General features: G+C 42.4%; 5 protein-coding genes across 5 annotated transcripts; 4 read left to right on the top strand and 1 right to left on the bottom strand.

Annotated features, from left to right (window-relative positions):
• Window positions 1–1,579: 1,579 nt before the first annotated feature.
• On the top strand, window positions 1,580–4,876 carry LOC139650655 (leucine rich adaptor protein 1-like). Its single transcript, XM_071527389.1, has 3 exons — window positions 1,580–2,102; window positions 3,254–3,438; window positions 3,704–4,876. Exons 1-3 carry the CDS (start codon window positions 1,893–1,895, stop codon window positions 4,227–4,229), a joined length of 921 nt encoding a protein of 306 aa, XP_071383490.1. The 5' UTR covers window positions 1,580–1,892; the 3' UTR covers window positions 4,230–4,876.
• Window positions 4,877–5,781: 905 nt separating this feature from the next.
• Window positions 5,782–15,213, top strand: pgap6 (post-glycosylphosphatidylinositol attachment to proteins 6). The gene is made up of 13 exons (XM_071527383.1): window positions 5,782–5,938; window positions 6,560–6,743; window positions 7,040–7,241; window positions 8,604–8,731; window positions 8,894–9,159; window positions 9,292–9,638; window positions 9,770–9,866; window positions 10,389–10,503; window positions 10,959–11,101; window positions 11,615–11,793; window positions 11,915–12,061; window positions 12,231–12,347; window positions 12,661–15,213. The coding sequence occupies exons 1-13, from the start codon at window positions 5,875–5,877 to the stop codon at window positions 12,976–12,978; spliced, it is 2,307 nt and encodes a 768-aa protein (XP_071383484.1). The 5' UTR covers window positions 5,782–5,874; the 3' UTR covers window positions 12,979–15,213.
• A 959-nt stretch (window positions 15,214–16,172) lies between these two features.
• rgs11 (regulator of G protein signaling 11) lies at window positions 16,173–25,429 on the bottom strand. Its single transcript, XM_071527384.1, has 17 exons — window positions 25,367–25,429; window positions 24,883–24,979; window positions 24,337–24,387; window positions 23,109–23,215; window positions 22,817–22,868; window positions 22,392–22,450; window positions 21,972–22,048; window positions 21,806–21,887; window positions 20,253–20,321; window positions 19,857–19,880; window positions 19,656–19,717; window positions 19,202–19,315; window positions 18,730–18,845; window positions 17,863–17,950; window positions 17,585–17,723; window positions 17,065–17,147; window positions 16,173–16,942 (listed from the first exon to the last, which is right to left on the bottom strand). The coding sequence occupies exons 1-17, from the start codon at window positions 25,427–25,429 to the stop codon at window positions 16,807–16,809; spliced, it is 1,419 nt and encodes a 472-aa protein (XP_071383485.1). The 3' UTR covers window positions 16,173–16,806.
• A 1,057-nt stretch (window positions 25,430–26,486) lies between these two features.
• ints15 (integrator complex subunit 15) lies at window positions 26,487–31,873 on the top strand. Its single transcript, XM_071527387.1, has 8 exons — window positions 26,487–26,584; window positions 27,567–27,767; window positions 27,894–28,115; window positions 28,440–28,605; window positions 28,945–29,222; window positions 29,874–30,111; window positions 30,215–30,254; window positions 30,888–31,873. The coding sequence occupies exons 2-8, from the start codon at window positions 27,573–27,575 to the stop codon at window positions 31,147–31,149; spliced, it is 1,401 nt and encodes a 466-aa protein (XP_071383488.1). The 5' UTR covers window positions 26,487–26,584; window positions 27,567–27,572; the 3' UTR covers window positions 31,150–31,873.
• Window positions 31,874–37,670: 5,797 nt separating this feature from the next.
• On the top strand, window positions 37,671–55,654 carry LOC139650652 (transferrin receptor protein 1-like). The gene is made up of 18 exons (XM_071527385.1): window positions 37,671–37,793; window positions 45,907–45,956; window positions 46,051–46,288; window positions 46,900–47,092; window positions 47,270–47,492; window positions 47,769–47,891; window positions 48,137–48,232; window positions 48,572–48,711; window positions 48,980–49,131; window positions 49,426–49,545; window positions 49,765–49,850; window positions 49,988–50,051; window positions 50,267–50,334; window positions 50,488–50,555; window positions 50,842–50,953; window positions 51,115–51,336; window positions 51,845–52,003; window positions 52,214–55,654. Exons 2-18 carry the CDS (start codon window positions 45,924–45,926, stop codon window positions 52,454–52,456), a joined length of 2,340 nt encoding a protein of 779 aa, XP_071383486.1. The 5' UTR covers window positions 37,671–37,793; window positions 45,907–45,923; the 3' UTR covers window positions 52,457–55,654.
• Window positions 55,655–57,783: the final 2,129 nt, after the last annotated feature.

Here is a 57,783-nt window from a genome sequence, read left to right as displayed (position 1 = left end):
CCCACACACTGCTAGAATGAATTTGTCCCAGGGCAATGGCTTAATTTTCTTAGTTGGTGAAGCATTGTGGAATTTGTTGCAATCAGGCATTCTACAAACAGCTGTACCACTATTTTATCAATATCCATTTCCAAAGTCATTAAACACTTGATATCTGAAACCAGACACTGGCCATAACCTACATCAAGAGGAGGCAGGAAACTCTCCTAGCTGTTGCCCTGGTTTTGAAAGCCATCACTACGTCGATATGGGGCAGCATGGCAGGCGAACTAAAATAAACGGTCTATTTGAGTGGGTGGCAGATGCCACAGCTTGTTGGGCTCGCCACGTGTCTCTGAAAGTGGGGTGTCCGGGCGCACAGAGCCTTCTCCTGTTCCTTCCTCCACCCAGGACCTTCGGACGGGCCTTTCTGCACTCCCACACTGCAAACCACACACTTCACATATAGTTACAATTTATATGTTTATGTACCAAATACAGTTGTACATGGAGATGACATTAATTCTCTAAATATTTTGCACATTAGAAACATATTTTTTTCTTATGCGCTGTTGGCAACATCTGCAACTTTATCCAAAACATATTTTGGCCACTCAAAATACATCTATGTGGAGAAATACATTTTTTGTATATTTTGAAATATATCTCTAAAAATATTCATCTACTTAGCAGGGCCCCACTACGCTCCTGTCAAACAGATACTGTATTCGTTTCACTACATTATAGGTGATTGTGATGCCAGATGCAGAGATATTCATGTGCTGCATCTCTGGAAATGCCCCCAGCAAACAAACAAACCAATCAATCAATCAATCAATCAATCAATCAATCAACCAATCAATCAATCAATCAATCAACCAACCAACAAACAAACAAAAATAAATAAATAAATAAATAATGGAAAAACTTCAGTATTGGCTTTTCTTTTATTTTCTGCAGTGACTAATTTAGGTGATGAATATATTTAAATGTATTTTATCCCAGGAAGGACAGCATTAGCTGTAATAGGCTATATTTGAAATATGAGTTTATTCGAGGATACATTATTCATGAATAGATTACTGATATTTTAAAATATATGTGCATATCCCAGGATACATCATACATAACTACTCTATTTACTTACATTTTGAAATTGCTTGCCACATATTATTCCTAAAAAATATATAGACATATACAGACTTATATAGGCTAGAGTTATATTTTGAAAAACACTGTCAGTCTCTGTAGTACATGAACATCCTAAGTTGTTTTTCATCTTGTGTAAGTTGCTTGTGTTACCAAGGTTTAATTTGTTGGGCGTTTCATGACCAAGTTGGTATGCTGGTCTCATAACTCACGAGCAAAACAACATAATAAAACAAAAATACAATAAATCATAATGTGATCTCACAAATTTAGAACAGTCCAATATGAAATGTGCGCCCTATTGAAACGGAGCCGCTCGGTGCGCACAGGTAGCCTCACCATGTGACCGCTAGTGTGAAATTCCCACTATTGTGCAAGGACTATAGAGACAGCATTTCCAGCATGATGTTGTAGGCTCCACACTAGCAGCGGCTCAATGCAATAACTCTGCATTATGAATGGCAATTTACTCGTTTTCACTTCCAGCCTTTTCTTACTCCACGGGGCTTGTTCTGTGATCCTGTGGAAAGTTTGTCATTCGTGATCATGGTTTATTGTGGAGCGTTCAGGAATAGAAACTACACGTGGGGACGCTTTTGTAAGTTGACTAACATGGTGTTTATGGGATAGGATCTAATTGCCGGTGGATCATCTGAGCCACTAAACTCTCACACTGGCACTTAGAAGGGTGAAGCGGATTTACGCACAAGACCGGCTTCTCTGGATCTAAAACCAAACCACCAGTTGGAAGACAGTTCGCTGGCATGGCTGAAGAAATGTTGAACGATTCTTTTCCAGATTTGAGAGAGCTGGAAAATAAGGTCGGGATCAAAACACCGGAGAGTCTTCTAATTTGGATGAAGGATGCTGCGCATTCTGAAGACAGCTGGAGCTCTGATGCGGTGGAGAGAGGAGACCACGGCTCTCTCAGCGACAGCTTCTCTGACAAACTCAGAAACTTAAAACAGGAGATGGTAAACATTCCCATTGTTTTCACTGCAAAGAATTTTTCATTTAGTGTAAGAGATGCTACTGCTTTTTTATGGATCTTATGCGTATTTTAACACATTTTGCCTAAACAATACCCCTATTCTGTATTGACACTGCTCACACTCACAATGTGTTTTTATGCGTGTTTGGGTGTATGCGGCGCGCGTGCACGTGCTCGCGCGTCTTTTCATATTTGGGTACCGCACTAACTCGTACAACTCGTTTTAGCAATCACCGCTCTGTTTATCCTGAAGACAGGTTTCTCTCGCAGCTGCGGGAATAATAAACCCACCGGATTCTTCCTTCACTCTAGTGAGCCACTTCACCTGCTCAGGTTTATTTCTAATGACAGGCACTGTCACCTCTCTCTCCACCACACCCCGTCGGCGGGCTTTTCCCTCATTCACTTGCATTCATTTTACACATTCTAGCCGAATTCCTCTGCTCATTCTCCGCCGCATGTCTCTTCACCTTTGCTCCTCCCTCATTCTTCTCCCTCGTTTGCTCCAGTCCAATGATTCTAGTCAAACACTCGGAATTGAATTGCACACCTGCAAATAAGCGCACAAGCAGGGGCGGCCACTAGTGGGGGGAAGAGGGGGAGAGGAGAGGTGTTTGGGGGGGGGGGGGGGGGGGGGGGGGGGTCTCACATCTTGTCAGGGGGCCCAGTATTCCTAGCAGGCAGGAACACACTTCCGCATAACACCTCTTGCACCCCCTCCCCACACATACACACACGGACGCACACACCCAGTACAAAAAAAAAACTCACATTGAAAACGTACATGTGAAGAACTCTCTTTGTATGTGAAATGAAGTTTTCACATGTGAAACAAATGTTGACATATCTAATGGCAGGTGAAAATGTGAAAAATAAAAAGGAAAAAAAAGTTCACATGTGGAAAAATCTGAATCTAGAAATAGATATTTTTACATCTGGAGTCAAAATTGTCACATGATGTCAGGATACAACGTGAGAAAAATTGTTCACATGTGAAAACCAACATGTGTCCAGAATGGCACATGTGCTTTTAATTCACATGTGGGTTTTTCACGTGAGATTTTTGTAAGGGACACCTATTGCATCTGTCGCAGTCACAGGATTGTCTAACTCCCCATCCCTTCCACCATGCAGAAGTGGCTGCGCTCCGCCGATGTGAGGATCTTGCGTCAGCTGGTGGCCGTGCACGAGGGCATCGAGGCCATGCGCTGGCTGATGGAGGAGCGCGGCACCTTGGCCAGCCGCGGCAGCAGCCTGACGGGCAGCCAGAGCAGCCTGGTGACTGTGGAGGGGCCCTGGGCGTCCATGTCCCCCTGCAGGTACTGTGTGAAGTCTGCTCAGTGTAACGTACAGTGGCGGGATCATCTGCTGTAGCCACACCACACTGGTATTGCAATACAAAACTGTCTTTCAATCATGTGCTGCTACTAGATGATTCTTTGCAACTTCTGAAATCTGAAACAACAAAATTGAATGAAGGCTTTTGATTGCTGGATCATGCTGGATGTAGATGAATAAAGGCACTTTTGATTTAAGTTCTTGTTTTCTACATGTGGCTGAATATTCCCACTATTGCTCCCACAGGGAAAGCCCGAGTCCAGTCTCCCTTCAGGATCCAAACGACACCACTGCTGTTGAGGAATCGGCAGATCCGGCGCTGGACAGTGACAACGACGTTCCGAACCATAACAGCTACTTTGACATGCGGAGCCACGAATCTACCGAAGCGAGGCCTCCGAGTCCTTCTGGCTCCAAGTGTGAAGTCAGTTGTTCCGCACAGGGTGGGCATGGTCAGGCACGGTCTAGCACAAGTCCCGCCACTGCCAGCAGTTTGGTCAGTGCCACCTCACCGAAGCTGCAACCACAGGTTTCCGACGCCGCTCCATTACAGGACTTCAAAAGCGGCGCTGAGCCCTTCAGGAGAGCCTTGGTCAGATCCAGGAGGGGACCGAAAGGGGGTGCTGGTAGCTTCCCTAAGGAGAGTCTCGGAGCCTGTAAGAACAGCGCGATGGAGGAGGAACGGAGCATGCCCAGTAGAGAGGAGGCTCTGTTGGGTTATGATGCTCAGTGGTGCTGGGTGGAGTCACAGGATGATGTGACGTTTTTATGATCTTCTGTCATTCTCTGAAGCAAGATTTGAATTTATGATCCTTGGTTTGCAGTTATTCCCCCTAACAGTTAACCTGCCAATAATGCAGAGGGCTTTACAGTTGTAATGCAGTTTGATATGGAACGTATCCTGTAGGAATAAGAGCAGTGTTTAATGCTGAATGTGTCACTGTTTGACTGTAAAGAGTCAAGCTGGACTGTCAGTGGTTTTGTTTAGATTGTACACTGTTAGATCGTTGTATTTTCATTGTGACTGTTGCATTGCATTGTTCCAAATAAAGTGACACAATATCGCAAAATGGTTGAAAGCACACAATTATAATATATTATGGTAGTCTTTCAAGGATAGTTAGACACCTATATCCTTGGCTGATGAAATTATGACTTTTATATTTTATGTTTTAGAGATATTGAATTAACTTTTTTCTTTCTTTCCTTTTTTGGAAATGGTTATTTTCTTTTTTAACATTCCATGCGAGAGAATGCCATCATTGATGTGTCAAGAAAGATATTCATTATGATGTATTAATTGTGATTATTTTCTCACAAGTCCATAGAAGCTTATGACTAAGACCCAACAAAAGACGGTAAGGGCTTTCAAAGTAATGCCACTGTTATGTACTTTCAGCCAAACTTGTGATGCAATAATGAGCCTGTATAATTAAGATTTACATTTTTCGTAATAAAAGTTATTTAAAAAATCCTTTTACTGACTTGATATCTTCCTTGTCAGTCCACACAAGAGTCCCAAAGGAGAATGTTGCAGAATGACAAGTTATGTAGCAGTTATTTTTCAAGTAGCATCCATATTGTGTCCTTATGGGTGTTCCAGGGAGTCCAGAGCAAAATGAAAGATTTTTATCTCCCCACCATAAGTTAAGACAGACAACAGAAACCGTGTTAGATGGGAGTCCCTGGAACAAAACTTTTGTCAAAAAGAATATTTTAGGGGTCGTAGATGTCAAAATGATTGAGTCCCTGGAATTAAACCGTTTTAAAACATTCTATTTAATGTATATGTAAGCATGTGGTTAGTTACACTAACACAGTGGTTCCCAACTCAGCAATAGAACTCAGCTGGGATTTGGGATGGATTTGCTACAATAACACAGTGCTTACCTCGTATACAGATTTACACATTTCTTTCCAAGTGTTTTGAGGTGGGGTCTGTTTTAATCTTCTGATAACATACCTTGAAGTACCAAATGAGACTTGGCTGTTGAAAATAACAAAGATAAAATTGGAATTGCCATGTAATTGATGTTTTGATTCATTCAGTAGCCAAAAGTTGATGTAAACGTCACTTTAACTATCAGTTGTTGAAATTCTCTTTATTAAAACATGCTCCTAAACGTCATGTCCCGTCCACCTGATATATCGTTGAAAATTCCAACTTTCCCAGACGTGTTCACTAGAGATGGCCTCTTTGTAGGGTCGTTCATGTGCACTCATTTCCCAAACTTACATTTTCCGACAGCACTTGAAGGCAGCACCTGATAGTCGTCAACACTCGCACGCTGCTGACGTCATGTATTTACATAGGAATCAGGAAGTGTTGTGCAGGTCAAATAATTGCTCCATAGATTTGTGTGATTTCACAACTTATTAAAGGAGGATGTAATGATTCAGAAAGGTGAAAGGGAAACATGGAAGTTTATTTTCTACGTTGTCTTGTTTTCGTCGCCCTGACAGCTGGGACTTTAGGAGACGGTAAGTCTTTCTAGCACACGGAGCGAAGTCAGAGTGAACTGACATTAGCATGCTTGCTAACTAACCCATCAAGCTAGCTTAGCTGAATGGCCAACTTGAAAGAGAGACTTCAATGGCACCACGAGCGCTTTTTAACAACGCTGGGCCCACAAGTTTCGTCCTTACTCTAACATACAGACTGCTAAAGGGCTGTTGTTTGATAGCCTTACGCTGACAACGAAGGTGACACCATATATCTTAACGATATATCTCATCCAACTACATTGTTAATTGAGCCAGTTTGTTTCAACACCGGTCATCCAACAAACATTTTCACTGTGACTGCACCACTTTTTGCCTACCGCCCAGTCTCACTTTATAATAGTTGCTTTTTCGTAAGCGGCTTCCCTCATGTCATGCCTTACAGTGCCTATAACGTTATATGCCAGTTACGTTTTCTTTCTCACCGTTTTGTGACGGAAAGTCTACATTTCTGTGTGACTAAGTGCATCTTTCCGGTGTCTCCAGATTATGTAATCTCTACCTACAAGCTGTTCAGCCCCTTGAGTAACCTTCGATGCTCAGAACATTCAAGGATTATAGAAGGATTATACAGATTATGTTTGTGCATATGATTTTCAGATGGACAGGTGACCTTTGTATCACAGCTGTCATCCAAACCTGCTCAGAAGTTGTCAAGATATGGTTGGTATGGCAACGTGAGGCTGCAGAAGTTCCATATTCCGGAGGATGCTGCGGTCGCTCGCTGGCTGTTCTCTGTAACCAGGGGCCACGGTTTCCACTGTGGACAGCACAATGTCACCATGTAAGCTACTGCATCATGCTAGCATCTGCCTCCCTTCCCTCCTTTTTCTCTTCACTTATTTCGAATCAAGCTACCTTCTGCATTGTCTCTCTCTTCACTACCTCTTTCCACTCTTCCTTATTTCTTCATATCCTGTCCTGCACCGATTCTTTTGTAAAATCCTCCCTCGCTTTCTTTGATGCCTCTTTGCATCAAATTAGAGTTGGCTGTTAATGAACTCGCAGCCACAGAGTACACCCAATATCTCTCTCTAATGTTTTTTTTTAAAAATTCATCTTCCTGTCTCTCTTTTCCAGTCATATTCGGTGGGGTGCCCCCCCGGTTATAAACCCGGTAGGTTTGGTGTTTCCCAATGCAACGCTGTGGAGCCCCACTCTCTCTCTGACCCTGCCGGTGACATCACACAGCTCCACCACCTTTAACCTCTCCAACCCTGCGCCCGGAGACTGGTACCTTGCTGCCCACCTGCCTCGAGATGACGGCCGCATAGAGCAGAAGGTTTGTGTGAAGCTGTATGCTTGCTTGTTACTTTTCTACTGTTGGAAAATTTCCAAGGCTTTTGATCCCTCTGTGTTTATGACTCAAGTTAAAGTTGCTGCGGTTTCCATGCTGATTACTACTGTGTTTAAAGACTGTTTTGAGGAAAGGTTTGACACTAGTCATTTCAGTTTTGTGCGGCTTGCAAATAGTGACTAACGTTCTACACGATCTGCTTGCCCATCCAATTTGTTTGAAAAAAGAATATTATTTTGCTTTGAATTAGGGCTGAACAATTAATCAAAATTTTTATCGAAATCGCAATATGGCCTACTGCAATTTTCAAATCGCAGGAGGCGCAATATTTGTTAAAGGTGATGTCCTGGCCTACACATCATATTCTGCAGACTTAAGAAAACATCTTTGTTTGGTACAGATCCCTGCAAAAATCACACCATAATCATTTTAATATGTTTTTCAATGAAAATGAAAATAATAATAATAATAATAATCATAATGTAAAAATGATCATTCACTCTAATATCACGAATCATATCATAATTGCAATATCAGTCAAAATAATTGCAATTATATATATTTTCAAAATTGTTCAGCCCTACTTTGAATGGCCAAGATATCGTGTCAGTAGTCTATTTCCGCATTTGTCCTAAATCTGCAATTTACCCCAACCTGTTCCACTGGATTAGTGGTAAGCTGTTTGTTGTTCATATAAAGTTGCCTGGTTGGCTCTTTCCTGGTTCTCTGTTCATTTCTTGGCATTGCTGCTGGCATGTCTTTGTTGTTTACCAAAGGCTGGCCTTGAAAGAAAGCAAGAGAGGAGTGTTAGAACGTGGTAATATATGCATCAGATAACATCACCTTCTCTCTCTCTCTCTCTCTCTCTCTGAATTCATTTGAATTTATTTCAGTTCATTTCAATCCAGTTCAGTTCAATTCAATTCAGTGGGTGCTTTATTGGCATGACATAGAGATTCTATACATCGCCAAAACAGAAGGTTACAAGATAATCAACATTCATTATAGTAAAGTTACAGCAATCAACAAATAGCTATATACTGTATAATGGTCTGCATTCTGTGATTTATTTCCCTGTATGTGACAGCAGTTTTTCATAATTTTTGCATGATATCACACACAGAATTTTCTTACCACGTAGGGAAGTTTTTGTGGGTTGGGGAGAAGGTTAAACTCAGGATGTACTTATTTTATCAAAATAAGTTTTGTACTTGTTTTACAAGTACATCTAACAAGACATGAGATTCAGTCTCAGTCTCCCCATGGTGACAATATGGGGACTCTCTCTCTCTCTCTCCCTCCCTCTTTGTCTCCCACTCATCACTCACTCTCTGCTCTCTGACACAGGGGTTTCCGTCCTGCTCCTACTTCTTCCAGCCTCAGCTGTCAATCAGGAGAGCGGTGGACACACCCATTCTCCAGCAGGCCACGTCCCTCCCACAGACCGCAGCCCCAGACAGACCTGCACGCCTAAAGTAAGAAGTGGGTGTGTGTGTGGGTGTGTATGCGTATGTTTTCAAGAGGTGGGGCCACACTTTTTGTGTTTTCATATGTTATCAGCTTGAATCATTACTTGGTGGGCAGTCATATATGTTTATACAAGACCATTAAATGTATTTGTGTCTATGTGTGTCTAGGTTGTTTGTTCCAGAGTTTGCCTCTTCTCTCTCCGTGTCTGTGGCCGACTGCTCGTGGGGGGAGGGACCAGAGAGTGGGAACTGTTCACTGGTCCTGAGGCTTGGCTCCTCCTCTCTGCGGGAAGGCCCAGTAACGGTGAACTGCTCAGGCGCCGGCTGCTCTGCGACTCTCTCCACCCCGCCCTGGGACACCTGGATACGAGTCGTCGTGGAGAGCAGCCACGACAACCATACTGTGACCTTCAGCATCACCTCAAACTACACAGGTGAAACACATGACCGCATGCGCACACCTCAAACGTTAGCTTTCACACATTTTCCTTTGGCTCTAACACCCTAACTGTGTGTGCAATGCTTCTTCTAATAGATTTTATACTGTGTGTGTGTGTCTGTTTCAGTGGGCTGCAAGCCAAAGAGTGTAGGCCTTACAGGAGATGATGACATCAGGAAGCTCCGTGGCAACAGCAGCGACAGCAACTCCACGTTGGCAGGCAACAGCTCAGTGGTTACAGAGGCAGCTGCCTTCAGCAACACATCAGCATCATTGTCATCGTCTTTGTTGACGCCGGGGTGTGTGTGGAGTGTCCCCGTGCTCTGTGAGGAGCTGGATGTCCTGTCGCTCCGCTTCACCCCCGTCAACGGACCCAACGTCAGCGTTACACACACACACCCCACCCTGCTCAGCTACCCCCTGCACACACACGCCAGCGGTGGCACACTCAACCTACAGCTCACCCTCAACACTGTGAGTAACACTCAATTACATACAAACACACATGACACAGAGTTGTAATTTTGTGCTGGTTTACTTTGATCCCCAACAACATGCTCTGCGTGTGTGTGTGTGTGTGTGTGTGTGTGTGTGTGTGTGTATAGACTAATGTAACCCTGGGGAACAGCAGCAGTGTGTTGGCCTGTCTCACTCCCTGGGCTCCAGTCCTCGGCCTCAACCATTCTCAACCCTGCCGCACAGGTAGCTCATATAATTGGAATCATCTATTCACATCCACATCAAGGAATTTGTGCGTGATTTAATAAATAGAAAGAATTGGCTCAGCGTGATTTGTTATGAATCATATACATCAGTAGAAACAGTCAATTCAGTTCAAATACTTTGTCTTGTAGTGTGAAATTTGATTTGATTCTAACCCTAAAACCCTAACCCTAACCCTTGTAACAGGATTTATAATAAAAATACACAATAGAAATGCATAATAAATCACCACAACATATGGATAGACATCAGCTGATAAGATCAAAGGTTGTCAATATCTTGATATAGTGCAATAAAAAGAAATAGTCTGTTTTCTGTACAATGTGCACATGGTTCTCACTCGGAACCTGACTGATTGCACTGATGTCTTTATTGGTTCATTGGTTCACAACAATGCACAACAAAAGAGTGCACATCACTTTGCGTCATGTCAAATATTTGTAGACACTCATCACGTGCGTGTGTGTGTGTGTGTGTGTGTGTGTGTGTGTGTGCTTTTAGCTTTGTTCTTAGGTTATAGTGTTCGTGTGAACACCAGCGTCCCTAAGGTTGTGGTCAGGCTGCCTTTCCCTCAGTCAGCAACATGGTACCTCACTCTACAGCTCACCTGCAACAGGTAACACACACACACACACACACACACACACACACACACACACACGTACACACATGTATTTGTATACTCTATATGTTCTGGAAAAAGAGAGAAGCAACTTCACTGTGGTACTGCTACAAATATCCTTATACATACAGTATATACATATGCATCTGGATATATTTCTGTACTTACATATTCTGCATATTCTGTACCTTCTGTAGACTTGTTAATGTAAACACGACGCACATCATGTATATTGTTGTAAATTCACATATCTTCCCATATCCATCTCATTGTTCCATACTATATACTATGGACACTTTTCATTATGGTTACACCATGTATTATTATATTCAATTTTTTGTTCATGTTCCAACTTCTTTGCTGTATCCTATTACTTATTTCTGTGTGTTTATGTGTGTGTTTATGTGTATATGTGTGTGTGTGTGTGTGTGTGTGTGTGTGTCCTACAGCAGTGACTGTGGTAATGCGTCGGTGGTGTCTGTGGTACCGGAGGTGTATATCAGTGCCTGTGTGGAGGACTGTGGAATATACGGTGAATGTAGACTATTGAGATCCTACAGCTACCTCTACGCTGCCTGTGTCTGCAAGGCTGGTATGAAACAAACACACACACACACACACACAGGCACACATAGGTACTACTATACGTGTGAGGACTTTCCTTTGACTTACATTAATTCCCTAACGCCTATCTCTAACTGTAACCTAACCCTAAACGCCAGCCTACTGTAAAAACGTCTCAATATTAAAACTCACTGCACCTTTTTCTTGATAAGAGTTTGTAGCTGTCAGGAAAAAATATGGAAAATTAGTTTCCAGATCTTGAAAAGTGTGAAAATTACACAATCAAGTCTGGAAAAGTCAAAGTGAATTTGAAGAACAAAGTCTCACGCAGCTATAAAACTGGATCCTGATTGTAGGACAGTAGATAGACAAATTATGACAGTACCATCGTATAAATTCTTAAATATCTTTATTCGTACATGAAAATTACATTTTCTATAATAAGGTCTCTGCGTTGATTCATTCATTCACCCTGTCACACCTTCATTTGTGTGTGTGTGTGTGTGTGTGTGTGTGTGTGTGTGTGTGTGTGTGTGCGCAGGCTGGAGTGGGTGGGGCTGCACCGATGGCTCGGCGGCCCTGTCGTACGGTCGCCAGGTGACGGCGGCCCTGCTGCTCACGCTCAGTAACCTGCTCTTCCTGCCTCCCATCGTGGTGGCCGTCAAACGCTGCTACATCACCGAGGCCTCCGTCTACCTCTTCACCATGTTCTTCTCCACGGTAACACACACACACACACACACACACGTGCTTGCTTATTTAGCTGACTTACACTGAGTTGAGTGATTCATCTTTTCAAACAGATAATCTTCGTATGTGTGTGTGTGTTCCATATTTGCAGTTCTACCATGCGTGTGACCAGCCGGGCGTAGCAGTGCTTTGTATAATGGACTACGATACCCTACAGTACTGTGACTTCCTGGGTTCAGTCTCTTCTATCTGGGTCACCATCCTGTGCATGGCCCGTGTCAGAGATACACTCAAATACGTAAGACACCGACTTATTAATAATACTGTCACAGACAACTTAAGCTTAACATGCTATTTAAAGTACAAATGAACATTTAATGTTACTGTTGTTTGCACAAGGCCTTTAATTTGGTCTCTTTGTCTGTATTGCTGTATCTCTTTGTGTGTGTGTGTGTGTGTGTGTGTAGACTCTGTTCATGCTCGGTGCTCTGCTGATAGCCATGTCGATGCAGCTGGACCGCAGAGGCCTGTGGAACATGCTGGGCCCCATCCTCTGTGCCGTACTGGCCATGGTCACTGCCTGGGTAAGACACATGCCACGATCATGCAGGGATTCATTCAGTACTATCCTGTAGTGTATCTGCCGCACATTTTGTGTTGTTAAAGCTACGCTACGCAACTTTCCACGCTGGCGGCTCAAAATGGCAACGAGAGGTAACTGGTAACCTAAGAAGCGTTGTTTCTTAGGTTTAAACTTCACAGCTGGGGTCAGAGAAACTCGACTGTGAGGGTTAAAAAATGTATTTGTTAGAGGTTGGGTTGGCTAACAAACCACATCTAGGATATGAGAAACAGAGGATAGCGTCCTTGCTGAAGCCTCGTCTCTTTTGTGCTCAGGTGTACCGAGGCGTGCGGCGGCGGCAGTGCTACCCGCCCTCCTGGAAACGCTGGGTCCTCTACCTGATCCCCGGGATAAGCTGCGCCCTGATCGGGGTGTGCGTGTACATTTTTGCCGAGACGGAGGACAACTACTACTACACGCACTCGCTGTGGCACGTGCTGGTGGCCAGCAGCGTGGTGTTCCTGCTGCCGCCCAAGGAGAAGAACAGGGAGGCGTGGGGCTGGACCAGGGGCTGGAGCTGGAGCTGGAGACCCAGGGTCTGCGGATACACGCTGTGTCAGAGCAGCAAGGACGAGCTCTACACCGTCACATAGTAGGACACACACACACGGACGCACTGGACTGGGACGCTAAAAAGAAGAAAAAGGACTGGGCGTTGTGTTGTATAAGCACCGGAAACATGCACACACTTTACGAAGACATACACGAACAAACACAGGGTGTCTGCTGGTCCTGACAAAGTCTTAAAACGTCTTGAATCATGTTATCTAGACTCAAACTTTTAAAAGGTCTAGAATACAGTTATATGTAGCAAATCATTTTCAGATTTAGAGGTGTTAGAAATGCTGTGATTTCTTGGTGTGCTGTTTTTCCGACGAGAAATCAGCCCAGTCAAGCAGATCTATATTCTAATAGATCTGCAGTTGTTTTCTTTTTCATATTTTTCTCAATTGTGAAACTGGTCTTTCATTTTAAAGAGTAACTAAACCCCGATCCCAAATCTGTGTAAAGCCTGACATCTAAAGGTAAAAAGCATGCTACTGAACTGGTCATCTGGTATTGGCTGATCTTTGGTGCCAGGTGATGTCACCAGCTGTTGTATTCTATAGAAGGTGACATCACCTGGCACCAAAGATCAGCCAATAGCAGATGGCCATTAGATGTAAGGCTTTACACAGATTTGGGTTTGGGGTTTAGTTACGAAGTCTTTAAAAGTCTTAAATTGAACTTAAGGAAAATTGCAGACACCCTGAAGCACACACACACACACACACACACACACACACACACCCACCTACCTTTGACCCAAACTAAACCCGCTAAAACCTCCAAGGTGGTGCATTGCACTACCTTATATGCCAGCTCAGGTGTGAACAGCACTACTTCCTTCTAGCGGACCACTTGACCTTTGACCTCACGATGAGGCAACACCAGGACACATGTACATATTGTATATGTACATATTTTACTTGGATAGGATATGAATGTTCTGAATATTTATAAAGAATACTAAGCTGTATGGAAATCTTTTAAATCTTTATATTGAGTCTATTATTAAGTCTACTGATAAAGTATGCTATATTTATAGTAGATGTAAATATTCCTCATTCTTATGTCCTGCCTTTTTTTTTCCCTTTTCCTTTTTTCCCCACAGGCCTGGGCAACATTTCAGAATGGTTTCAACGATTTGACCCATTTGAGGTGTGCTTAATTGTGTTTTATTTGTGTTTCGTTGCAAAACACATTCACTGTAACTGAAATAATAATCAAGCACATCAAAAGTCAATTATTTGAAACATGTTTAACTACTTTTTTTTTTTTTTTTGCCAAAGTCTGCTTAACAAAAGTTATCATGCCTTGCCATAATGTCCTCCTCAGTCCCTTACTTTTCTTTCCTATTATTGTAAAACTCATTCTCAGCTATTGGCCCATTGTAATTCAGGGGCTTTTAGTCAAGTGTACACATGAACAAGTGTGCAAGTGAAAGTGTAGTGGGTTGGGATGCAGGGTGCCTCTTGGTTTTCACTGCAGGGCAGGAGCTTAAGTTTGTTCTGAGGTGATGTGATTGTTCCTGAGTTTCACATGAAGCTTGTCTTGACACTGAATGTCCCTCCATCGTTTGTTGTCATCCTTCTCTTCTTCACTGTCTGTCTTCCTACCCTGAAACCTTACCAATTCTTATCTTTTACCAAGATTTGTTCTGAAGCACTTTTATGATTATGAAGCAAAGATTCCAGTCTGTAATGTACATAGCCCATATGTGTGTGGATGGGCATTTGATGAATGTATATTTAGATCACTGTGTCCAGTGCCTCCTCCCTTTCTGTGTCTTTTTGTGAATGAGTGTGTGTACATGAGAGTTTACCGTATGTGTGTGTCGTCTCTTGCATCAGTACTGCACTTTTCTCCAAACCTTCTTTTATTTAAGACTCATAGTTTAGGTGCTACTATTGTCTGTGGTTTCCTGTCCCGTACTGTAATGATTTTTTCAGATTTTTTTCCCCCTTTCTCATTGTGATTTTGCACAGATTCAAATTGAGCTGATCTTTTGCACGGTCACACTTTGATAGCCTTCCTTTCCTTGTTGAAATTTTGTTTTTCTTTTATGAGAGAGAGATAGTCTTTACCGTTTTATTTTGTTGTGGTATACTGTAGTGTGAAAGGGCATTCCCGAACAAACTACAACAGAGCACTCTATGAGCGGAAAGATAAAGGCGTTTGGTAGAAAACATTATTATACTTCCATGTACTGTACAATTACTTTGAAATCTGTTAAAAATCCAAACAAAATTCAAAGTACCAAAAATAAATCTGTGGTATGAAAAGAAGCACTTTTTGTCTGATATTACTGGTAGAGTTTGTATGCGCACAATCTCACACTGTCTCTTTTTCATCAGACACACACACACACACACACACACACACACCCGAGAGAGGATGGGGAAAGGGAGGCAAGCAGATTATCATAATCCTCAGACATATAAAAAGTGCTTGTCCTGAGTGTTTAAATACACATTTCCCTCTGTGTGTGCGTGTGTCTGTCTGTGTCCCCATATATAGCTTACCTCCATTAGTAAATTTGATGGGCTCTCAGGTCCTACAAAGCTGACAGAGTGCTGCAGAGCTGAGTGCTGCAGGTCACACCACATCACGCCCATCGCTTATTGCTTTTTGTGTGGCTGGCATTTGAATAGACTAAAAGGCAGGTAAGTATTTTAACCTTTTTTTCCTTGAAACTATGAATTGGGACCTAAAATGGGTCCTGGATGAGTGATACATTATTTTATCTGAATCCTGAGTTTAAAGAGTTTAAGAATCCTAATGTGATGGTGATGGTCTGACTAACTGTAGCAAGTTACATATAGACAGCTATGCTATAGACAGGAGCATCAGCTAAATGCCTGGACCATACAGTCATTATAAAGATTCATTTTACATAAAGTTCCCTTATATCCTCAGTCTAAACCTTTATTCTGTCTCAACCTTGATGAGTTCTCTTAATCTCAGGTAGCCAGAAGAGGGAGTCAGTCTGACAGAAGAGGCCGCAACTCTCAGGGGACCAACTGAGGGAAGAAGGGAGGGAAGTAAAAACTATGTTTGTACAAATAGAAGGAGAGAGGGAAAGATTAAGGGAAAAAGAAAGAAAAGCGAAGGTAGATATTTAAAAAAGCCTGGTGACATATTTAACCATCCACACACACACACACACACACACACAGACAACCACAGCATGCAGAGCTGAGAGCACAACACGGCTGAATGCTGTCGTGACATTTTATTGGCATGAGAACATGCTCGAGCAAAATCAACAGCAACAACAACAACAGTCACAGAGAAGCTCCAGCATGGAATGAATAGAGGAAGTGAACTGTAAGGTAACCACGGAGACACAGGGTGATGCACATTTTCCACTACAACCATACTGTACACCTCTATCACTCTATAAACAAGGCTCTCCCTCTACCTGCTCATGAACCTTTATGCTGCGAGAGGAAGAAGGGCCTATATGCTTTCTGCATATTAGATTCAGAGGAAGATTCAATTTAAAAGGCTCTCCGGGGGATCGAGGGAGGAGACTATGGAGTCAGATAGGAAGACTTGGTATGAGGAGCGACGTCAATATCAAGTACAGAAGCACACATTCTTTGCACTGGGAAGAATATGCAGTGGTAGAAGCTGTCATAGTAGCACTAAAAGCTCTTATTTCTATGCTGATCACTGTTCATGCTCTGGGAATAAGATCTGAGATGAAGCTCTACGTCCAAATCCTAGCTCCAGTTAAGTTTGCAGCGGTGAAAGAGAAAGCTTCGGCTCTCATTTAACCTCAAAGAACAAAAAAAAAAAGCAGAGGAGGACTCCTTGGATGGTTGCTACGGTGACCGAAAGAGACAATGGAGGTCTGACGGGCGGCGACCGCACCTTCAGACCTGGGAGACGGTTGAGTTGGTACCCGCTTGCCCCGCCCCCTTGGCCTGCCCGTCTTCCTCCGTCGCCGGGGCGGCGGCCTGGGCGGGGGAGGGGCTGGAGTGGCGCTGCCGCCTCATGAAGGGAAACACACTGAAGGAGCGAGAGAATACTGATGTTAGTGAATGAATGAGTGACCACAATGACATGACCAATCACACTACAATTCTATTCAAGATGTAATAAAAGGAGAATAATGTGATTATGTTTTTCACCTTTTCTTGGTCTCCTGGGGGACAATAGCTTTGGCCAGCATGCTCTTGTATAGGTCAGACTTCAGATATCTTGGATAAGAGTCCTAGACACACATACACACACACATGCACACACAAATAAAAGGGTCAGACCACCTAAGTACTAAAAAGGTGGGTGGTAAGACCAAGCCTGCCACATACATTAGAGCATTAGCTATGAGGGTTCATTCCTCTAACAGCTGTCATTTGGCTGGGCTGGCTTTCAGTATATGGTATAGTAGAGGAAAAAATTATATATTCCCGATGAACCTAAAGCTGACAAACAGTCAGAGACTCTATGCTTTGTATCCCATAAGACGTGATGACTGATGATTTTCACACACACAGCTCAGTCCTGAATGTGATTTTTCAGATACGGCTTCCAAATACATTTCTGGTGTTTCCATTATAATGATAAAAACGTTGGACTCACTTAACATAACTGCTGCCCATGACAAAGGGTAAGGTTTCAAGTATCAAAGTAAGGGGTCAGGGGTCAGACCTTCTTCATGAGGAAGTAGATGTGCATCTGTGCATCGTCCATGACGAAGCGATGTGGGTGTTTGATCCCCTCTAGCGTTTTATCCATCGTCTTGCTGTCGATGTTCACCCACCGGGAGGCTCCCGGTGCCAGGAACTGCCTGGCAGGACACACACACACACACACACACACACACACACACACACACACACACACACACACACACACAGGCAAGTATGAAATTCTGAATAAGATACAGAGTGGTCAGCGTGTGTGTGTTTGTGTGTCTGTACACTTACTTGTAGACTTCTTCCACTTTATCTACGATCCTGGAACTTTCTCCATGTCGAAGATCCTCGCAGGCCTGCCAGAAACACAGGTTCTCCGCTAGAGAGAGAGAGAGAGAGAGAGAGAGAGAGAGAGAGAGAGAGAGAGAGAGAGGTAGGGGTATGGAGGAGGGGAATAAAACAACAGTGAATGGAAAATAAGGTAAAACGTCATTTAGTGGATGCTTTAATCCACATTGCCCTTTGTCCTTTGTCTTCATCCATCTGTTGAATCTTTTCCTCAGATTTATCTCACTCCTCTCTCTCTTGTCTTATCTCTCTTCCATTCTTTTCATCCTCTCATCCCTCCATGTCTTAAAATGAATCCTCCCTTTCCCTCCTCCCTGCCTCTTCCATCTCTTACTACTCGGGTTGGGAATTGCTATGTCATGGGACAATGATGTAATTATGAATGTTTTACAATATAATAACAATTGTGATTCAATTTATAATATATACTGCTAAATAGAGGTCGCTTTTCTTTCACTTAACTACAGTAAACAGTGACATCCCTCAGGCCAAAAAAAGCTATGAATTAATTACTAGGTAACATTCAGGCAAACTTTCTAAGACAAATTAATTCTCTTTTTAAAAACATAATGCATGACAAGCCTGTGTGAAATATTGATACTTGGTGTTAAAGTGGTAATCCACGACTTCTTCATAGATTTTTTAGAGTTTTACCTACCAGACACCGGAAGCTTTCATGATCTGGCTATAGGTTAAATCAATCGGCAAATACAAAGTCGTAAAACGTTTTTTAAAACAACATTTATTTATATGAAAATGTCGCAGATTATTACTTTATTGTAGTCCAATATTTCCCTCAGTCTTCCTCACCGCTAAACTCTTTCTCCAGGTAGGTCAAGAACTCCTTCCTCCCCATGGAGTCTTTGAGAAGCTCCATGAAGCTGAAGCTCCAGCGCTCCACGCGGAGTCGTGTCGGGGTGGGCACCCTGCTCACACACACACACACACACACACACACACAAAAAAAAACACAGACACCGATATATTATACATAGACTCAGAGAGGCAGATTCAGACACACAGGCATAAAGACAGACAAAAGCTTTCACTTTAAACATTTTTCCACAAGTAACCTTGTGATTTTTTACAAGCATCTGTAATCAGAATACATTTTTCTAGTAATGAAACAAAATACAGTTTAAGTTTTTTGTTTTTTTTCTCTATTTAGAATATGTAACGCTAGAGAAAGCTGGCTTGATCTTATCTGACTGTGTGGAGCATTAGTTTTGTCCATTTCAGTGTGTGTGTGTGTGTGTGTGTGTATGTGCACATATTCTCTCACTTTTCTGTGTTCATTGTCCAATGGGCAGTGTCATCAGAGATCCAGGGGTTACTGGGAAGGCAGCCTTGCATGATGGGATCATGGTTCTGGTACTGCTCACTGTATTTCACAAAACTACACATCCACACACACACATGCACACACACACACACACACAGTATTATTGTATTAGTGCTGCAGATCATAAGAGTTAATGGCCATTAATTCCAACTTGCCTCAGGAAGCGTCCATTAGTGGCTCTTATAGCAAGAGCACTAAGCCTTATGTGTGCGTGTGTGTGCGCGTGTGTGTGTGTGCTAGAGTGGTAGAGTGAGGGTCAGACAGCACCATGTCCATTAGTCCTTTAGTTTCACACGGACTTGCAGTAAGTCCAGTTTGTGTGCGTGTGTCGTCTCTTGCACCAGCAAAATTATGTGTGTGTGTGTGTGTGTGTGTGTGTTGAACTGACACATACCTTTCTAGGCAGATAGATGACTTTACACGGTTTCTCCCAAGGGCCCTCTTACAGGTTTCAATCTGTAAACAACGGCAGCACGCACACATCAAACACACACACACACACACACACACACACACACACATAGACAGAGAGAGTAAGCTATACTTTATATTTAGTGTACATAAAGTGAAGGTATAAATGATTTATTATGTTTACCTCTTTCTTGTAGTAGTCACTATTCTAGTTCTGTTGAGGGAAACGCACAGAGTCGTCAGGTTAGCTCACACACTGATTGCATTATGTATTCATACAGTGGGAGCAATGGTAGAAGCCAGCTTCCATGCAACTATCTTGTTTTAGTGCAACTTGGATATGGAGAAAGGGTGCGTTCAGACTGGGAAGACTGTGTATCTGCTTCTATACATTAATCAATAGTGGAGCTCTCCTGTACACTTACTTTGCAGCAATGCAGGCAGCAAGAAAGAGAAAAGGTGATGAAACAAGGAGAGAGAAGAGACAGCAGACGTGTTATCAAGTTAGATTGATCAGAGTAGAAAATGAAACAGAATTAAAACCGGAAGTGGTGTAAAGAAATGTGATGATGTCACTGACCACTGTAAGTCGAGAGCTGAAGTTATTTCCTCTCTCTGGACCCATGTCCAACACATCATGCGCCCCAGGCTGAAAACACACACACACACACACACGCACACACACTGAGAACTAAGTATCTGGTATGTTTGTCTTTGAGTGTGTGTGTGTGTGTGTGTGCATTTCTATGGTGAGACGGTGCGTGTGAGCGAGCACTTATCCTTCCTTGGGCTTTCCACTCTACTTGTTCTGACTTTTATTCCCTGGTTTCTCTTTCTTTTTCTCCATCCCCTCGTCCTTAATTCATAAGGGAAAGAAAGGATGGAGCCCCTCCCCCAAACCGCCGTCCTCTGCTTCACCTTATCCTCTCCCCCACGATTCCTCTACACCTCCCATCTTCCTTCTCCTCCCCTCCCTGTCCCCTCCCATTTTCTCCTTCTCTCTCTCTCCCTCTCTCTCTGTCTCTCTCTCCTTCCTTCCCCTCGTTGTCAGCTGAAGCTTTTACCAGATGAGTTGAATATTTCATGTAGGCTGCAGGAGCTGGGACTGAACATTAGTCAGACTATCTGACTTCACTGAGACCTCAGACTGGTTCCAATGCCAAGACAGCAGAGCCGGCCTGAGACAGATTATAGTATAGAACATTGTGTAGTGTAATGTAGTTTAGTGTAGCGTATGATAGCACACTATAGTATCATGTAGCACAATATAGCACAGTACAGTACAGTACAGTACAGTATAGTATAGCGTAGTAGTCTACAGTACAGTATAGTACACTATAGTACAGTACAGTATAGTATAGTATAGTATAGTATAGTATAGTATAGTATAGTATAGTGCAGTGCAGTGTAGTATAGCATAGTATAGTATAGCAATCTAAAGTATAGTATAGTATAGTATAGCATAGTAGTCTATAGTACACTATAGTACACTATAGTATAGCATAATATAGTATAGTATAGTATAGCATAGTAGTCTATAGTACAGTATAGTATGGTATAGTATAGCATAGTATAGTATAGTATAGTATAGCACAGTATAGTATAGTATTGTATAGCATAGTAGTCTATAGTATAGTATAGTACAGATAGTATAGTACAGTATAGTACAGTATAGATTAGTATAGCATAGTAGTCTATAGTACAGTATAGTATAGTATAGTATAGTATAGTGTAGTGTAGTATAGTATAGTATAGTATAGTATAGTATAGTATAGTATAGTATAGTGTAGTGTAGTGTAGTGTAGTGTAGTGTAGTGTAGTGTAGTGTAGTGTAGTATAGTATAGTATAGTACAGTACAGTATAGTATAGTATAGTATAGTATAGTATAGTATAGTATAGTATAGTGTAGTGTAGTGTAGTGTAGTATAGTATAGTATATTATAGTGTAGTGTAGTGTAGTATAGTATAGTATATTATAGTGTAGTGTAGTGTAGTATAGTGTAGTATTAGTGGTCTATATTATCATCAAAGTATGTAGTATAGTATAGTGTACAAGTACAAGATGGTTGAGAATAGAATAGAATAGAATAGAATAGAATGCAATACAATACAATACAATAGAGTGAACGTACCGGGGGTCTGTTGATGAGCCAGTAAGCTTGCTCCTGACATTCTAGAACAATGCGATCAGCCTTCCGCCTCTGTTTAGATGCTCTAAAGATAAATCACACAGTAAGTTTGTGTGTGTGCGTGTGTGTGTGTGTGTGTGTGTGTGTGTGTGTATGCCTGCATGCGTACCTGAGCTGTTCTCTGGCTTGCATCACCACAAAGTCCCAGGTGTGGTTGATTCTCTTGTGTAACTGACTGTAACTTTCCTACAAAGGAGAAGAAAGAGGAAGAAGAAAAAAGAAAAAATACAGGAGAAAGAGAGAGAGAGAGAGAGAGAGAGAGAGAGAGAGAGAGGGAGAGAGAGAGGGGGGAAGAGAGGAAAGAGAGGAAAGAGAGGAAAGAGAGGGAAAGAGAGAAAGAGAGGAAAAAGGAATACCATTTAGAATTACACATAAATATGTAAACACATACTAGAAAAGAAAAAGGGACAAACTTTCTTTCTCTACTCTAGGAACCCAAGATTACCCCAGACTCACCACTGCATAATTCATAATACACACACACACACACACACACACACACACACACACACACAAAACGCCAACTCACCTTTTCGTATTCCATCAGTTCTCCCTGTTTCCTTATGTTCTTTTTAGCTAAATAGATTGCTGACGACATGGAAAGAGGAAAACAAAGAACAAGGAAAGGAGTGAAAAGAGAGAAGAAAAGAGAGACGAGGACATTTGTGTCCTGAGCTACAGTAAGTGTTGCATGTTTTGGTTAAATACTCTATTTATTATCTGTTCCAAGAAGCATTGTCCATTGTACATTTGTATGTATCTTGATATACCTACAAATGGAAAATATGCAATATCAATGTAATATACTGTAGATCTTTATTTTTCGGTTTTTGGTAGACAGGGGCCCTAAAATGTTAGCTAAAAGTGGCTGAAAAGCATGACAGTTCCCTTCATCCCCTTCAAATCACCCTATGCCTCCTTAGCCTCATTGATTTACTTTCAGCACTGACTTACCATAGTCCAGCTCTGAGGCAGGCCATCGGGTACTGGTCCAGAAGTAAGGAGTCTGAGAAAGAGAAACAACTGAAAGTTTACTTTTTGATAGAGGTGCATGGAGGAGACAGGCAGATGGGTGGGGGATTAGGAAGTGGGCTAAAGGAAAGAGAGAGAGAGAGAGAGAATAGAGTCAGTGACAGAGAGGAGGTGGAGGATTGGTCAAAAGTGGTAAACTGGTTTTGAATGGGATAGAGGGACGGAGGGGTTTTTCAAGCAGGTGGAGCGATCATAGGAGGGATGGTAGTCTGACCTGGAAGCGGTAGGGTGTCTCATCAGGTCGTAACAGGAGAGATCTTGGCTCCTTGAGGGGGTAAATATACCCATATTTCACCAGCAGGCCACCAAGGTGTAATGCCTCTGAAAACACCACAGAAGAAGTCCCAAACTAGTCATTAAGCTGCCTCACAGTTTCCTCAGTCTCTTATTTCTTTTTATTCGAGGAATAGAGTTTACCCTCCTTTTTAGGCTAACGAGAATCTTAAATTCATAGGCGACATCGTAGAAAATAGTATCACAATGACATAAAGTTTGGACCTTTATGAAGGGAAAAAAGCATAAATGTATGTTTTTTCTGAAAATATAATTGATTTATGTTCATATTGGTTGTTGTTTGCCTAAATGATGATCACCAACATAGTTTACCCACCTTGTAATACACCACTACATCACTGGTGATGATGCATGGGCAACAGAGACAGGCAATGTTGCTTTCATTAGGGATGAAACTTCCAAATTGGACAAACTGAATGTGGATAACATAATTATAATGGGCTATAAGGAACAGAAAATAAGGATAAAATGCTTTTGGTCAAAACTGTCGGTCAAATTGCACATGCACATCGCCTCCGAGCCTTGCCTGTGTACAGTATCACAGCCTTTAACGTCATCATCCCCGCTGTAATCTAAAATATTCCTTCATCAAACCGTGGCTTGGTTCCAGAGAGGAAGTGCTTCATCAATCTCCAGTCTCTCCTCATTTGTTAGAGAGCCCTACTTTTGTGACAGCTACAAAAAAAAAGGCTGTGCGATGCATTTTAATCAGCTCTTACAACTCCGTGCCCTGCTGCTGACTGCTCTCTGCTCCCCCAGGCTGCACAGAGGGAAAGGGCTATTTTCTCTGGACTCAACTTTAATTTAGTAGGGATGCTTCCCCAGCCAAAGACGCCCATGGGGACACTAATCAAACCCAGATTGTCAGGTGAGTTAATCAAACTCGGATCCTCGGGGGCCAATCCAATCCATGTTTACAGGAAGCACACACCTGCACCCCCCCTCCCCAACACACACACCACCACCAGTCAGCTAGTGAGAAAACACTATATCCAGGCAACACAATAGCAACGCAACAACAACAAGCCAGACACACCAAACAGAAGCAGACAGGATAGTTCCACCAAAATACTCTCTGTCACACACACACACACACACACACACACACACACACACACACAAACATAGGTGTCAACACAATCATTTACCTTCCTCATAGATATTGTATTTCTGGATCAACCATGCAATGATATCACGGCCTGCAGAGAGAGAGAGAGAGAGAGAGCAAGAGAGAGAGAGAGAGAGAGAGAGAGAGAGAGACAGACAGACAGAGAGACAGACAGACAGACAGACAGACAGAGAGAGAGAGAGAGAGAGAGAGAGAGAGAGAGAGAGAGAGAGAGAGAAGAATCAATAGACCGATACGCTATTCCATATTATCATGTGTCACCAAGACTGTCTGACCATCATTCCTTCCTCCCTCTCTCTCTCTCTCTCTCTCTCTCTCTCCCCCCTCTCTTTCTGAAATGACAGGAAGTGGAGAAAGGAGCAAAGAAAAGAGGACAAACTTTCCTCTACGCTGCAAAACCAGACAGTATTATTCAAGATACACTGCTGCATTATTCATGGCCAGCGGGACAAACACACACAGACACAAGTTGCACATGCATGTACACACACAGAGAGAGATGCTGATGCACACTGACATAAAGAGACACACACACACACACACACACACACACATATGTGCACACCTGTCATGGCGTGGGGGATGACAGTGATAAGAAGCCTCTGGTTTCTCATCTTCATACCCATGTCAGGGTCCTGCATTGCCACAATCACTTTCTCCATCTGTTGGGAGAGCACACACACACACAAACACATGCACACACAGAGATGCACACACACAAGCACACGCATAAACAAACAATACAGAAACACAGTCACCCACACACAGCCATGCAAATGCACAAACACATACACACACACACACACACACACACATACACACAAGTCTGAGAATAAGGCTTTGAGAAATACTGAAAAAAATATGCACATAAATGCATCATCCTGTCATCTTTCATTTATTTGTTTTCATTCTGACAACATAATTTATCCGTTCAAATGGTTTGCAGATTTATAATCCAGGCAGGTCTATATTTGGCCACAGTGATGAGTAATGTGGCACACAGCAAAAACACAGGAAAGAAGACAGAAAACTGAATCAGGCAATCTTACCTTTCGGAAGCATGACATCTGTTCCCGGTGCCAGCCTCCTTTAGCCAGGGTGTTGATGGTCATCTTGTGGGCTGCTTGGTATCACTCAGTAGCGACGGGACGGTGAAGTGCAAGATTGAACTGATCCCGGGAGCGCGCAGCAGAGAGCGCACCAGCGTTGGTTCTTTTTTTCTTTTTTCTTTTTTTTTCCATCAGCCCGTCCGGTGCTTGGCTGGCGCGCCCCTGCGTAGATTAAAAGGGATTACAGTACACCAAAGTGATATTTAACATGCTATTTTCAGGACAAAAGCGATCAACAATATGTTTAGGCTACGTGTCTGCCCGGTACGAAATGTAAAGTATAGTTCTATAATAAATAAGAATGCTATACAAAACATACAAAAAATGTGAAATAATTATATAGTTAATAATAGTAAATATTAGCTATACCACAGAAAATTATGTTCTATCTTGGCCAATAGTCTACGATATAAAAAAAATAGCATAAAGTGTGATAAAGTTAAACTCACTACCACATACACTCTGTAAAACCCTATAGATTATTATAACAACATTATAATGCATATATAATAGCTAAAAAGTCACCTACCTGTATGTCAGTAATGTCACCAGTTAATACAGACACACTGCAAATGTTTATGGGAGCAATATAGGACACTTGTACGGAGTTAGACTAGGCTAGGCTATATAGACTAGGCTATAGGTACTGTAGTATTTTCCAGAGGTCAGTACTCTCCGTTCTTGACTTTGAGATGTAAACCAGTGGTTCTCAACGTGGGGTCCTTGAGAGGGTTTCAGGGGGTCCCCAGCACAATGATGGCTTGTTAAACTTCACCATTATGTAATTTACAAAAAATTTAACACCATTAAAGAATGTGGAAGAAATGTAGACTATTTTGGTCATAGGTTCACTGTTATCTATCTACAATATAGATAGTCATGGTTTCTGGATAAAATCTAGCAATAAAAATATTTTCAGATTTGGGTCAAATGGTGGTCCGTGGGCCTAATGTGTACTACATTAAAAAAATGAAAAAGGTTGAGGATTACTGATGTATACGGTCCACTGTCAAAACGTCAATGGCTGCTGCTTTATCCCACACAGGCTTCCGTAGTTATAGGAAGTGGCTCCGTTGTCGTGTGTATAACGTTAGCCGTAGTCTCCCTTTCAGCAACTATATTAGGAACCTCAAAGGCTACTTTCGGAAATTGACAGAGGTAAGACTTCAAATATTACTTTTATATTGTCGATAGGGACGCGAATATTATTAACACTCGTGAGAGTTGTTGCCGAAATGCTAGCAGGCTGTTAGCTAGCCTTGCTAACAGTAGCTGGTTGGAGGAGACCGACTCACCGTGGAGCTTGCAGTTCATTTGTGACGGGTTCAGTTACAGCTGTGCACCTGCAACTTGTAGCAATGATATATGATAATAACCCTCCTTTTAATACAAATAATTACTTTACTTTTAAATGTGTTCATTATACAGTCTTGTCTTATTATCCTGTGTATGGACCAGTTAACGTAAGAGAGCTGTCCATGGGCAGAGGGTCTGTGCACAGGTGTGTCCTAATTGTAACGGCTATTCTTGATCAAAGATGGCAAGATATGTGAACAGTGATGTTTTGCCCTGTGGAGCTGGCATTTAGCTATTTCTTCTTCCCTGCTAGTCATAGGCTGTTGTGCTGGACACTGTTGACACAAGAGCACAATCACACTGACACTACAGTAACTCAGTGTTTCACAGATTTCTGTTAGCCTATGTAAGGCCGAGTCCACAACATGAATATATCAAAAGTTTCATTCCAAAATGAGATATCCACCATTTGAAAACACTGACACTTTAATACAATTATGGTATTAAACTTAAGTCCATTGTGGGTAACTGTTAAAATTAGGAGTCATCTTAAGACATTTGCTTATAAAAAGTAATGTTTTGAGGATAGAATCATCTGTGATTTTGAGATATTGGCTGATGAACTTTAGGAGGCAAAAGTGTTCCAGATGGATATATAGTATGTTGAAAGAAACCCTTCATATGTTCATGTTGCAGAATTCTATGTTGAAAACTCCATTTGCTTCAGTCACCACTTCGAAAACAAGTGTGTAACTTAACCATGTCTACCTTGGCATTTTAACGATAAACTTAACCTGTAATGTATATTAAACCTTGTCAAATAAACTTGGTGTGTTGTTGGCAGGCAGTGATGGGTGACATTCGTCAATCGTTGCTGCCACGCGATGTGCTGAGCGCTGCCAAGGAGCTGCTGTACCACCTGGACATCTACATCTGTAACCTGGTGCAGTCTGGGAGGCAGCCTCCTCAGGTTGACACCAAAACCCTGGAGCTGGTGGAGGAGTTCATTCTGCACGCACCCAAGGACAGAAACGCCCCGCCCAGGGTAAGACATGTGCCTGACATGCTTATGCACAAACCTTTGGGACAGGATCAAGGGCGGTGTGTTGCAGACACACACATAAATACATAGACACACAAATTCAGATATGTGCCTGTGCTTTTCCTCCAGAGGATGAGTGCTCTGCAGGAGCTCCAGCTGCTGGAGATCATGTGCAGCTGTTTCCAGGAGCAGAGCCGCGACACTGTCCGTCAGCTCATGTTCTCCGCCCTCTTCAGTCTCCAAGGCAACCAGGCGGACGAGAGCCGCATGGCGCTGCTAGGCAAGCTGGTGTCCATGGCAATCGCTGTGGGTAGGGTGCCTATCATGGAATGCGCTGCTACCTGGTTACAGGTGAGGATCTGAACACACATACACACACACACACACACACACACACACACACACACACACACACACACACACACACATACTCAACTCAAATACATGTGCATTTGAGTGTATGTCTCTGTGTCCACATGTCTCAAGTGTGTGTGTGTATCTTACATTTGTTTATGAGCATAATGCTTGTGTGTGCATGTGTATGTGATGTGTTAACTCCCTTGTGCTTCTCTGTATGTTTTGATGTGTGTGTCTCTGTGTGCTGTGTGGACGTATTGCACCCGTGCCTCTGTGTGTGTGTGTGTGTGTGTGTGTGTGTGTGTGTGTCTCCTCCAGAGGACCCACCGTGTGTACTGCGTGCGCCTGGCGCGGGTGCTGGTAGACGACTACTGCAGTCTGGTGCCAGGCTCGGTGCCCACCCTGCAGAACATCCACAGCTCTAGCCCACGTTTCTGCTGCCAGTTCATCACTGCCGTCACCACCCTGTACGACCTCACCTCAGGTACTGTGCCCACGGAGCTCTGGATGTTAATGGGACAACTCAAAAGAACAGAATTATAGTAACGGGGAAGTGTCTTAAAACAGGGATTTCCATTGGTACTGAGATGGGAGTTGAAACCTGTCAAAGATCGAAAATTCTCCTAGGTTGTTTTTAGGAAAGGGATTGGGTGGGTAGATACAAAGCCTCAGTATTATTAGTCATAAATGTTCTTGTGTGTTAGAAAAAAACAACAGCATTGAAACAAATGTTGAATGTCGCCCCGCAATTTTTTGCATCCTCTCTCATTGTCATATTAACTTACGTGTGTGCATGTGTGTGTTTTTGCATATGTGTGTGTAGAGGAGCTCACCCCTCCTCTAGAACTCCTCCAGATGATTGTGTCATGGCTCCAAGACGACCCTCGCCTCGTCCTCATCACCTTCCTGAACTCGCCGCTCTCTGGCAACCAGCCGATCAGCTCGCTCGACCTCACACCGCTGGGGGGTTTGGTGCGCTGGTGTGTCAAAGCGCCGTTGGCCTACAGGAGAGACAAGAAGCAGGCGCTGACCAATGGTAGCACAGAGAGCGAGCCAGAGGCGGGGCCTCTCTTCTCTGCACTACATCTCAGTGTCCTACAGGTGTGTATGTGTGAGAGTAGAATGTTTCCTTTACGTCAGATTAGCTGCGGTGACCTCCCACAGCTAGAACAGTGTAAAAATAATGAAAATTCATCATCTGGCCTTATTGCTCAGCCTGCCCAATTACCATTGCAATCTCAGCACAGTTATTCATATATACTGTATATGTATCATGATATAAATATCCAAATATGAGTCATTCTTAAACTGCAACACCTATTCGAACTGATCCTAGAATGGGCCCAGGACTGAACCTGGGTCTCAGAAACAAAATTCTCCCCACCCCCACATATCTATAAAAAACCAACAACACCAACAAAAACTTTCCAGGAAACAACAGAATAGATTTGTGGGTTTGAATGGAGACATTGTGTCTCCTTCAGCTGAGGTTTTGAATGTTGTCTCTAGTTCCTGTTTCATTCGGGCAGCTGTCCCTACCTGCCTTACTTTACTTTTGGATTTTTTTTTAATAGTTAACCAGGCGTATGGTGAGGGGATACAGCAGTTTTCCTTGAAATTTTCCACTAAAAATCTATAATTAACAAAGGAGATTACCCATTTTGTGACAGACAGAGGATTGGATGCCAGCCTGTGTCATCCATCCTCAAATAACCGCTCACTGTGTCACTAACCATCTCCTGTCCCCTTCAGGTGTTCATGCTCCTGCCTAATATACTGAACGAGAAGGGGCTCTTCGGCCGGCTGGCGCTGCTCCAGATGGAGCCCCTGGCCGCGCTGACCTCCGACCTCTCCCGCCTGTTGGACCAGGCCGACAAACACACGCACTCGTCGTCCGCTGACACGCACACGCTCTCCCAGCTGGCCCTGGACCGGCTGGCGCAGGCCCTGCAGGTGGCCATGGCCAACGGAGCGCTGCTCTGCTCCAGAGGTAAGGCCGAAAAAATGGACGAAAAAAAAAATGATTTTGCTTTCTGCTTATCATGGTCTGGTTGTGAGTGAGAGCAATGTTACATCCAGTCTTTTCTCCACAGAGGACCTGAGAGCCATCTGTTCCCGCCTCCCCCACAACAAGTAAGAACCAATAACTGTTCATTGATGATGCCACCACCCCACTTTCATGTCATGCAGAACCTTAGTGTTCTTTCGACATTGTGCTGGATACAAGCCAAACTAGGCTACAGTGTAATTTCATTTCACTCCCCTGTCTTCTGTAGGTAGGGGATCGTGAGAAGGTCAATCTTGTGAAATTGCATTATTTATTTATTTAGCATAAGGTTGCACCATAGCTGGCAGTTCTTGGGGTGGGTGGGAAAAAACAGAAAATTGAAATGACAAAATTAATTGATAAAAGATTGCACATTTTATTTGAATATCCCAGATGTTCTATTCATTTGTACTGCTTATATCCATGCTGTGGGACGAGTTTGCTGATCACATACAGTAGTATCTCTAATTTAATTTTATGCAACTTTTTGTCCCAAAATTTGTAGATGTGTCCCACCACTTCTCAAACTGTTTTGATGAACAGAATGTACATCAAATAAGGTGCAATAAGTTTTTGCTCCAGCTTAACATTACCTCTGTTTCTCTCTCTCTCTCTCTCTCTTTCTCTCTCTCTCTCTCTCCCCCCCTCCACTCCTTTCTCCTCTCTCTACGTATGTGTGCACTTGCATGTTTTGTGTATTTGTGTCCGTCTGTCAACAGTTTGCTCCAGTTGGTGATGTCGGGCCCAGTGATGTATTACAACAACATCCACACCCCGCCGCTGGCTTTCAGCCCACACGCCTCTCATTCCCCTATTGCCTCACACCCCACACACCCCACACACCCCCCACACCCCACACACCCCACACACACGCCACACCCCACACACACCCCCCTGGCCTCCCACCCCTCCTCTCACCCCCAGTACCCCGCTCAGCCTTTCCTGTCGGGGATGCCGTTCCCCTTCCGACCCAGCCACTAATAGACATGTCCAATTTGCAGGTGTGTGTGCGTATGTGTATGTGATTGGTGAGTACAGGTGCTTTCTGTGTGTGTGTGTGTGTGTGTGTGTGTGTGTGTGTATGTGTGTGTTTGTGCACATGGATTCATATGAATGCGTGCCTGCCAGCCTGTGTGTAGACACCTGTATGATGTATTGTATTGTGTATTACTATGACATTAAGCACATTTGCTTCTGATATAGTCTGATACTGTGAGACTAACATGTTTGTCCAATAAATATTTTTTTTACTCTGTTCTTCATGTTGTTTTTTGTATCAGCCACTTGTGGTCACTGTTGTCCTATTCCCACTTGCAAATGCATTGGCTTTCAAATGAGAACAGATCTGCATTTCAGGGCTTTATTTGAATTTGTACAAGGTACGAGACGGCACAGAGAGGGAGTTCTGCCACTGGCTTAATTATGCTTCATGCAAATTGTGCTAACTGAATCCTACCAGCTATGCTCTATTTTTACTGCATGGAACAACAAGAAGACAGACAACGAGGAAAGTTGTATGTGTAGGCATGGTTACAAAAGCAGAAAGAATTCTAACATCATTAGTAAAATAGGGCAACTGTAATTATTTGTAATTGTCAATTTTGAGTGGCTGAAGTTCCCATACTGTGTTGGGCTTCTCTGCCTCTGCGATGTATGTAACATTTGTGTTTGGGTTTTTTTGTCCCCTTTTCCCTTTACCCTTCGAGAGGTCCTTTTGTCCTCTTGCTAGGCAGTCATTGTAAATAAGAATTTGTTCTTAATTGACCTGCCTGGTTAAATAAAGGTTAAATAAAATAAAGAAGTGGAATTTTCATAATTGACACCAAGCAAGACCCTAGTATTTTTTTTAGGTAGACAGTTGGAAAGTAGAGAGGGAGACGCAGGAGATAAACCTGTGTCAGGATTTGATGTTAGGCCAGTGGAGACACAACGTGGTTCCACTGTTCCAGAATCAGGAGACTTGACCACAAAAAGTAGAAATTTCTGAATGAAGAGTTTTCTCCACTGTCCCAAGTCAAAGTGAAGCATTATTATGTAACCCAAAGACATCAGAATCTTTCTGAGCCAAACCCCATGTATACGCTTGGCCCTGATAGCATATCGCTGCTGCACAGAGAGATGCTCAGCCCTCCCTAGGCCCCCAGCTTCCCTCATCCAGGATCAGAATTGCATCATCCTAAACAGTTTCTGCACAGCGTCAACGGTGGCTGTCTTTTACTTCAATATTTCAGTGCACTGTACGAGTGTAGGAGAGGTTTGAATTGGGGATGTGGAGAATTGGGTTTAGGGTAGCTGGAGGACATGCATGACTTGCGTGTGTCACATCTGTGTATTGTGACGCACATGTTACCATTTGAGCTGCTTACCTTGCTTCCTCATGAGCCACATTGTTATGCATGTCCAGTGAGGAGGAAGTAAATGTACTGAGAGGCCCCATTGTCTACTCCCACGCAGTGTTGCTATTATGTCAAATACAATTAGCAGCCACTCACTTCCTTATCTATTCATTATTAGAACGTCCCAGAACGGTGCCATTGTACTTTATTTAAGAAAACCCAGAACTACTGTGCTGCTGAGCAGTATCTGGGATCACATCTGACATTGTCACACAGAAAGTGAGTGACACAGAGTGGACGGTGCTGAAGGCAGATTGTACTGTACATGCAGACTGCTGTCTAGCAGGGCTCATGGGTGGGACAGTGATAAGGATATCTTTTCTGGGAAAGTGATGCATTACTGTTGGGCCTGCAGAAGGTGCCAAAACTGATACCGTTCGAGTGAAGAAGGCGGGATGGAAGTGCGTATGCGTGTCAGAGAGAGGGAGTGTGTGTGTGTCCCTGTCAATATAAAGTAGTAACTAATGGGCGGACTCCTACTCTTCAGGTTAAACTGCTCCTGTGGCTCTTGTGGCTCCAAGTTGGCGAGGTGCGCTGGTGTCTAGTTCACATGCAACATTTTCTCAAATGCTGAGGAACTTAATGTCAAACAAAACAATCACTTTACTTTAAAAAAAAAAAAAAAGAAAGCTATATGACGCATTTAGAATCCACTTTTCCCTGAAACTTAATATGTTTGGACCCAGCAGCCTGTTTTGTTTGATAGTCTTTTTGCAAGACTTTGAGACTCATTTTCACACAGCTCATAACACCTTATTTTGTCTGCTGGCCCTCTTGTATGATCGTCCAATGATTTTCAAGCAATCAAACACACCAAACAGGCTGGCCAGCTCTGGTCTAGTCGAGTGATATGCAAGGCTGGTTCTAAACAGAAGATTTTCCATGTGTCTAAGACCAGTCATACCCCACAGTCTGGGGTACGGCTGGCCCCGTTGAATCTTGGTCTGGTTTGGTCTGGTTTGGCCTGGTTCCCCTTGCAGGTGTGCAGTGGTGGCTGGACTCGGATTTTCTATGTCAGCAGAAGCAGAATCATGGTTTCCTGCGGTTTCCTGTGGAAGAAAACCTCCCAAGGCCAAGGACCAAATCAGATTCACTGGGTACTGAGACCGGGTATGCCAAGACAAACTTCAACCCCACCAGCCGCTCAACATGAAGTGAACCATTTTATTCAGTAGCTCATGTCTGCACGGCATCAGACAAATGCCATAAAGTGGATTTTCATTTCAAGTGTAAAATCCTTAAATTAAATGCAAGTGTCACTTTTGAAATTATGCTCTAAGCTCCATACCTCATATAACATTAGGTAAGATTTAAACCAGATCTTCACTAATGTAATCTACTAATTCCTGCCTCCTCTAATGTGTTTATTTGATGTACTTTCACATAACTGTGCCTTAGAACACAGGTGTTCAGTGCTTCTTGTTTTTACACTTCCTCTGTGTTAAATATAGCCATAGAGATCAAGCAGATAAAGCCACAAGCCTGCCTGAAAATCACCTACAGCTCAAGAATTAACCACCTGACGTTTTGAAAGTATAAATTATGATTTGCAAACTGACAGCGCACCGAAACGCCTCAGGAGGAAGAAGAAGAGTAAAAGCAAATCTCCTTTCCTCCTGCATTTGGGTAACTTGTAATTTGGATAGTGAATAGAAGTGAATAGGAATACAGTAGAAGCTATCATTAAGGCGGTTGCCACTGATTACTCTAAAACAAAGTATATTCTACAGGCTTGTTTTGTCAGATCCGAGACCATAAGACTTTCTCCATGAAAGATTAACAGTCCAGCTAGGTGTTTTTCTTTATCTGCGTTATATTTATTGCCATGAGACCACAGCTATTTACTTTTCTCAAAGAGAGGATCATCGCCGTTGAGTTCACATCCAGCACGGCCTAATCTCATAATTGACTTTTCCTCAGAAACAAACAGATTTGGATGTTAGCTGATGTTTGAAGATGAAAGATGAAAACTGTACTTTAGTGAGATTTGGCCCCATTATGGGAAACGGAAGACATCTCTCTCTCACACAGAGAACTAAAGGTTTCTCTGAGCTGTGTGTGTGTGTGGTTCATTAGCAGCAGCGCAGGTGTCTACATTATAGCTAAGCTCACCATAGAAAATAACAATAACATCCTGTTTGATAGGCTGTTCGACTTCCCAGTGTGTGTGTGTGTGTGTTGTGTGTGGTGAACTGCATTACTATGGGGGGAAAAAATCAATTCTGCAATTCTGAGTAACTGTCAGTAAAATGACAATGAATGCTGGAAACCAATTTTATTTGCAGATCTCATGCATCTGGTAAGGAAGTCAGACACTCATAAACAGTTCCTCAAAGATGTTAACAGTTCATAAACAATCTTTTATCACTAGTGTAACTCCTCCTTGCCCTACACCAGATAAGATAACATCAACTAGTAGCTGTTCACTTCAGTGAAAAAGAGCTAAACCCCTGCAAGTGCATTCAGTGTGTCCATGTTAATCAGTTTTAACAAGCCATTTAGTCTTGTGTTTAGTCTTAAATAATATTTTTTCTTAAAAGAAGTGTAAAAAATCTACCAATACCACTTGTTTCCAATGCAAATCAACTTGTTTCAACTATTTTCATGAATCAAGTGACGTTTTCTTGAAACTAGTGGAGTGGTCTTCCTTGTTCTGCCTTATTTCCAGATATTGTCACTTGTATCTAGTCTAATCCCTGAAACCAGTGAAACTTCATTGCAAACAAGTATAATTGCCTCACCCCATTGGCAGATTTCTTCACTTGTAAGAAAAATAATATTTTAAGACTCAACATGACATCAAATGGCTTGTTAAGATGGACATTTTCTGCAGTGCACTTTATATCTCAATCACAAGAGAGGGCATTTTTGGGCAACAGTGTGTGTATGTGTGTGTGTGTGTGTGTGTGTGTGTGTCAAGGGGTTGCATGAGAAGCTGGGTATGTGTCTTAATCTGTTCAGTGGAGTGCGGTTGGGCCTTGCAGTCTACTGTGTCTCTGTACAGTATGTGTGACTTAAAGAGAACCACCTGAACTATCTTTCATTATTTGTTCTGGGGGAAAAGTTTCCTCCGCTGGTTTTGGACAGTCGGTGTATTGTTACATCACCACAAGTGGTAACTATAGGTGCTGTGGAAAGCTGCTAACCTGCTGCTCTGTTCCTCTTCCAACACCTTTGCCCCACAGTTAACAATTGAACCAAACCACCGATCAAGGCAAGGCTGTTATTACATGTTGTTCGACAGGTCTAACACCAGCCTCCGGACTGACCAGTAATGATTACACACAGAAAATAAACGAGAGAATTAAATCCACTTTGCCAGCAACGGTCTCGACGGGGGCTTTACATTCTTGGCCTGAGAATCCGTGCAACTACAACAACGATTTGCAGTAACTAACGCCGCTGAACTTTCAAAACCCTAAATCCTTGACGATGAGGCCACTGCTTCCAAGAGAGGACAGAAATAAATTCCCTGTTATGTCAATTGTTTTGTTTAGCAGAAGATATAGCTGTCTAGGTGTAGTCCTGGATATGTGCATGCATGTTAAAAACCAGTAGGCTTAAGATAGTGGGCTTGCTGTATTTGTGTGTCTGGACAATAAATCAACCTGTTTTGTGTCATGTTTGATTCTGAAGTTTTGGCGGTCACTGATGAAATCATGAAATAATCAGATGAGTTCATGCTTTATTGCTGTGTCCAAGCTAAGTAATGATGGGAAGTGATGGGAAAATGATTACATGGGAAAATTATTCAAAGCAGGGCTTGGGCCACCCAATGGCTGCTCTGAACAAAATAGATGTTAGGAGTCTGGAACTGGGCATAGACGTGTAATTACTGAAGAAACCCAAAAGAGCAATTATGATGACGATAATAAAACCCTATCGAGGCTTTCCCTTCAATAATCAATAATTAAAAGTGCTGGTAAATAAATGAGATTGCAAAACCTGCCATCAAAAAAAAAACGAGGAAAAAAACTGTTTACAAAGATTTACAAATAATTTACCAACACTGGCGACTGCTTTGCTCCTGCCCACCATAAATGCCCAATCACAGGGTTTGCTGATTTCTCAACCCTGTCTGAATGTGATATAATTACCACTTTATCATTCAGGATTCAATATTGCCCCCGGCTTTTAGGCGCTGGTTGTGTGCTTCTGCTACCAGGGACAGGTCAAAAAACTGCCTCTTTATAAATATTTACTAAATAATTGACCAGTGTTGGCTTCTGCTGTGCTCCTGCCCACTGAAAATGCCCAATCACAGCAGCAGCTGCTTTCTCAACCTTATTCCAAGTACTTTGATATATTGTATGTTACCATGCTGGATATTAGCTTCTATGTTGAACAAGCAGCAAAGTAACTGTACTTGTGCTGCATGTCAGACAAGAAAAAGCAAAGTAATGATGTCAGTGGTGTTGGAAGAAAATCTTAGTCAGCAACACTGATGACCAAAATAAATCCACCTCCTTTCAGCTCCTGAACTGGACCATGAAAGTGATATTTTCACAGCTGCAGCAAAAAGAAGCTCTTGTTTTAAAACACAATTAGCACTATTTTGTGAACTCCAGACTGAAAAAAAAAAATCACAGTCCTGGTGTGTTATTGTGTTTGTTCTCATTTCAAGGTCAGCAAAAAGCTGGAAAACAGATGTCAGGTGGTGTATTTATCCGTAAAACGTTTGGGGTCATACAAGGTAACCCATGAATGCTATTCCCCGAACAAAAAATGTATATCCCTATAATTTCCCTATAGGGACTTATAGTGTGTCTGTTGTACTCATCAAAGAGTCTATAGCAGCCTTATCTTACTCTTACTTTTTATTTTACTTTTATATTTCTTGTACATCTCCTATGGTATCACTATTATACTATAATATGGAGTTATAGTTTTGCTCTGATTGTATAGTATTCTTCTAAAAATGTATTACAAGATTACTATAGTTTATTTTTCAAGAAGATTATTGCAAAGTTGGTGGGAAAAAAATGTAAGAGGCACTCACTCATGTAGGCTGTGCATGAGAGCCAAGCAACGCGAGAACGACGTCAGAGAGTGACGCTCACATTTTTTCTCGCTCTGATATAGAAGCAGCATGGTCAAGGTCGCATATGCTTCTATGGTCGCGCTGACGCCGGGTGTAAGCGACAGATAGTAGTGAGCCAAGGCAAGAAACCTCGTGTCAGAGGGGGGTCAAAGAAGAAGAGAGCCGACTCGAGCCGTGTTGAAGAGAAGGTGAGGATTTTATTCGTGACAGACATGTATAATAGAGCAAGTTGAACTGTAGAATGGCGTGAATTGTAAAAGCCTATTACATTGTACTAAACACGACTCAACGACTGCTCTTCGGACGGACCTGAGCCCTTTTGTCTCTTAGAAAGCGCATAGGGAAATGTCAACTACATCTTCGTTAAGTTACATTCCCTTCTATTTTTTTTTTTTAGAGTAACGTATACTACGCTCATTCATGTTTTAGTATCTTATCGTATATCCAGACAGCTGCAGGAGCATGTTCTATCAAGCAAGCAGCAACTAAGGTTAATGTCACCTGTCACCTGGCTAAAAGAGACACGTTTCATATCTGCCTGAGTTATAGACAGAAACAGTAGTCTTGCCAGTCACCGTCGGTTGGCACATTGTGCAAAGGACGGCGCCATAATCGGGAAAGCCGGTAGTCACGTTCAGCAGGCTCTGCTGAGTATCCCAACTGCTCCTGGTTCATGCGCGTAGCATAGCATAGTGCTTGCCATATCCTCCCTGCACATAGGTCACAGTGTCAGTAGGTAGCCACAGGCAGACATTACCGTCCTACAGTCTCTGTTTTCTGACCTTGACACTTGACTAGCAGTAGGCTGCTGCACGGATAAGATATCTTTACAACATCATACATAGCTGTAACCTCCAGTCTACACGTTTGGGCCATCATGCACTGAGAGAGAGATGAGACAACTATAGATTGGTTAATAATTCTTAATTAATCTGCCAGAATATAGCTGCAAAATAATGCAGTCTGCATTAACACAAGTGTAGCTACATGGCAGTTTGTTAGAATCATTCCTATTATTTAGATTATTTGCATATCTAAGATGGCCAGGACTCTCTATGAACTTGTTATATTCAAAATGACTCACAGACACCACATGTCACATTATCATGTGGTGTAGCAGGAACTAGAATTGTTACAGATCAGTTGTGCCTCAGGCGCTATTTTAACATGTAGTGTGTGTGGGGTGTAGATTAGTCAACACTGAAGCATTCACCACACTGTTCAAGCTAGCAGCAGGTGAACTTGACAAGTCTAGTTGGCTCTAGCAGGGTCATGCCATGTCGTGTCCCTGAAAAGCTCCATTAACGTCCCCTGGCTGCCCTAGTGGCTCTTAAAGCATTTTACATGTCTTTGACCCCTGAGAGCCACACACAGTAAAACATTTACTATAGCGGTATTAAGACTAGGCCTGAAGAATAAGTAAAATAATTTTCATTAAATCCTACTTTCACTTAGGGCTGGGTGATATGGACAAAATCAGATATCACAATATTTTTGACCAAATACCTTGATATCGATATTGCGACAATATTGTAGGGATGACTATTGGTGCTTTCACAAAATATTTACACAATACGATTTTTGATAAATAATCATCAGTAATGTGGATATAATGACTAAGTGGGTAAAGGCAAATAATAGAACAGCTAGAACAGTCTGGTAAGTTCAGAAAATTACATCACTTTACTGTCACGCAGCCTTTAAAACCAGGAAAAGACAACACTTATGCCATATCACGATATTACGATATCCAAAATCTAATACGATATCTAGTCTCATATCACAAGATCGATATAATATTGATATATTGCCCAGCCCTACTTTCACTGACGCCTGCTGACTTCACTGACTCCTGCTGACTTAAATGATGAGCAATATGTGGCTCAAAGACTTGATGTCAATGTGAAAGACATTCACACACTATGAGGCGCCGCCTACATCAGTGAGAGGTGGGACACGCATTTTATCAGTGATGAGTTAGCGGGGGCCCTGAGAAAAAACGTGGGGGAAACGTGTAGGATGTAGCCAGACCTACGTATATATATGCAAGTGTGCTGTATCATAAAAAAATCACTGCTAAAAGTTGAAAAAAAGCTTATTGTCTTCTGTGGATAGAGCACAACTACATCCTGTGCTGCACCTCATGTCTATGATTTAGAGTCAAATGCCATTTTAGGAATAGGCCTACCTCTATAGGCCTACTAAATGGGATTTGCCTGCCTCACTGTTCTGCTGCTGGCTCACTTTCCCATGAGCTACTTGGAGCTTTTCCCCAATGTGACTCTCACATGATTTGCCACTGCACAATGACTCCGCCGCACCCCTGACCCCTCTCTCTCCTTGTCCTCCTCTGCTCCCCCTGTCTTTTTTTTTTCTTTTCCTCTCCATCTCTTTCTCTATCCTATTCCCCTCACTTTTTTTTTTATCTTCCCGCCGTTTCCTCTCCTCCATCTCCACCTCTCTTTGCGTCGTTCTTCCTCTTCTTTGCTCGCTCTCCAACAAGGATTAGACTGGTTGGCAAGAGGTCTGTTGCCAGAAGCCCATAAGATCCAATCTTTTAGTATTAAACTTGTTGCAACAATCAAGGCATTTTTATTGTATTGATCTTGATAATCCTGAAATGTGCCCTTTGTCTTACCATCTGTTTGAGTTTAATTCCTGTAGGCTAATCCTTTGTTTTTTTTTTTAGGTATACCTGGGAATGGATTTTTTTTCATTAGAAATTACAAATTTCCCCCAAAAGTCCCTTTATCACAGACTATTTTTTCATGTTAAATAGCACCATCAACTCTGAAAGTTTTAATTTCCTTATTCACGGCATTGTTCCTGTTAAGGTTCACCCACTGGTTAGACAGGGATTTTTACTTCATTGTGTGGCATTTGGTTGCGTGACTGAGAAAAGGTCACAGAGTTAAGAGATTTTCCTCTGAATTCTCGTAACAGGAAGATGAGTAATTTATCAATATCGATATGGTGCTTCTGGGAATGAACTGAAGGCGTTTGATCACACAGAGTGAATTTGATCAGAATGCTTGATATCATTTTTAGGAAGTCCGTTTTTAGATCATTCTTGCTTGAGTTGAAGTGGTACCAAATTACTCTTCGTCTTCTGCAACAACAGCCCTGTATCAATACAAAGTATAAATGATGGAAAATTCTGCCTTAAGAGACTGTCCATTTGCTGGTCCTTTAGACATATAGGCTAGGTCTTTAACACCATAATTGTTGTGATTATGTTATTGTTGACATGGCAGGTGTAATTAGGGTTGCACTGCATACTACCCATAATGTAATGTTGTCAAGATGTAACTTAAGTTGGTGATTGACTGGTAAACCACCATGTCAGCAATCTTGAGTAAGTAAGAGATTAGATTTTGGTTGAAGCTGCTCACAGCTGACGAAAGCTTAATGTAGTAGAGAAAAGGATGTTTTCACCTTAAGTTGTTTGCCCCTCTCTCACTGACCCTGAGACAGAGTTCACAATGGTGGTGTTGTAATGTTGGATTGTAAGTCCTGTGGCCCGCATTTCAATGGCTGTCTATTTATGAACCAAAGGTTACCACGACTCCAAAATGGAGACTCGGCTATGAACACTCCCAACGCAATCACTGTCTCTCAACAACAGAGAGGAATTTCAGATGAAATTCAGGCTGTAACTTGATTTTGGCCTTATTTCAAGGGGAGTTGTTCAGTCACTAAACGTCTATTGCATTTGGAGGAAGCTACTCCAAGAGTCTCCCTAACTGCAATGGCCTTGGATTGATGTGGCTCCTACTGGCCATGCTGCCGCTTCCATGGTTTCGCAATACAGCTGACCCTGGAAACCAGAGAGGAATTTACCATTCCAGCACTGATAGCATTCTCCCATTAGTCTGCTGGGTTAGGCAGTCCTTGAAGGTTTAAGGCAGGTAGTTGGCCTGTACTTAAAAGCAATGGTTTTCATTCTCTGACATGTTCTCTGCCCAGCCATAGGTTTCCTTTGATTCACAAAGAAAAACTGGTCCCGATAACACGTAAGAATGTCAGGCTGATCCAAATCATTTAGGCTCAACAGTTCAATAGTAGGACAACTACAAGGGCTCAGTGTGTTGTCTATGCCAGATGCACTCTGTCCAATATCGCCTCCTCTCAAAGCTCAGGGGACCATGCTGTCCTGGCCTCATTTGATATGATTGTCTAATATGCTGTGTGTGTGAGTGTGCTTCCCAGTAGGGTGTGACTCAAGTTTGCTCTTACTATCTCCGTCGCACACACGTGTCTCTGAAAAGTATTCAATGGAGATACAGAACATGCTTCTTGATCATGGTCCAGAGACTGTTGAGAGCAAGAGGACTGGCTTCAGGACTTGGGGCATGTACCACGCACTCTTATACTTTGGTTGTTAGAGACCCAATGGAGAAAGTCCTTTGTGCTTGGTGTGTGTGTGTGTATGTGCATCCTTCATGTGTGTTGTGTAATCACACTTTATATCACTAATCCATAGGTTTCTCTAACTGAAAGGCTAGCTAAGCTGATTAAAGTATTAATGCTGCTAAGGCTGGGTATGTTTGGTATGTAAGATTATAGACGTAGACATTCTCACCTTAGAGAGCAATTGGCTTTACGAAGCAGCTAGGCCTGGGCTGCTGTACCTCATTTATACAGTCAGTCATATCAGTCAATTGTCTCTACAAAGTCATGTTGCACTGTCCATGAACAAGAAAGCAATGAGTTTGTGAACAAAAATATTGAATAGCCTTGCTAACAGTGGCCCACAAACTAGTAACACAATTTGTGAGCCACCCTACTGCTGTTATGGAGGGGTTTTATCGCTCCTCAAGGTTGCAGAAGTCAAGGAAGGCTATGGGCTAACTGAGGCCAAGCTAGCTTCTAAAGTTAGATACATATAGCCCAGAATAGCCAAAGCCTTTTCTGAGCTAAGTTATTGTATGGCTGGGTTCCTACATCTGTGTCCTTGTGGGCTTTATTGAAAGATATTTGGAGTGCCTGGCCAGGCTTTTTATCTGTGCTATCTTGGAGTTCAGCAAGGACATGCTCTGGTGTTATAAAGTAGGGCAGTGTGTGTGTGCGTGTGTGTGTGCCTCCCTGGCATTTGCCCACACAAGCTCTCCTCTCACGCAACGTCCAGTTTGGGATCTCCTTCCAGTGGAGCTGCAGAATTGGTCTCTAGGGGTAATTGAGGGAGGTTTTGTCTGCAGTTAGGCTGATCAGCAGTCTTGATTAGCTAGTTTTGCAGTCAAGGTCAGCATTTTGTTCCTACTATTTTCAGATGATTCTTTTCATATTTCTGATTCATTAGTTTATAATGGTGCGGCAGTTTAAAAAACACATGGGACAGATGGAGTGTATGACACACAAAAAACTGAGCTGAACTGTGGTTTGTGCACAAGCCCACTGTGCAGTGTTCTCTCACTGATTTATTCGGTCCAAAGTTCTGACAGTTTTGTAGTGGTTTAACCCCTGAGGTCATTTCTCTCACATAGAAGTTGATTGTTAATAGCAGTTGGATTTACCCACTTCAGTGGTTGATAAGTGCAGGGCTGTTTGAGGAGATTTCAGTCTGTTTTGTTCTTTACTGAAGGTCAGACATGGGAGGGTGGGCTTAGGTCATTAGCACTTTATCTTGGACTCAATCATTCAGACTATCAGGTCTGCTCACTAGAACTCGGACTAAGTTTTGGTAAGGAAGTAGTGATGAGTGGGTGTTTCAAATCTGTCCGGAGAAATATTGGAAATGGCCTAGTGGTCGCCAATATTGCATTTGGCTGTAGACTCTGTTTCAAAAACGACTCCAGCTCATGTTGTAGGAGAAAGCTTTTGTTGAGAGTTGTGGGCAGGGGTTAGGCTACATAGCTTGAGAGGTTATAGTTGGGGTCGAGGGTGGAGGTGTGTGAAATATGTCTAACTCCTCATAGAAGGGTCTCTATTATAGGGTTTAATGGCTGTAGGGTCATGGATGTGGGTTATTTGCAAATGAGTGGAATGCATAGGTCTCGAGATCATTTGGGTGAATAGGATTAGTGCAGGGCAGGGTGGGCAATAGGGCTGCAACTAACGATTATTTTCATTGTTGATTAATCTGTCGATTATTTTCTCGATTAATCGATTAGTTGTTTGGGCAATAAAATGTCCTCAAATGTCTTGTTTTGTCCACAACCCAAAGATATTCAGTTTACTGTCATAGAGGAGTAAAGAAACCAGAAAATATTCACATTTAAGAAGCTGGAATCAGAGAATTTTGACGTATTTTTCTTAAAAAATTACTCAAACCGATTAATCGATTATCAAAAAGTTGGCGATTAATTTAATAGTTGACAACTACTAATCAATTAATCGTTGTAGCTCTAGTGGGCAATATGATGATGTTGTATTGTCATGGTTAACATTTTGTCATTTGCCTTCACAAGATTGTGGACATTGTGATATATTATAGTAGTAGTATAGTACAATCCACGTGTAATTTCCATTCATAGCTTTCACCATTCCTGTTTGCATTCACTCCTGTCACCATGTTTTCGCTCATCGTCGTCATTGTAACTTTCATACTAACCAGAAAGTGTAAAATTGTGTGGTTCAACATTTCGTTTGAGTGCATCATTGAACAGCTAAAAGGATGAACGTATTCTGCCCTCATGTGCTGTCAGAAATATAATTAAGTAACGAGCTCAGTGCGACCCAACAAAGTGAATAGGCAGGGGTAGTGATGGTGTCAGCAGAAACTGAATTTGAATTGCATTAATTAGAATTTCAGATGCTTGAATTGAATCATTTTATGCAAAAATTGAAACAGAATTGCATATTTTGAGTTTTTATTGTCAAATTTGAAACTGAATGTAATGGTTTGAATTTGGTCATTGTCGCTTTCAACTTTTATTTTAACTAGTTTCAGGTAAAAAAAGGAGCACTTTCAAATTTCAAGTTCTTCCAAGTAGGCCTATCTGAGACGCACATCCAGGGAATTAGGTGGGCGTGACTAGCTTGAGGTGTGTTTGTTTTATTGGTGCTGTTCTCTGCTTTGGTGTACTATGCTGCAATGGTGGCGAAGTTTACTCACAGCTAGTGTTGTGTTGGGTTGGACAAACATTGGTAGGCTGCTAGAGGCGTGATTAGGACATAATCTAATTTTGTGTCTAATATATTGTTTGCTAGCTAAACTTAAACTTATCGACATGTTAACAGTTCTTTATTTAACCTTAGCCTAGAGATAACCATCTTGGCTTCACAACTTTTGGGCTGACACAGGCGTAAAGCTGCACCAGGCATCTTTGCACTTCAGCGGCCCAAGTGGCATTAAGTAACTGTTTGAAAGCCTTCAGTATGTAGATAATTCTGTGCTCTCCTGATCTAAATTTCTTCTTCTTAGAGACCCAACTGTAAAAGAGCAATTGGCTCTCAGTGGGACTTCCTGGTAAAATGAAAGATTAAAACTGAATATTTGTTAAGATTGATTGATACAAGGTAACAGTGCTCAAAATTCACATGCACAATTCAGGGCATGATTTTGAGCTGTACTTCTCGTATGAAGATGACAATAGAGACTGTTCCCACTATTTTACTTTTTCAGTGAAGGAGAAGTTCTACCACTGTTGTGTATCATTTTGGTGTAGCACTGTTGTTGTTTGGGTATTTTCCCAAAGGGGTACAAATGTCACCACAGTTCTAGCAAAGTTACAGCTGCTCATTTCACTGTCCTGTCACTTACAAGTACCTATCCTATAAAGATGCTCAACCTGAACTTAGTTTTCTAATGTTGTGGAGCTGAAGCACCTTACAGAGCAGCCTTCTCTCCAGAGGACGGTCACATGCATGGTTCTTATTACGCTGGTCAGGGATTATAACATTTAAGTCAATATACAGCAGTCTTGTATTTCAGGTGCTGTGTCTCTTCTCAGTTGAAACCTTGTTTTGTTTGGCTTGTCTGTTGAATCAAAGTGAGTGGGAAGTTAGTTTTTTTTCTGTCATTGTATTCTTCTGGCCATGGACTTCACATGGAGGCTTGGAGTCTGTGTTGACCTCACGGCGCTGGACACTGGTCTTTTGTGCCTGGAAACAGTGCTGCCTTTCTAGTTTGCACCATAGGAAACCCCATGGATGTTTGGATAAGGGGTGGGACTCTTTGGACACCCCATTATCCCTAGAAATGAAACAGTGTATTAAATCACTGTACAGGAATAAAACCTTTATAAAAACAGAAGAAGTATTAAATGGCCAGCGAGTGGGAAGTTAGAAAGTGGCAGGGAAAGACGGTCGATGGTTTGGCCTAAGTGACTCAACCTTTTTCTTCTTTGCCTCCCTTTTTAGATTCCTGAGAAGCAGCAATGGACCAGGCAAGGTCAACAATATCCAAAATAGTAAGTATTGCCACCTAAAACCTGAAATATTAAGAAATTAGCTTTCCCCCAACAGAATGATTGCATCTCATTGTTCTTTTATTTACCTTAACAGTTTAATGGGGAGCCGCGCTCCTATACACGTTTCAACCTGACCCAGAACATGGAAGGCGACAACAGCCAGGTGGAGATGAAGCTGTCGTCTGACGTGGATGAGGAGGTCGGGGGCAATGGTGTGGGAGAGCACCTCAACCACAACTCTAACCACAACCCTTATGTGGTGCGCAAACCCAGACGCACACCCAAGAATATCTGCTTCATCGCGGCCACCACCCTCCTCGTCTTCATCATCGGTAAGAGGGGATGGTTGGATGGATGGGTAGAAATGGAGATGATGTATAAATGGACAGATAAAGAAAATTAATCCTGCATTTATCTTGTCAAGTTTCTTTCATTGAGGAAATAAAATGTTTTATAATATGTATCATTCTATCTAAGTTATACAGTTGAAATTAGAAAGATAGTTCCTAATACTCCCTGAGAAATCTGCTATCCGAGAGATATGTTGCCAGGAAACAGATACCACTCTAATCGGCGAGCATAGTTCTGCTACTATGTTCCAGGAAGTAAAAACTGATTCACTGGAGTTTTTAAAATAACTCCAGACCCTTCAATGTTGCATGCTTCGGAACAGTCAGGCTTTGGGATGTGCTAGTTGACTCACTAAACTGTAATTTTACTGGTGGTGAGTGGAAGGACTTTGGGGCGGTAATATAAGGCCTATACTGTCGTTGGAGCTCTATACTCTCAGCTGGCGGTATAGCATTACAAAGTGCTGACTTGGAGGTTGAGGGTGTAACTTAATGCCTTTATTCTATCCTCTGTCCTTTGTCCTCTTCTCTGCATCATTGCGGTTGCTCTGTCTGTCTGCTTGTTCATCACCTGTAACGACTGCCACCACCAGGCTACTTGATTGGCTACCTGGTCCATCGGAAGAAGGACTTGGCTCCCAGCTGTGCCGCCTCCATGCTCCCTTTCGATGACACCGTTGCCCAGAGGAACTATGTGACGGGTGCTGCTCCCCTCATGGACTGGGACGATGTCAAGAAACTTCTCGCTCAAAAACTCAGCGCACCCAACTTCGAAGACACCTTCAGGTGAATGTAAACCCTACGCCTTGCCAGTGTTGGCTTTTTTAAAGTCTTTCAAACCAAATGCTAAATGACAATCGATGCCTGACATAGGAGTGATTTCTGTCTTTATTTGCATTACATTTTTAACCGTGACTCCACCCCCCCGCCCTTAACCTCATATTGTATTTCCTTCTACCCCAGCGAGTTTGCCAGTAACAGCCACCAGGCTGGTTCTCCAGGTGATGAGGTGCTGGGGAACAAGGTGCTGAAGAGGTATAAAGAGTACGGCATGAAAACCTGGTCTGATGAGCACTTTATTAAGGTTCAAGACCCCCCGGTTTCTGGCTCCAACAAAGTCGTCTTCAAAGGGAGGGAGCAGCGCCCAACTGGATTCCTGTCCTACAGTGGCAATGGAGCAGCAACGGTAAACTACAAGGAGGGGAGGGAAGGGGTCACAAGGAGTTGAATATTATACTCCACTATTTCACCTGCTGTAATAATCGGGAAGAAAAACAGAATCCACACACAACCAGGACAAAAGGAGAATGTCCAAACAGAGGATTCTGATACAAAAAAGAATTTGATGCATACAGCAGAAAAAAGTGCAATAAAAACTGCAAAAACATAGAGAACAAAGATGTTTTGAGGCCTGTAGTTATAGAAGCAGTGGGGTTAAACAGTAGGCTTGTTTTTTTTCCAGGGTGCTCTCCTCTATGCGTACTATGGGCAGGCGAGTGACTTCAGGTTGCTGCAGGACAAGAACATCAACCTGAACGGCAGGGTGATCGTGGTCAGAGCTGGCAAGATCAGCTATGCTGAGAAGGTGGGTGCTTTTAGGAGAGGATGATGTGTGCCTTTTATATCATTGTAAACCTTTTGCTATTTTTTTTTCTATGAAGTCCTTGTACTAACACATCCTTGATTGAAAGGAAGAAAAAAGATTTTGTACATTTCTTTTTATGCTACTTTGTAAAACAAATGACCAAATGAATTAATGATAAACTGTAGGAGGTGTATGGATGCTCTCTTCATTCATTCATTTCTTTCCATTTTGCTCTGTGCTTACAGGTAGCCAATGCTGCCAAAATGAATGCCTCAGCTGTGCTGATCTACCCAGACCCAGCTGATTACTCTATTGGGGATGACACCCAGCTGTTTGGACATGTGAGTGTGCTGGACATTTAGATTTAACTTTTAAATGTAACTTACTGGCTGAAGGTGAGCCCTAGTGGACAGACAGCTATTTGTGTGGCATATGTTTATATTTGAGTCCTTATGTTTAGTTACTAGTTCAGTATATTGAAGACACATCTCAGCAGGTAAATGCATCACACCTCCTACCCCCCTCATCTATTTTCCCAGTTAAATGTATATTAGATAAAATTATATTACATAAGAGTATATTAGATAGATAACCAATTTAAATTTCTCTTCTACCTGCTTAAATATAAGATAGCAGCTAACTCACTCTTGCGTTGTCCACCCTCCTTCCGTCTCCCTCAGGTCCATATGGGTTCAGGGGACCCCTACACCCCAGGCTTCCCCTCCTTCAACCACACCCAGTTTCCTCCTGTGCTGTCTTCAGGCCTTCCATCAATCTTGGCCCAGACCATCTCAACAAGCACGGCTTACAACATCATGAGGTAGGGCTTGGCATATAAGGATCACCTAAAATGTAAAGTCTTTTCTATGCAGTAGAGGTCACAAATAGATTATGCTATTTTGTGTAATGCCTTGGCTGTTGACACAGAATGTTCTTTTGCACTGGGATGGTCTGCATCGTTTCTATTGCACTCTTGAATTCAACCTAAGCATCGTCCAGAGCTATGGTTCTGTGTGCTGCAGATTAGCACAAGTGGCTCTGTGGTGGCTTCTTGTATGTTCATCCTGTGTTCTTTGTGCCCCCAACAGACAGCTGGGGGGCCAGAGTGTGCCAGGAGAGTGGGGAGGCATCGGCAAGCTGGGAGATGAGAACGACCTTGCTACTGTGGAGGTCAACAACGTTGTGACCGAGAAAAAGATCACTAATGTCTTTGGAGTCATCAAAGGCTTTGTGGATTCAGGTATAATGCTTCATCTTATGGGTATTCAACCAGCGAGTCCCACTGAGATCAAGAATTGAGAGAAAGCAGCAATGTTGTCTTATTCTGTGTTGAAATGGGTGTTTTTTAGGGAGCTACACTAGTGCAATAGGAAATAGGTTTGAAATTTAAAGTACTATTCAGTATTCATTCACAGTTGACTTGCTACAGCATCTTGCCCTGTCTGTTCTTGATCGTTTATACACTTTCCAACTCATTCCAACTATCATTTTCTTTTTCTCTTGATTTCCCATCCCCTCTTGCCCCCTTTTTCAGATCGTTATGTGGTTCTCGGTGCCCAGAGGGATGCATGGGGTCCGGGTTTTGCCAAATCGACTGTGGGCACCAGTGTCCTGGTCGAGCTGGCACGCTCCATCTCTGACATGGTGAAGAACGGTGAGTCTCGGATGCCAGTCTCTAGCCAAGCTGATCTTTCCTTTTTTGATGAAAAATAGTGTAAGATTTTGACTGGAAGAACATTGATGGAATAGATATGGGAATTAAGAGACCGGTCATTGGATCCGCTAAGCCAGATACTTTGTAGTGCTTTCTGTGGAGGCACTGGGTTGCCTTAGGTTTCTATTTTTTTATGTGCATTTGTGTCCCCCTTGACAGATGGATTCAAGCCAAGGAGAAGCATTGTGTTTGCCAGCTGGAGTGCTGGAGAGTACGGGAGCATTGGCGCCACCGAGTGGTTGGAGGTGAGATTGCATAATGACATTTTTCCCCTCTGCATTTCCACACATTTTTATTAGCAGTGTTTTATGCTGTAAGGATGCTGATTGATGTTTGTTCTCTTTTGTGTTTTTTTCTCTCATATCCTTTCCTGTATGTCTAGGGTTATCTGTCCTCTCTGAACATGAAAGCCTTCTCGTACATTAACCTGGATGGCGTTGTAACAGGTATGCACCGTCATACATAGTGTAATGAACTGTGGGTCATGGTGTCACATTGTATTATGCACTGCAGACAGACTTGTCCCATGGTTAGATGCAACTAGAGCCTATTTTTCCTACGTTTCCTTGCTAATTTTAGATTATCTCAAATAACACCACACAAAAATGATTTAATAGTTTATGTCAAAATGAAAAATTTCAGTATAATTGTTCTTTTCCAGGTCTGGATGGGTTCAAAGCTGCAGCCAGTCCCTTGATGTACAACCTCATTGAGAGCACTCTGAAGGAGGTAAATGACAGCTTTTAGTGAATCCAACTTTAAAGCATGTTTAACCATTTAACATTTGACCATTTTGAGTGTCTCCGTACCATTGTGTTGGGGTCATAGGACATGATATGCAGATATGAATTCCATTTGACGATTCACCTCTCCTCTCTTTAGGTGAAAACCCCAAACAACCCCGCCAAGACACTCTTTTCTCAGGTTGCAAGGAACTGGGAGATGGAAGTGTAAGTTGGACTTGTGGGCTGTGTAGAAAACAGGCTGTAGTTTCATTCAGATCCATAGTGGGTAGTTGGTGTGATGCATTCCCTTGGCAACCAAGCTTTTCTCACTAGTATCCTGCCCAAAATCAGTTGTGTAGGCCAGCTGTCATTCTCATGTTTGGAGATAATATTCACTGCCTATTCTCCCTGCTCTAAACGGTCTAGCAGCTCAAACCTTATCCATGCATTTTACTCATGTGTTGAGAGAGTGCGTAGCTACGTCTTTATCTTTTATATGATTGTCTTCCAGGATGGAGCCTCTGAAACTGGACAGTGCTGCTTATCCTTTCCTCGCCTTTTCTGGCATTCCCTCGGTCTCATTTAGATTCGCCACCAATTCAGCAAGTGGGCCTGCTGCAGTAGTAAGTTAAATAAGCAATTTGTTGAATCCAACAAAAATCCATCAAACCTGAAAAACCATATAAACTGAGCCATTATATAACAAAGTTAGGTTGATCCTGGGATATTTGCTTCCCAAGAGGTCAAGCATAATTCTTGACGCGCCTCCTCTTTCCCTCTGTAGGACTACCAGTACTTTGGCACTCTGCTGGACACCCGAGAGAAGCTGTACGCGGCCACGTCCAACCAGACACCTCGGCTGGCGGTGACAGCGGCCCAGTTTGCGGGTCAGATGGCCCTGAGACTAGTCCACGACCACCTGCTGCGGATGGACTTGCAGAAGTACGACAACATCATTCGCAGTCGCGTGGCAGAGATCAACCGGAAAGTCAAGTCTGTTCAGAGGGTGAGTGTGAGTTTATTTTCTGTCAGGAAGTTAGACTTATTCTCACTTTCTGCCATGTGCAGATCTGGCAAATTCAGATATGAAAGCTGCGGTCGACGCCACCAGGGAGCAATTTGAAATTTCTGAAATGCTTGGCTTGGAGATTCTAAATTGCCCATCGATATGACATTGAGTATGAATGATTGTCTGTCTGTGTTACCTGTCGAACATGTTTGTCTGCCTTCCTCCCAGTGCATGCTGGGATGGGCCCCACCCCCCTGTGACCCTGAAAAGGATTAAGCGGGTAGAGAATTTGAATGAATGAACTGTGAAGTAACTCCCCGTTGAACTGCTGGTTCAGTTAGGGAGCCGATTTCCCCGTTTGTTCCGCTGTGTAATTAATTTTGTCACAGTTTTTGTCTAATTGCTGGTTGGATGATGTATCCAGAGTGCGCCCAGATGCAGTTCCATCTCGTATTGTTTATTCAGAGTGCTAAATGGTCCCTGTGGATGTCATGTGTGCTTCCAGATGCAGCCCCAGCTGTTACCCAAGGCCCTGACGGTGCAGTGGTTGATGTCGGCATCTGGTTCCTACAGTCGCGCCTCTCGCCAAATGATGGCAGATATCCAGAACAGCAACCTGGAGGACATCGAGATGTGCCGCGTCATCAATGATCGCATCATGACCGTAAGATCACCAGGACAGATGTTTTTTTGTTTTTTTTTAGATTTGTGTGAAAACAAGATTATTAACAAAAAATGAGAAATGCCCTCCCTCCCTTTTTTTTTTTTTTTTTTTTTTAAGCGCTAAAGCAAGACAACAGTCCAAAGGCTTTTCACAGTGCACAAGCAATGTTTAATCCTCACCGTCCCTCTGTTCCTCTTCCCGTTTGTGTAGGTGGAAAAGAACTTCCTGTCGCCGTACGTGTCTCCCAGAGACAGTCCCTTCCGTCACGTCCTGCTGGGCTCGGGCCCCCACACCCTCAAGGCGCTGTCCAACCACCTGGAGGCCCTCAGGACCAGCGACCCCAAGGCCGACGCCGACCTGTTCCGCAACCAGTTCGCCCTGGCCACCTGGACCATCCAGGGCTGCGCCAACTCACTGGCAGGGGACGTCTGGTCTTTGGATAACGAGATCTAAATCCATCCTCCCTCCCTCCCTCCCTTCCCCCCCCTCCCTCCCCCCTCCTCCCTCTCCTCCCTCTCTTGTCTATGGTTTGGCCCACAAAACAAAACTGGCAGTGTGAAAACCAATAAGGCCGCTAACGTTAGCAAAACAGCTGCAGTTGCACGGCATTCTAAATGAGGTTAGCCTGTTTTCAGGAAATTTTTAAAAGTAGAGGTGTTTCCTAAACGGATATCAATATTAGACTCATCACCCCTCTGTCATAGTTTTCTACACTCCAATGACACACTGCTTAATCTCTCTTCTTTCTCAAATCCTCCATAAAGCCAAACACAAACATTTAATACAAACACTTAATACTGAAATTCAATGAAAACTGCCTTACAAAAAGCAAGCTCAATTGTTTTTTGTGAAGTAATCCTACGGCCATTATGTTTTTCCCACTTTGGAAAGAATAATTTTCCCATCTGTGGTACTCAAATACCACATCTTGAATATTTCGGTGCTAGTAATGTCTACCTTCAAATAGCCATCATATGTGACAGTACTACTTTAAGTGGTGTTAGACCATGAATGAGTTGAATTTAGTGAAACTGATGTGTTTTCAGCACAATATCAGGTCATAATCACAGGCACGGCTGTGTTTGCCAGCTCAGAAAAACAACAAAAGGGCACTATGGTACAATAAGCTAATTATAGTTCATTTATTGTTTACCATAATCAGAATCGTTGTTACAATCCAAGACTGCTGGTATTCCCTCTGCTGTAGCCTCATATTTAGGTAAAACCTGAGCTGTTTTTATTGGTAGCTATAGGTTCATATTGTGCTGAAACATGCAGCTGGAGGCATTATCAGAGATTCACATGTTGCTAAGGAGACTTAATTTCCAGTAGTGGTGTTACACAGAACACATAGGAGTTCACTGAATGAGACAATCAGCTGTTATTACTTGGCACTGCTCAGTACAGTCTCCTACTGGTGCTGCATCTTAAAAGAAAACTTACACTAAAGTCCTCATATGGCAGGCAACGTTTTTTTTTTTTTTTCAAAGTTTCAATTCACTTACAGTTAACCTTTTGTAAGCTGTCTGAATTGGCCACCATCTGACACGAGAACAAACCTCTGTAGGCTTTTCAAACACCAGGGGAGAAGGCCTTCAACCACGTGGCACTGAAACTGAAACCGTACGTCTATTTATTTTGTTATTTATTTATCAGTGGCAGGGTTCACTATAAATAGTGTTTTTTTAACGCCTTTTTTAAGAAATGTATAATTATCGGGAGCAGTGCCTTCCATAATTATGACAGTTATACTGTCGAAATGACAAAAGCAGCATCTGCTAAAAGAAGTATACCTGTTGACCGACAGCCAGTATTGACCACAGAACAGTCAGGCAGTTCATGACAAACCTCCTGTCCTCACAGATTACTAACATATTCTCATTGACCTGACATCAGGTTGACCATTTAAGCTAGCTCACATGTATCGCACATTAAAAAATCCTAGCTACTTGAGATATTTCTACAGCGAGCTGCCTTTAATGAACTAACACCTTCCGGCTGTCTGTCTCTACTTGTCCCTTGGTGCACGTATACTTCTCATCCTGAAAACATTATCGGGAGCAGTGTCTTCCATAATGTGAAAAAGAAGAAGGTAGTTTTTGCCTACCAGTGTGTATCCATATCGGAGGCAGTGCCCTCCATATTTTCACTGTAGGAGTGGATGTTTTTATTATCGGGAACAGTGTTTCCCATAATGTTGTGTATATATACAGTACATTGCAATACAAATGCACTTCTTGTCCGCATCTTTACAACCCTTCTGTGACGTTCCACGCTAATGTCTTCACAATTTATTTACCTAGTTACTTCTCAGGCAGGAACGAGGCCTGCAGCTCACCTACATCTCACCTGCTGGAGATATGTGCACAGATCTGAAAGGTAGTGATGGGTTTGAACAATATGGTGGAAATGCAGTTACTTGATCTCCAAAGGCACGCTCTTTGGTAGTCAGTCCCTTCATGCCACTATTAAGCTCTTATGAAAACGTTTCCAATCTGTCAGTAAGGTGAAGGAGCTGCACGTCTCTACTCTGCACTGGACTTCTTTAGGGAGCGTGGTGTCTCCATTTAAATCAAGTGCTGTTAACCTTGTGTCTTTCCTTGGGCTGCATACAGAACTGATTTAGTGCTCAGACCATGTGGAATGTCTGTTTTTTTTCGTTTTTTTTTAATGTTACAAAAATATCTGGGGTCGCATTTCCACAAGAGATTGCCACAATGGGTTTTTGTTTTGTCCTTCAATGATTCAGTGTGAAAGTACATCCTCCCGTCTCTCATGTATGTGTCCATTCTCTCTTGTCGAAGGGGCTTACCTGTGCCTTTTTGTTCTGCGACTGCATAATAGTGTTGAGTTCCTAGATACTTCAGAGTTTTTAGAGGATGTATATTTTGTTTTCGATGATCAACACTTGTTTTGAAATCGCTATAGTTCTTTGACTATATTTCTGATGCTTTTGATAGTTTATTGTTTTTTGCCTGTTGTCTGCTGAAACCAAAATTTATTGGTGTAAATGTTTGCCATGCAAGGCCACATTTCAGATGAAGTTAACGGCAACGATACATATGAAAATGTCCGAAACAAATTAGCGAAAAAAGAAAAAGGCTCTTTAATATTCCCTATATGAATTGGATTTCATATAGTTCATTTCTTAAACAGTAACAACTTAAACAGATTGAATGTGGTAAGAGAAAATGATGATGTCAGGCTGGTCACACTATCACTCATTGTCCGCTCTTCAAAGTTTTTTTTTTTTTTTTAAACTGAGCATTTAAAACCACCTTGTGTTATTCCTCAATAGAATAATTGAATTAAATTGGCTCAATATTGGTTCAGTAACCCATTTGAAATGATCTTAAACCATTCAGACATTCATAGATTGAATTATTAAACTGATTTTCTGAGCTAAATATATTTAACTGGGCATTTCCAAACTTGACAACCCAGTGACACTCACAGAAATGGAAACATTCTTTACTGCAAGGATGGAGAATCTGTAGGAATTGGTGTGCAAAGTCTTCTTTTTTGGGGGGCGGTCCATTATTATGAGAAAATGTGGGCTTGTGTTTTGAAATTCAATGTGGATTTTTTTTCTGAAACTGTATACAAGCTTGCTTAGCTTATCCTTTTTCGTTGCTGCAATAAATCATTTCAAGGTAATGAGTGTTGAGTCTTGGTTTGAAGATGAAAGTGCACATAATTGCGTCTGCTCAGTCAAATTTAATGATTGATTGCAGTTGTATTGAACAATTGGAATCACATGAAATGCAACAAGAAATCAGTGACTGATTAAAAGTTGAATGGAAAACATGGCTGTAGGTTACAGAGAAAGTTTCCATAAATGTGTCAGTGTGGTAGCTGGACTGATCGAGAAGTTAAAAGTTACTTTGCATCATTTATTTATAAACCTCTATCTGAACTTAATGAATGAGATGTTCATAATACTGATATACTTTGAAATGCACCTCACAATATGAGTTGAACATACACACGAAATATCCTGTAGGCATGTACATTACTGTAATTCTAGCAGTTCTACCACAAGGTTACGATGCACAAATCAAAGTTATAACACTGAGTTGAATTAGACTTGTGTCAATACAAAAACAAATCTGAACCCTATTATTCCTACATCATCCTTTTTTTTTTTTTTTTACCAATGATGCCAGCCTCAGAAGAAGTGTCTGATTCCTGCACAATCGAGGAAAACATGTTGATATGATGACAGCCTTTGACCAGATGATGGAGACATAGTACAGTATATATTCTTGGACAAGGTCCATGTGACCAATGATCATCTCCAATCTCTTAAATAGGTACAGTCATTCATGTAGTGGATGTTTGGAGGTTTGGTTCACATTAGGGGCTCCCAAAATTTTCCATGTCAAGCATAGACACATTAAACCATAAACATCTATTTGAAAATATTTTGTCTCGAGGAACCCATTCTGAGAGGATTTTTGCAAGCAAGTTATGATTTAGTGTAGAATTCCATAACCGTTAAGGTGGGGAGTGAGGATTTAAGTATCTGTCCTCATGCATTCTATCATTGGGATCAGGTTTGCTGTTTTACCTGGTAGTTGATTACATTCATGGTGTGCCAGGTGCCCCTGATTACACCAGGTGAATGTCATTAATTACCAGGTAGAGGAGAAAACCAGTAGGACTCTGGTTGTGTTAAAAGCTATAGTGTGTGAAACAACAGCGAAATTCAACTATTCCTCACATGTTGGGGGTCCTATTCAACCCCTCATGAGTAACTTGTGATCTTTGGGCCTGACTTTGGGAACCACTGTTCTACATTATATGTCTGTAATTGTCTTGACTGCAGCACTTTAAGCTCAGCTTGTACGTGCTGCAATCATCAGGTGTAGCAGAATTGCAAAATTGGGGCATGTTCCTTTAAGAGTGGGTTGACAGCTTCAGCGTGCAGCAAAGATGAGAAAGAAGCAAGAGCTTTCACTCGACCGCTGATTGCTGCTACAAAAAACGTCATCACGAAGCGCAATGGGGGAAATTGCAGACCGAAGTATTGGATGAGTTGAAATGTTAATGAATAAGACACATCAAAGAAAAATAAGATATAAATACAAATACAGGAAATGTGGGTTATGTAAACAACTGCAACTGACAATTTAAAATTCCAACACTCATTCATTGTCTTATTCCTGTTCAGGTCAGGCTAACAGACATACTCACACTAGGTTTACAGGGGGGAAATATATGTACAGAAAGGGTCTAAGCTAAACATGTAGACGTGCATTCTATAAAACTGTACACCCTCCAGATATATTCGTTATTAAAAAAAATAAACTCCAAATGGAGGAATTATTTATACAGAAAAGTTTTTGTTGTCGTCGTTTCAACTATGGAGTGATTCATCTTCCAAATTATAGACGATCTTCGGGGTGTACAAAGACAGCAAAGAAGTGACTGGTGACGCCAGCAGCCAGTACGCGAACCCCCGACTGTAACTTGGACAGGACTAGTGTGCAAGTGAAGCATGAAACACAGGCGTCCGAGCACTGTAAACTTTGTTCAGGTTTAGCCGAAGTGACGCCATGGCCGAGGCCGGTAAATCCTCACAGATGACAAGACTTTTTCACTTGTAGCTGGTCTGCTGGAGCCAAACACACTGACTGCCGCGAAACTGGAGGAAGGGGACAGCAAGTGACAGAGCTGAGATTGACAGGTAGGTGCCCCCACTGGAAAGACCTCCACGACAAAACAAAAACAACTTTGTAGCTATTCGTTTCCACATAACGTTGTTAGCTTTGCAGCTA

This window comes from Centroberyx affinis, unplaced genomic scaffold (genome assembly GCF_046629955.1).
Source record: "Centroberyx affinis isolate AG114_WGS23_722 - 3 ecotype Tasmania unplaced genomic scaffold, CSIRO-AGI_Caff_v1 ptg001526l_1, whole genome shotgun sequence".
NCBI classification, from domain to species: Eukaryota; Metazoa; Chordata; class Actinopteri; order Beryciformes; family Berycidae; genus Centroberyx; species Centroberyx affinis.
The sequence above is the reverse complement of the archived record's forward strand: the minus strand, read 5'-3'. Positions and strand labels throughout refer to the sequence as shown.

What these genes read in the sequence shown, in the direction of transcription:
- LOC139650655 (XM_071527389.1), top strand. Translation starts at nt 1,893, where the DNA reads ATGGCTGAAGAAATGTTGAACGATTCTTTTCCAGATTTGAGAGAGCTG. An exon ending in GAAACTTAAAACAGGAGATG is followed by an intron (nt 2,103 to 3,253) that starts GTAAACATTCCC and finishes TCCACCATGCAG; the next exon opens with AAGTGGCTGCGCTCCGCCGA. An exon ending in GCGTCCATGTCCCCCTGCAG is followed by an intron (nt 3,439 to 3,703) that starts GTACTGTGTGAA and finishes TTGCTCCCACAG; the next exon opens with GGAAAGCCCGAGTCCAGTCT.
- pgap6 (XM_071527383.1), top strand. Translation starts at nt 5,875, where the DNA reads ATGGAAGTTTATTTTCTACGTTGTCTTGTTTTCGTCGCCCTGACAGCT. An exon ending in AGCTGGGACTTTAGGAGACG is followed by an intron (nt 5,939 to 6,559) that starts GTAAGTCTTTCT and finishes TATGATTTTCAG; the next exon opens with ATGGACAGGTGACCTTTGTA. An exon ending in GGACAGCACAATGTCACCAT is followed by an intron (nt 6,744 to 7,039) that starts GTAAGCTACTGC and finishes TCTCTTTTCCAG; the next exon opens with TCATATTCGGTGGGGTGCCC.
- rgs11 (XM_071527384.1), bottom strand. Translation starts at nt 25,429, where the DNA reads ATGACCATCAACACCCTGGCTAAAGGAGGCTGGCACCGGGAACAGATG. An exon ending in AGATGTCATGCTTCCGAAAG is followed by an intron (nt 24,980 to 25,366) that starts GTAAGATTGCCT and finishes CTCTCCCAACAG; the next exon opens with ATGGAGAAAGTGATTGTGGC. An exon ending in TGGACAATGAACACAGAAAA is followed by an intron (nt 18,846 to 19,201) that starts GTGAGAGAATAT and finishes GTGTGTGAGCAG; the next exon opens with GGTGCCCACCCCGACACGAC.
- ints15 (XM_071527387.1), top strand. Translation starts at nt 27,573, where the DNA reads ATGGGTGACATTCGTCAATCGTTGCTGCCACGCGATGTGCTGAGCGCT. An exon ending in GCGCTGCTACCTGGTTACAG is followed by an intron (nt 28,116 to 28,439) that starts GTGAGGATCTGA and finishes TGTCTCCTCCAG; the next exon opens with AGGACCCACCGTGTGTACTG. An exon ending in AGCGCTGCTCTGCTCCAGAG is followed by an intron (nt 30,112 to 30,214) that starts GTAAGGCCGAAA and finishes TTTTCTCCACAG; the next exon opens with AGGACCTGAGAGCCATCTGT.
- LOC139650652 (XM_071527385.1), top strand. Translation starts at nt 45,924, where the DNA reads ATGGACCAGGCAAGGTCAACAATATCCAAAATA. An exon ending in CCTCCTCGTCTTCATCATCG is followed by an intron (nt 46,289 to 46,899) that starts GTAAGAGGGGAT and finishes TGCCACCACCAG; the next exon opens with GCTACTTGATTGGCTACCTG. An exon ending in CTCTGACATGGTGAAGAACG is followed by an intron (nt 49,546 to 49,764) that starts GTGAGTCTCGGA and finishes CCCCCTTGACAG; the next exon opens with ATGGATTCAAGCCAAGGAGA.